Here is a 69,648-nt window from a genome sequence, read left to right on the forward strand (position 1 = left end):
GCAAAGCGAAACGCTTTTTCTCCCTTCCCTGTTTTCACGTGCTTTGTTTGGTTACTAGGGACTTAGTGCTGCTCAGAACAACGCCCTGCCTAGCGTAGTATCTTGTTTTCTTTTTCTTCCTACTAGTGAGGGTGAAACTGCTAACCCTCCATCCTGTTGCTATGCCACGTGCCCATCTGGTGTTGTAATATCAGCAGTTTTTGCATTGATCCAAGAAGGATGTCCTGCCGTTTCAGGGTATTCCTCCCTTGCTATTTTTGGGCCACGAATGCAATGAGATCCCTCTTGCATTTTTTAATTCTTTTTTTTTTTTTTTTTTTTTGGAAGACACTCCAGATGTATTGGGCCTGTGTGTAGGATGTATGGCCTTCAACTCCTTCCCCTCCCCTAAAAGCTCTTTAGGTATCATCTGGGTATTGAGCTATACAGGGCGGCTTTTGACACCGCTAGAGGTGCGGAATGGACAGGTGATGAATTATTCCTTAAAAGGACGAGCGCCAGTGACATTTGGGTGTCACTTGTGTGGGAGAGGGGAAATGGAGAAGGTGTGAGGCTATTTCATATGGTCGTGTTCCTTAATGGATCTGGCCTATTCTTGTCTCCTAAGGTTTCTTCCAAGAAGGAGGAGTGTTTCCTCTAAATGGGTGGGACTCTCAGCCAGACAGTTTCATTTCAGATGGTGAGGGCATGATGCTGATGGAAATCTCGGGCAGACCCAGAGGGGAGGGAGAGAGACTCTCAGCCAAATGAGAAACAGGCAGCGAGCATTAAGTGCACTTTCCTAACAAGAGCTGAGAATTGAGAAAGCAGAATATTTGCTTACAAAAGCAAATTACTGTAGCATGACAGTAGAACACATAAGCTCTGCTCCATATGGAGACCTGCAGAAAAACCTAGAAAGGGCTTTTTGTTATTAAGATGATGAATTTTTTCTTTTTTTTTTTCTTTTCTTTTCTACACATCTGAACTGTGGTGGGGAAGTCGTGATGAGAACACAGCAATTCCCAGAAATGTGTTGTGGTGGGTTGACCTTGGCTGGCTGCCAGGTGCTCACCCAGCCGCACTCTCACTCCCCCTCCTCAGCAGGACAGGGGGAGAAAATACAGTGAAAAAGCTCATGGGTTAAGATAAGGACAGGGAGATCGCTCACCAATTACCGTCATGGGCAAAAGACTGGAATTGGGGAAGTTTAATTTAATTTATTGCCAATTAAAAATAGAGTAGGATAATGAGACACAAAAACGAAACCACCTTCCCCCCACCCTTCCCTTCTTCCTAGGCTCAACTTCACGCTTGACTTTTCTACCTCCTCTCTCCGCAAGCGGCACAGGGAGGGGGTTTGGGGTCAGTTCGTAATGCTTCATCTCTGCTGCTCCTTCCTCCTCGCGCTCTGCCCCTGCTGCAGCGTGGGGTCCCCCCCACAGGCTGAAGTTCCTGCCAGGAGCCTGCTCCTGTGTGGGCTCTCCATGGGCTGCAGCTTCCTTAAGGGCATCTCCACCTGCTCCGGTGTGGGGTCCTCCATGGGCTGCAGGGTGGGGATCAGCTCCACTGTGGTCCTCCATGGGCTGCAGAGGGACAGCCTGCTTCACCACAGTCTCCTGCACAGGCTGCAGGGGAATCTCTGCTCTGGCGCCTGGAGTGCCTCCTCCCCGTCCTTCTTCTCTGACCCTGGTGCCTCAGGGCTCTTTCACACATTTTCTCGCTCCTCTCTCTCCCAGCTGCAGCTGTGCGGCAGTGGGTTCATCTTGGAGCCGGCTGAGGCTGGCTCTGCCCGACACGGGGGCAGCTTCTGGTGTCATCTCACGGAGGCCACCCCTGCAGCCTCCCTGCTACCAAAACCTTGCCACGTAAACCCAACACGCGTGTGCATACTGCTGAAGGATAACGTGTAACCATCCCCCCGGGGAGCCTGTGCAGCATCACGGTAACCGCAGCTTGTGCCGGGCATCGCAGAACTGCTGAAGCATGGAGGGAGCTCAGAGGTGTATGGGGGTTTGGAACTCCTGGAATGTCCCTGTTGGTGCTGGTGACGGCAGCGGAGCGGCAGGCTGTCCGCAAGGAGGAGGTGCCTGGCACAACCACAGTCCGTGGGCAGTCCGTGGGGTTGCTGGGAGCAGCGAGGGGGTGAGTGGGCTCCCCCCAAAAGCTGTGCTGGTGCAAATATCCAGTCCATCAGGGGCACCGACGTGTGAGCTTCACGTGTGGTGTGTGCATCTCTGAGAAGGCTGCCAGGGATGGACCGAGGCAGCGGGGATTTTGCCAGCTGCGCTCTGTGGGGTCCGTATTTGGGAGCCAAAGTCTCAGGCCCTTTCTGGGGCCTTTGTGGCACGCAGAGGCCTTTAACAGCAGAGCTGATTTCATGCATGTTGGGACGTTACTTGTGGACACGGCATCTGGAAACCAGCACGTGTGTCTCTATATGTGACAGCCATGGTGTCCGGTTGTCATGGCTGTGAGCAACTGAGAGTCTGGCAGCTGGGGTGCATCTGGTTTCATTGTTTGTGATGTCTTGGGAACGAGATCTTGAAAAAGTTGGGTTTGGGTTGTCCTGGTTTCAGCTGGGATAGAGTTAATTTTCTTCCTAGTAGCTGGTACAGTGCTGTGTTTTGGATTTAGTGTGAGAATGATGTTGATAACACACTGATGTTTTAGTTCTTGCGAAGTAGCGCTTATCTTAAGCCAAGGACTTTTCAGTTTCCCATGCTCTGCCAGCAAGCAGGTGTGCAAGGAGCTGGGAGGGAGCATGGCCAGGGCAGCTGACCCCAACTAGCCAAAGGGATATTCCATACCACGGAATGTCATGCCCAGTATATAAACTGGGGGGAGTTGGCCAGGAGGTGCGGATCGCTGCTCGGGCATCAGTCAGCGGGTGGTGAGCAACTGCATTGTGCATCACTTGTCTTTTCTTGGGTTTTATTTCTCTCTTTTTGTTATCTTCCTTTTCATTACAATTATTATTATATTTTATTTTATTTCAATTATTAAACTGTTCTTATCTCAACCCACGAGTTTTACTTTTTTTTCCGATTCTCCTCCCCATCCCACTGGGGCCAGGGGAGAGGAGTGAGCAAGCGGCTGCATGGTGCTTAGCTGCCGGCTGGGGTTAAACCACGACAGGGTGTCTTCAGCAGCATTGTTTGAGGGCAATAGTGTTGTGGCACCATGTCTTCTGGGAGCACCTTCGTGGAGGCTGATGTTTGTGACCGAGTGGGGATTTGGGATGATGAACGGGCCTTGCTGGTGCTGGTTTCCAGGTACTTAGGTCTGAATCCTTCACAGTAACCTGCCGTTGTGGTGAGGATCGCTCATCTGGCTCCAGCAGCTCTGCCTGTTCCACGGCTCCATTGGCACGATCTACGGTTTTGTGTGAAAAACGGCTTGTTGCAGAAAGCAGCCTCCTCCATCGGATGCAAGGGAGACGGCCGCTGCAACGACAGGTCACTGTGAGCTACTTTACGCTTCCAGCGTTGATAACCCGCGGGTGCTCCCGGGCCCCAGGGTGCCAGGAAGCGGGAACGGGGAAGGCTCAGGGAGCGTGAGGAGGAGGCCGCCGGGATTACCGGTGTCAACACCGTCGGTGCCGGCGCCTCGGGCAGCGCCTGTGACGGGGGTGCCAGGGAGGCCTGGCGAGCTGCCCCAGGGTGCTGGCAGGAGGGCGCAGGTCTCTCGGGGAATTTTGCCTGTGGTTCGCCTTCCAAACTCCTCCGAGCCCGCACCGCCGCCTCTGCCCCCGGGTCGCGACCCGGCGTCAACGGCAGACGCCCCCACCGGCGGGGCCCAGCCAGCGCCCAGCCCCGAAGCCCACGTCCACGCCTGCCGTGTGAGGGGAAAGGCGGGCGCTGAGGGCTGGCGGGGGCGCCGGGTCGCTGAGGAGCCCCGCCGAGCCCGCCGCCACACGGCGCTTCCCGCTCGCCGGCGCAGGGCGGGGGGCAGCGCTGGGCGCTGACGTCACCGCGGCGCCGGTCCCCCCTGCCGAGCGGAGCGGGCGCTGCGCCTGCGCGGCGGCGGCGGCTGTAGCGGCGGGATGGGGAGCCCGGCGGCGGCGGCGGGCTGCGGCGCGGCTCCCGCCAAGCGGGCGCGGCGTGAGGGCTCCCCTGAGGGGCCCCGCGGCCCCACGGCAGAGAGCGACCGCTGCGACCCGCGGCTGTGGGACACGGAGCGGCTCTGCCAGCACCTCTCGCGTTGCGGCGTGGGCGAGCCCAGCCTCCTGCGCCGCTTCCGAGGTAACGGCGGGCCGGGGCCGGGCAGCCCCTCGGGGCAGCCGGGGCCGGGCAGCCCCTCGAGGCGGCCGGGCCCCGCCGCTGACGCTGTGCTTGCCCCCGCAGAGAGCGGAGTCACCGGGAGCATGCTGCTGGACCTGCCGGCCTGCGCCCTCGAGGTCACCCGCGTCTGGTGAGAGCCGCCCCCGCGGGCCCGGGCCGCGGGAGGCCCCGGGGTGGGAGGGCGGTGGAAGGCAGCCCCGGCTCGCAGCCCCGTGAGGCGGCCCGCGCCCTGTCTGGGGGAGCCCCCGGGCCCTCCGGTGCAGACCGGGCTCTGGCCGGTGTGGCGGGCCCTCGGGGGGTCCCCACCGCCCTCGGGCGGTCTCTCCTTTAAAACAGGAGGAGGGCGTTTAGCGAGGGGCTGCATCGCGGTGCGGTCCCCGCCGGCTGTGTGCGTCCCAGGCACTGCTGCGGGCGGGTCCCTGCCTCGCAAGGCCCCGTCCGCGATGGCGAACTCCGGGAGAAGGAGACGTTTCCTGACCTAACAGGACGGCTTTGTCCCGTTTCCAGCCCAAACGCCCAAGAGCTTGGCTGTAAGGACAGCCGGAGTGGGTGCACGTGATGGAACGAGTTCTGCGTGGCTGATCTCGCATCCTCCAGAACAGTTTACCAGTTCCCCTGCTGATCCCGGCACAGCCAGCGCCACCCGGAATGTAGCAGCTAGTTGCCCAGTAACCTTGAGAGGCAAAAAAATCCATTTAAAAAGCTTTAATGAAAATACCACCGGTAGCACAATAACCTTTTAAGTGTTAATAGGAACACCAGTGTAAACTCCACAGGTTTTGATGAGAACTTTCTTCTCAGCCTAAAGTTAATGCTGCTCTGATTCTAGTAACGACAGTACTAACAATTTTTAAAATAGTGAGTAGGTGCTGTTTTGTGGAGGCTGGGTTTCAGCCATCTCCCTGAGACAAATCCCGGACGTTGAAATTTTAATCTTGCAACAGTTGCTGGGGCTTTGCTGTTTGTTGCGCCTGCTACAATAGGGTGGACTGTTATGGAAAAGAAATTTTGTTGTGTGTCCTGACAGAATACGGGCCTGTGGGCGAGTGGCAGAGCTCAGTGGCCACTGTGAGCTGCCGCAGCACTTGGCTGTGGGGAGCAGGCAGTCTGACAAAGTCTTACTGCCAGCTCGGTAGCAGTCACCTGCCACGAGCACAGGAAAACTGAATGCTGTCTTAAAACATGTAAAGGATTGTTCCCAGTAGTGAGGGAAATGACTGGTCCTAAAAACCTTGTAATTCTTCTGGTGGTGAATATACTTTCTTGCTCTTCTGAAACAGAAGAGAGTATAAATGGATCCTGTTGGCCTACATGTCTGAAGGGCCCCCGCTGCCCCTTCTCTGCCCCACTGGGGTCGGATTTGCTCACCTCTCCTGGGATGTGAGCCTGCTTGCTCACCACATACTTCCTGGTGCTTTTTAGTCTTTGAATGTCTTTACTCCTTTGCTGACCTTGTTTACACTGTTTCATCCAAATTTCTCTCAAAACCCAACTGTTCCGCTTAAGCTATTTGCTAATGTTGTGGTTAGTGGACCTAAGGCAGTGTGGAGTGTGGTTATCTGGCAGGCGTACACAAGCGCAGAGCTGTGCTTGTCTGCTGGGGGTTTTGAGTAGTTTGGTGTACAGGTTGGCTCCTTGGCTGAAAACTTGTCAGAGCTAACACCGTACCCTCTCTCTCTTGTGAGGGGGAGATGAAGGGCCCCCTCTCTATTATATTGAGACATCCCGGCTGCGCTTGCGACTTGCAAAGGGTGAGTTGAAAGAGCGGGCGTCTGGGTGTGGCCATCGGTAGAGAAATAAGAGCTGGTGTGACTCGAGATGACAAGGCAGAAGGGTTGTGCTTTGGAGGAGTTAAGATGTTGGCAGGAGTCATTAAGGTATGTTTGGTTTCTTTGGAAGAAGGGTTTTAACTGCAGCTGTTTGAAGTGTGCAGATAGAAATCGGGTGGTATCGTGAGGAAGGCAGCTAAAGGCTTTGTTTGTTTCTGAAGTATGAGGTAATTGTCTAATTGAAATAACAAGCGGATGTATAGTTTCTGTTCAGAGACTGTCAGGAGGCTGGTTGCTTTTAGTACCTCGCTGGCTGTCTGAGCATCAAGTGCCCATACAGACGCTCGGACACACCAGACATCTGCAGGCTGCTCTGTGGGTTGTCAGAAACTTGGAGGTCAGGCTCTGTTAGTGCTGAACGTAGGCAGGCAGGACGGGGCAGCGAGGAAGTCCCTCTAAGCCTGTGGTGCAGGCGGTGGAGTCAAACGGCTGTGAAGAGCTCTCAGTCGGTATGGAGAGTGGATGGTGCTGGGGGTGTGGAATGACATGCTTGTGGGTTTTCTTTTATAAGGTGTTTCCTTCGGTGAGATCTGATATCTTGTTTCTGTTAAGCTGAAAATGTGAGTTGGATGAGAAATTGCTAGAGCCTTCTGCTTTTTTAAAACATCTCAACTTTGCACTAAAGAATGATCCCTTTTACATGTGTCTTTCGACTGCATGCTGTGTCCTACAGTAACTTTCATCATTTCTCTGTGACAGGCTGATAATGAATGCGTATATTTAGTTCCCTGACATTCCTGGACATTCAGTGGGGAGAGCTTGGGAGGACAGGGGCCTGGAGACAGTGCTATGGGTTTCCTATGTGTTCTCAAGTTCCTGGAAGTGGATGTTTTGTGTGGCGTGCGGCACGCTGCATGCCAGATACAGATGATGAGTAGAGCTGTCTGGCTGACCTCTCTGGAACAGTGAAGTTCCTCACGGGTGCAGGAAAGGGGTTTTCTCATCCTTGTCACCTGTGGCTTGAGGGAGGGTGTGGGCAAAGCAGGGAGGGTGGAGGGGAATGGATGGGGAAGTGTCAGTTCTCACCCTTTCAAAGATGGCCTGCAGTATTGCTGCTTTCGCTGTTGGAGGAACGATGGCTGCAGAGCCCTGGAAAACCACAGTACTAAGACATGATTTGTGTGTAATCTCTTGGTTGAGGTGGCCTTATTGTGTAGACACCAGGTGAAAAATCCCCTGCTGTTGTTTCCTATCTGAAGAAGGATAGAGAGCTCTCTGTGGTGCGACGTTCAGGTGATCAGTCACGCCAGGACTGTATTGACAGCATGCTTTGTCATCTGGAGGCCAAACCCAAAACAAAGTTTAGTGTTCCTGGAGGCAGGGCAAGGCGACAAGACACACAGGCCAGTGATGTGGTATGTCAGGCGGGGACGTCCCAGCCTCCCTGGTCGGGCCTATTCCTTTTGCTGCTCTCTCACCTGTGTGCAGCACCAATCCGTCCCGGGGGTGACTCCAGCAGATGTGTCATACAGTGCAGACAGTGGTGTTAGCCCCATTTAATTCAGCCCTGCTGGAGGTGAGTTTCTGGAGCAAAGCAGCACATTGGGCTATGCTCTTTGTGGACAATGTTTGCATAGGGTAGTTGTATAATAGACTGTACCGTCAGTAGTACAGAGCTGTCCTTTCTCTGCTGTTCCTGTAGTTGCAGTCACTGGTAATTTCTCAAGACGGTAGGTGCCCACACACCTTCCTCCTTACGTACCTAGCTATTTTCCAGTTAATTTTCTCCTCACTCCTGAGTTTTTGTGGCATTTAAAAGTATAATCAGGTGCTTCAAACCAACAGGCTGTGCCCTGTACTCAGCAGTGCTGTCCCTTGCTTAATGCTGGGTGCTGCTTTGCACTGCCTCACCTTCTCAAAAATGTCATGAAGTCCTACCTCATGTGCTTTGCGTGACCCAGAGTATCTTTTGGGGCAATTGTTGTCTGAGGTCTATTGCATGACTATATGCTGGTGCTGCTGTACCTCTTGCAGCATTACAGCTCATTCAAAAGCATGCTTGTGATGTTTGATTGCCATTATTAGCATGCTTTGAAGTGATACCCACTGAAGACCTCGGTTGTAATGAAGAACGTGGGGGTCATGTCTGTACATCAAGTTTGGGTGTTAATTTTTCAAGTCTGCTGGAGCGAAGATGCTCTAGTCCAGGTGTGGTTCTGCATGTTAGGTAAGTGTCTTGAGAGAGAACTTCTCCACAGAAGTAAAATGAATGTAGATGGCTGGAAGCAGATTGCTTCTGACTTTGCTGTCCCTGAACTGTTTATGAGGGTGGTGATGGAGGTGCTTGGTTACCATCCCAAGCGCTAGTCCTGCCGGAGCTACCCATACCTGTGGTCGGAAAGGTTACACGTTTCTCATAAGCAGCAGTTGAATATTCTTGGTCCCATTTTCAGGGCAGACCTCAAAGAGCAGTTGCAGTTGCTTTTTCTGGGAGCGTAAGGATAGGTGTGTACAAGCTTCTGGTTTGCTGGCCGCAGAAGGGTTCCTCGGCTCTTCCACCATGCCAAAGTTCATCTTCTCTTAGCAGAGAGCAAGAAGGATGGGCAGATGCAGGTGATCCTCCTCTTGTCCTCAGTGTTAGCTGCTTTCTGTTGCCCTGTAGATAGTGGGCTCTTTCAGGAACCCCCTTGTAAGTATCTGGGGGTTTGTGACTGTTTCTACAGGCTGAGCTGCTTGGGATGTGAAGTAACACGCTGGTCTGAGCATCACCACTGGTGCTTTTCGTCTTGCTTGCAAGTGGGGGCAGCTAAAGACTTGTGACAGTCTGTGAGCAGCGGAGGCTGCAGCCCAAAAGCTCACTGTTAGGGAAAGGGATACTAAGTGGTTAAGACAAAAACGGCTTACCAGCAGCTCAGACATCATATGCTTTTAGTATTTTATGGATTGTGAATTATGAAATGATTCGGATGAAAATACATAGTGCATCAAGCAGTATTTTTTGCTAGTAGTTGACCTTTTGTAGTATTGCTTCCTGTTAAATTGAAAGACTGATGTAAAACTGATCTCAGGGTGGTTAACTGCTGACGTGTACAAAAGGTAGCAAATTGTACTTTCTCCTGATAATGTTTGCTGTCATACTGAGGTGGAAACCATTTTGCTCAAGGACAAAGCTTGCAGACAGAGTAATAAAAGTGGGTGTAATAGAGTGTATTATCTCTCCCTCCAGACTTGTCCTGCTAGTGCTCTTGGACTACCGTGGCTACAGCAGAGTATCTGCGTTGAAAGTTTACGTGTGTGTTGTGAAGGGGACCTTTAGTAATTTATTAAAAAAGACAGCAAAATATCTTTACGAAATCGAAGAATCAGTTCTCAACAAAATTAGAGCATCTTTTAAACTCTGGTGGTTCCACTGTTGAAGTTGAAATTAATTTATGTAAAATTCCAGTTAATTTGGCAAAATAAGACTTCTTTTAATACAGAGTTGACTGACTGAAAGAAATTTTTATAAAAATCGCTTATTGGTACTTAGACATTTTAGTTTAAATGATTTTTCAACCTTAAAAAAATGTCAGTTATTCAGGGACTGCATGTTGTCTTTCCCATAAATTTGAAGGACTTATCCCCAAATGTGACTTTCCCTAAAAGAAATTGACGAAAAAGTTGTGTATTTCCTGGCGTTTCTATTTCTCAGTTCTGTATAAGTGGGAGAAGCACTTACACTGCTTTACAAACAGCTTCTGTAGCTATTTGTTCTCTTCCTTCTATACTTGACTTTAGAAGGATAAATGCTGTCAATATTTTTCTGAAAAAGCTGCAGAAATATGTATTTCCATAAAAGAGTCAACGAATGTCAGTGTGATGTGAACTTCCACAAGTAATTCCATATGTACTGCAAATTGTAAAGGGAAATGCATTGCAAACTTTGCTCTCAATGTCTTTTTTTTTCCTTTCTAGCCTTCCAGCTGAGAGACTGAAAGTGCTGGCCTGCCTGAACAAACTGAGACAGCAGCACGTGGACGTGATGAAGGTAGCCCCAGCGCCGCGTCGGGAGGACATCGCTTCCAGGGCCTCGCTGGCGCTGCGCAGCGCCGTCTCTCTCCCTGTCTCTGCCTCCCCTCCTTTTTGGCTTGGTGGTGCCAGCTGGTGCTGCGGTGATGCCTTTCCTTTGCAGAGCAGCAAACTCCGAGCCCTTCTCCTTGATAGCGGGTGGTCTTTGAAAAACCACAGTAACCAGAAGAATCGTTAAAATCATCAGCTACGAGCTTTATGTGGGCACCTGGCGGTTGGGAGAGATTGAATGAGCAGATGAGCTGTTTGAAATGTGTTGAGAAGCTCCCCTTTCACACTTCTCTGTGTAGAGCCTCCCCTTGTTTCTTTTTATTAGTTTGGCCCCAGGCCTGGGTTAACAGACTCCTCCTCACTTCTGCTGTTTGCTGTGTGCAGCAGTTTCTCACAGTGCTGCATGTTGGTTTAACTCAGGCCAGGGCTGCACGCGTTCCGTAGTAGTCTGCACATCTGCTAGAGCCCTGTCAGCTCTAGTCTGACTCTTAGACCGAGAGTAGAGAGAACAGAGGAAAACCTTATTTGCCTCAGTATTTTACCAAGATATGTGTGTGATGAAATGGTTTTATCTGCTGTTTTGAGGCAAGGATTAAATGTGTGTGTTTATCTTCTCTAGTAGGTCACTGTAGTTACTCAGATGGCTGTGCTTAGGGATGATCAGGGAGTACTTCTTTCATGTTTCAGTTATCTTGGGTTTTGCGGTTTGTTTTACGAAAAAGGTAAGAATCATAATTTCCACTCTGCAAAAGTTCACTTGATTTTAAAAAACATGAACAGTGTCAAACCAAACACTTCTTATTGGATATCTCAGACATGTATTGCAGTACCCTGCTTTAACTGGAATAGCAGATTAATAAAGACAGCAGTTTTCTCAAGTGTTAAGTTTTGGAATTACACAGGTGCAGATAACATTTTTAGAGATTTTGGCTTTAATTCCCTTGCCCTCTGAAATAGACAGCTTTGGTTTTTTGATGTCATGCTTAAGTAGTTCTCCAGGATAAATCTTGATATAGGGTAGGCGGGATACGGCTGTTTTACAGGAGAAAACAAAACAGTTGCCCTCTCCCACCAAATACCTGACCATTCTAGATATCCTTTACCTTGGTGCCTGTTTCCTTTCAAAGTCAAATTTTAAATGTTGATTACACTATTTTGTTTGGCTTTTGTAGGTTTTTAACGATCCAATTCATGGGCACATTGAAATACATCCGCTTCTTGTTCGTATCATCGACACGCCTCAGTTTCAGCGCCTCCGATACATTAAGCAGCTGGGTGGCACTTACTTTGTTTTTCCAGGAGCCTCTCACAACCGCTTTGAACACTCCATAGGGTAAGGTGATGAAGTCTTGCATGCACATCTCTTGCATTTGGATTTCCCGGAGTTCGGTTGCACTAACGTGAAGTGCCAGCCAAGGGGCATCGCTGTCTTTGAGCGCTGGTGAAAACTGCAATGGTGGTGTTTTTGGTCTCGCAAATGTTCCTGGATATCCTGTGTGATTATGAGCTGTTCCCTTGAACTTCATTTAATAAAGACAGTGCTTTATGTTCTCCCTGGTCAAAATTTGAGTTTTAAAGCGTAAACCTGGGAAGGGTACCGGGGCTGCTATAAATGACTTGCCAGACAGTTGTAATCCTCTTATATTGTCCAGCACAGCTAAAACCCATTTTATCTGTAATGTTTGCATTTGTATTAATATGTGCTTTATGCAGTCGATGGCAGATTGTCAGGCTGTTAGCTGTAATCTAAGTTAAACAGAAACAGATGATGGACACAAGGATTCCCAGAGTGTTGCTAGGTTGTTCACACGCCACAGAGAAGCTGATCAATGACAAATTTAAGCTTGTTTTAAAGATATATCCCAAGGTGCAGAGAAATTAAACTAGTCAATGTTTTTTATTCAGGTCATCTGGCCAGCCTAAAGTTGCTTTTGTTAGTGCTGAAATATTGTGGAGTAAATCTGGCTTCTGCCCCGGCTCCGTGATGCTAACAAGATGCAAGTGGCTATTGCAAAAGGGTCAAATCAATGAGGCAAGCTGGAATTGATTGCATCTGGTAAATCTGAAAAGACAAAAATGTGAGGGATATAAACAAAGCTTTCACAACAGGAGTCTGAAAATTCCAGTGGTGTCAACAACCTCTTCTTTTAAACGGTTCAATTAGTCTATATAGTTAAACTTAGGACAGTTGTTCTCAACTTGTGTATCATTTCAAATATTTCTACAGTGTTAAAATAGAAGAACACTGTGAGCTTTGTGTGCTTATTGGTCTAGTAAAAAAACCACCAAACAGTAAAATTTGGTCTAATAAAAGATACTACCTCGTCGTATAAAACCTTGTCTTGCTTTAAGATGTTCTGCAAGGGGGACTATTGAGGGAAGTAGAAAAGGAAGTTGGTGTAGAGCTTGTAAACAGTCTATAGGAGTATGTGCTGTGTGTTCATTCCTGCTGTTTTTGCATCATGAGAACAGAGGGTCCCATTCAGTGAAATTAAATGTCAAATCTAAAATGAATGAAAGGAAGAGAAATAATTGTCATAAGCTATTGTTAAAATAACAGTTTGAAAGAAGAACAAAATGCTTTGGTGACTGTTGTGGACCTTTGCAGTTGCACTGACTGGAAGTCAAAGGATGATGTGTAAGCTGTGGTGCTTCAAGATGCACACTGTCAATAACGCACTGCTGTTCGCTTACACAGTTACTCCGTGGCTGAGCATTACGAAATACTGCAGGATGCTGTTGTCTCCGTGTTTTGAGCGTGGTATCTCATGCTTTTTTGCTTTCAAATGTCTTACTGATGACTAAAACTCTACTACAGGAAATAGTTTGTCTGTGATTCTCTTGCAGCTCAGGGTTTGAGTATTTGTTGTATGCTCTCTCTCAGACGAGGGCTGTGACTTAATGGAGCAAAATAGAAAAGGTGAACTGCTCTTTTTCTGTTCAGCCTGAAACACTACTATATTCACTTTTTTTTCTGTGTGTGTGTGTCCCCTGCAACAGAGTGGGCTACCTAGCAGGATGTCTGGTTCGTGCACTGAAGGAGAGACAACCAGAACTGGATATAACCCAGCGAGATATCCTCTGTGTAGAAATTGCTGGGCTTTGTCATGATTTGGGTAAGCAACACTGGAGATGGCTTCTTGCTCTTTGAAAGGTAACCTGGATGAAAAGCTGGCTGCGAGATCAGAACATGAGAGCTGTTTTGGGCTGCTCAGTGCATGGTCATATTCTGAGACAGGATTTGTCTGTTCCTGTTTGGTCCGGAGTACATCTGCGCAGGCAACTCCACTTGGTGAATCTGTAGCCACTCTTAGCTAGTTCTTTGTCTTGTTTCCATATGGTGTTTAGAGTTCTGCCCTCAGTGGCTGAAGTGTCCGCTTCCTCCTGTGATGTCCTCAGGTCTCTTAAAACATTTCAGAGTGAAAATTAGTGGCCCTTTCAAAAATTGTTATGATTATTTTATAACTACTTATTTTCTTCAGGGCTGGCACAGAATAATTAATGTTCTCAGTGTTATTGCAGTACTTGCTTGCGGTGTACGTAATGGAGCTGGCTACGTTAAGTGTAGTAGTACTTAAGGTGTCTTAGGAAAGTGTACTCGCTATAGCTGAATCTTTCTCATAAATTATGTCAAGATCAAGTCAAATACAAGAGAATCCAGATCCTTAGCTTGCTCAAAATATTTTTACTGACAACCATGTCTCAGATTGAACCTGTGTAATCTTTATTTTTAAGGTCACGGGCCATTTTCACACATGTTTGATGGAAGATTTATTCCACTCACTCGTCCAGATTCGAAGTGGAAGGTAGGCTTTTCACTATTAAAGTAAAAATAGAAAACTGACATTTTTAAAGGCAGAGTAATTCATCTTTAAAGACTGCCAGTGCTTGTGAGAATATAGTGATCATCTTATTGCATCATTTTGATGGCACAATTAAAAACCAGAATGTTGTCTTCTGATCTTGTAATGATTTCCTTGTTGTTCTCTTTAACTGTTTGTTTGGGGAACGTTAGCCCGCTCAGTGTGGCTGTGAGCAGATGCAGCCGTACTAGCAAAGCAGAAAGAGATGTGGGGAGAAGTAAGGCAGATGTTTGTCACCAGCATCTCTTCCCTGAAAGTGCAAACGCTCTTGGACTTCTGTGTACTTTCATAAGATCTGTGTGTGTATGCATGTCCTCTTCCTGCAGATGTCACACTGGGTGACACAGGAGAAATGAAATGTCTTGGTCTTGTCAATGCCTGTAGTGTGACTCTGAAGAGGCAGAATTCGTTAGGACTGCACTGATTGTTTTAAGCCAGCATTGTGCCTTAAAATGCGTATTGCGAGCTTTCTTCAGAATATATTTTACAGATGCAAAATACCAACTGGGAGCTTCCTTTCCAGTTTTAAGATTTTAGTTCAAGGCCAGGATATTTAATACAGGGTTTAGAGTTCAGACTTTCAGAAACTTTGAACAGAGTTTCAAGGCTTGTTTGCTGTGAATGAAATGTAACACAGTCCTTTCAGACCTCTCTCTGCTTGTAATTACTAAGCAAAATCAGCTAAGTAAACTTGTTAATCTTCTGCACAGCAGAATTGGTTATTTTGTCTTTTAGCATTGTAACTGTTTTACTGCTGTTTATTAAAATACAAAATTAACAGCTCTCTGCTGAAGAAGAGTGTGTTTCTGGACTCTGCAGACCGGTGGTTTCTGGTCTGGTAGATACAAAATGAATAGAAAATCCCCCAAGTGCTGCACTTTCACACCACCATGCCCAGGTGCCCTGCCAGACAGTGCTGCTGGGTTCGGAGAAAGCTGTGACACTGCAGGAAAGGTGCTTAAACTTTGTAATGCAACATTTAGGTGTTTTTTTTTTTTTTTCACAGCATGAAACTGCTTCTGTTGAAATGTTTGAGCACCTGATCACTTCCAATAAACTAGAAGAAGTCATGAAGTCGTATGGTCTTGTCCTGGAAGAAGATATGAACTTCATCAAGGAACAAATAGGAGGGCCTATAGATGAAACCGCTTGTGAGAAATCGGTGAGTCAGTGTACTGCTCCTGTGGTTATCCCAATAAATATCTTTAATTTTACTGAAAGAATAGATAATTTTTGCTTCTGCTATGTTTTATTATTTATTTTTAGCCCCATGAAATTCTGAGAATCCTGGCACAAGAGATGCTAGGGAAGTGTAGTGTTTATTTCTTACAGTGCTGGCAGGAGGTGGTAGCTTCACTATGTTATGTGCTTACATCTTCCTGAGAAGTTCTTACTTCAAAGTCTTCGATTAGAGGAAAGCTTAAGAATGTTATTTTGTATTTAGTGAGCCTAATTCACTGTAACTAGATTGGTTGAACTGAATTTTTAATGGAAACCTTAAATGACCAGGTTAGGATAACAGCCTGTTTACTGGATGCCTGAAGGTGGTGGTGATGGGAGGTCGTGTTTTCAGGTGGCCATATGAAGAAAACACGGAGATAGTTTAGGGTAACAAGCTGATAATGGATAACAAAACTGAGAACTGGCAGAGAGGAGGCAACGAGCAATGCAAAGCGTGGCCCAAGTGCCAGACCCGCATCAGCTTTGACAGTAGCAAAATGCTTGGATTTATTGCAGCAAGAAACATAGAGGCAGGGATAAGACTTGAAGAAATGTGTTGCCTCAAGAGGTAAGGAAGAAGAGATCGTGATTATTAATCCTTGCAACTCTATAAAAGAATTAAGTCCTCTCTCCTCACTTTACACTTTACAGCTCTTGTCATCTCTTCAAGGACACCCATTCAGTTGCTACCAGAATTAAGAACCCGTCAGTGGGAGATCTGTCATGACAATCTGGTCCTAATCAGAATTTGTATGTTGTCCCAAACAAATCACCCACAAATGTTAGCACTTACCCATTATTTTCTGCTGTAGTAGTGTGTAGTTCTACCATGTGTACTCCAGCACTCTGATGACAAACATAGGGAACTTAGCACAGTAAAATTCAGCCTGAGATCTTATAGGAAGGGGATATTCATTTACAAAGTCTGCAAGTTGATTTTTACCCATTTGTGCTCATTTGCACGCCAGTCTTGCTGCCTGCCACTTCCATTGATCTTGTGGCAGGTTTACCCAATGTCTGTTTTTTGCTTGTTTGGATTTTATGCCTGTTTTCCAGCAGGAGAACGGGAAAAGGAGTGTCTTACATGATACATGGCAACCTTCTTGCCACCCTCCTGGTGTTAGGCTGCAGGATTTTCCACTGACAGTCGTTTGTACTGTGGTGGTCTTACCGAAGTACGGGCTCCTCTGCTCATGAAGCATCTGTGCTGTGATGCTATCACATTGCAGGCCTTCTGGTCCTGACATGAACAACAGGTTGTTTATGCGTTGAACATAAACGATTTCCTGAACATTGTCCCAGTAGCAGAGCTCTTTGTGATCAGCACAGAGTATTTTTATCTATGATGTGCTCTCTTCCTGCTGCTTACACACGTTTCCGTTCTTATTCGTGTCAATTTTAGTATTTCTGTAATGCAGATAACATGAAAGCCATTTATCTGTTTGTATACAATGTTTTCTGCCTTCAGAATTTCAAGGCCACTTTATGGCATTTTTTGTTTAGCTGAAGAATCGTTACATTTTCAAGAAAATAATGTTTATGTGTAACTTGTATCTTACTATTTTGGCATTGATTTCCTGTTTGTCTCATGGCTGAATTATCCCTTGTGGGTTAGGAGTTTAAGTAGCTGGCTCTTAAAACAGTTTTTGTTTAAAACATCTAAATGATTGTTTTAAAACTCTGTTCTAGAAAGTTGTATAGTTGATTGCAGAAGACTGCAAGACAGTGACATGTTTGTGGGTTTAACTGATTCCTTGAGGAGTAAATGATTCCAGCCTTTCCCCCCTCTTTGTTGCTGTGCTTTTTGGGGGGGCATTTCAAAGCTGCAGGCTTTGCTTTAGTAGAATGGGAAATGAAAGACTTGTGTACACGGTTTTTATTCTTCCTGATTGTTGTGGTTTAACCCCAGCCAGCAACTCGGCACCACGCAGCCGCTTCCCCCTCCCCCCTCCCAGTGGGGTGGGGAGGAGGAAAGGAAAAAAAGTAAAACTCGTGGGTTGAGATAAGAACAGTTTAATAACTAAGGTAAAAATAAAATACACTACTAACTAAGAAGAATAATAATTGTGATGAAAAGGAATACAACAACAAAAAAACACCCAAGAAAAGACAAGTGATGCACAATGCAATTGCTCACCACCCGCTGACCGATGCCCCAGCAGCGATCCACCCCTCCTGGCCAACTCCCCCCAGTTTATATACTGGGCATGACGTTCCATGGTATGGAATATCCCTTTGGCTAGTTCGGGTCAGCTGCCCTGGCCACACTCCCTCCCAGCTCCTTGCACACCTGCTTGCTGGCAGAGCACGGGAAACTGGAAAGTCCTTGGCTTAAGATAAGCGCTACTTAGCAAGAACTAAAACATCAGCGTGTTATCAACATCATTCTCACACTAAATCCAAAACAGAGCACTGTACCAGCTACTAAGAAGAGAATTAACTCTGTCCCAGCCAAAACCAGGACACTGATGTTCTGGGAAGTTAGCTGCTTAAGCCCTAGTTCTGGATTTCTAATGCCCAACAGCTTCTGAAAGCTCTTTTATTGTCTTTTTGTTCCTTGCTACCTCAGTGTTGGATGCTTGTCACGGCAAAATCAAAGGGTATTCCCACTGTCTTTAAAAAATTGTTCTGACATTGTTTGCACACTCTAATTTCTTATTGTTTCTGATTTTTTTTCTTCTCGGCTCCCCTGTTGTTAGTGGCCCTACCGTGGTCGACAAAAGGAGAAAAGTTTCCTATATGAGATAGTAGCTAACAAAAAAAATGGCATTGACGTTGACAAATGGGATTATTTTGCAAGGTACAAATCTTACAGTTTTTGTTTTTATTATTAATTCCTACTGGAACAATGCTACTGTATGTACAAGTATGATCTCATTGTTAAACATTCTCTGTGGAATATTTTTAGGGATTGCCATCACCTAGGAATCCAGAATAATTTTGATTATAAGCGATTACTTAAATTCACTCGGGTCTGTGAAGTAAAAAACCAGAAGCATATCTGTACCCGTGACAAGGTAAGCAGTGTGTGTGAACAGAGGGAACGCTCAGCAGCAACATGCGTGCGAGGTATAGCGGCACACTGAGAACATCTGGGGCATGGCAAAGCCTGCCTCGGGCAGCGTGGTACAGCTGCAGTCTGGATTGCAGGGGGACGCTGGGGTTGCCTGCTGGATGCTTTTTTAGCCCAAGAGAGGAAGCAGTTGCTGCTCTGAAAGCTGTTCTCAGAAGCAACTGATTTAAGGAAGGGAGGGACAGAGCAAGCCTCTGTTTGAAAGGGCTTGTGGCGGGTCCTTCCGGGGAGACTCTACAAAAACATCAGTTATGCATGCTCCTGCTCCAAGTCTTCTGAGCACGAGGCAAATGTGGCTTTGGCGAGGGACTGCTAAAGGAGCAGGAGGTCCTCTTGTCTGCCCAGGCTGCCTGGGGTCACTGTCAGGTCTCTGCTCTCCCATGCCAGCCTGAGTCTGTTTCAAAATTTGTGAATTGTGAAAGATAACCATTCTGCTCTATGCTGCAAATGAAAGGAGGCGAGTCACTTGATTCCTAGATTGTTTTAGATTTCCAATTAAGACAATGTCAAAAGTAAAAGATGATTGGATTTTTTTGATTCAGGAAGTTGGAAATTTGTATGATATGTTCCACACACGGAATTGCCTGCACCGACGAGCATACCAGCATAAGATTGGCAACATCATTGAAATAATGCAAGTATTATACTTTCCTTTTCTTGCATTCCATTTATTTTTAAATTCTTGAAATTGTATATCTGTTTGGAATATTCAGATAATCAATAAGGTGTGACATAGAATAAAAGCCACTGGGCTATATAACCCAATTCTTGTGGCAAGGCTCAGTGCTTAGAGTATCACAGAGGCTGTGATTAACAACGACAACAAAAAAAACGAGGGGACAACAACATCCTTCCGTGTAAATTCAATTAGAGGAAAATTACTAAAGCCCTGAAGAAGCATACGACCAGGGTGTGCTTATGCTGTTTTAAGTGCTGACAGCTGAAGTCAAATCCTTATCTACAAGGTAGAGACCACTTAGCTCAAACTGGCTGGTTAATAAAGCAAGGTTATTAACAGAGTAAAGTATTGAGCAAGCTTACTGTAGCTCAGCTGAGGCCTGACTTTGTGTTTATGTAATGCCACAGCAGGACTTGTTCAGGACCAGCTCAGCTGGCTACCTGCATTTGTACCTCTCTTGTTGATGTCTATAGAAATTTCCATGTAGCATTATTCTTTTTGCTTTTCTTGAAAAGCAGAAATAGTAGCATCCCTAATATTTTTTCATTAAGATCTTGGCTGCTGAGTAACCATCTGCTGAGTTTGGAAAAAAGGAACGCAGAGGATCACACAGTACAAGAGTGATTCGTGACTGCTTTCATTTCATAAACTTCAGCTCCTAAAACTCAGACTAAAAATGCTAAGGTTTGACAGTACCCACGTGTGAGGAGTAAAACAGCCAAGAAATTTAGTTCTTGGCTTACCATAATTATAGCAGCCTATCCAAATGAGCGTATGAGCTGGAAATGACAATGAGGTACAGGGAACTCTGGAAGAACTTGATCTTTAGAACATCGGTTTTTCCCACCTGAAAATACCACATGTTTGTGATGCTTTACAACGCTTTGTATTCTCTCAGTTAACTCCTGGAGCAACGAATCTGTAAAAGGATATGGTCATCTGTGAGGCAGCCTCATTGCAGCTGAGTGACCATGTCACTGTCTTGCAGTGTTCTGCAATCGTCTAAGCAGTGTTAAACTCATAATTTGAAGCAGAACAAAATGGACTTGCTCATTCATTGAAAGAAGGTTAAGGTCTGATCTGAACCTGTTTTCAGTAAATGGAACGACTGTTGAAATGTGCAATGACAGCATGGAGATAGGACATATTGCAGTGCGATCAGGGTCTGCTGTGTGCTTGGGATGCAGTTTCATCTATTGTGGTCTATAACATACTAATGCATTTCGGTTTTTGACTCTTGAGCAATAAGGCGTTTAAAAATGATGTTATCCCTAAGTCTTAATTTTGTCTCAAACTAGGATTACGGAAGCCTTTCAAAAAGCAGACAGGTTTTTTAAAATAGAAGGCTCTGGAGGAAAACAGTACCAGATTTCTACAGCAATGGAGGACATGGAAGCCTACACTAAGCTAACTGGTATGAGCTCTCAGAATTTTTCTTTTTTAAAGGAAAAGAACATGAGTACCTGTTAAAATGCTGTTTTTACAGCTGTTGGCACAGTGGGCACTTGCCCACGACTAGGAATCTCAAGTACTGCTTTTGTGCACGGATGGTGGGGCAGACCTGGACCATCGAGTCTCTGTGCTCTCATATCTTGCCGGGAGAGCAAGACCTTCTGGTTTAAATTACTTCCATGTTGAGAGAGAGAAAAGCACCAACTTCTTATGTTCCGCACACATTCAAATTCAGATTGTTGCAAGAAGTGCTGTCAGGAGGTCCTGCTTGGCCCTGAGTTTGTTGCACTTGTCACAGGTGGGATGTAAGTCAGCTCTGAGCAATACTACATCTAGCTACATAAGGTAGGGAAGTACTCTGTGTGTTGTAGTGTGAAACTAACCCCAAGGCAGGTTTCAAAGGTGTCTGATTTGCTTGAGACATTGCTACCCTGCTTGCGAATATAACAGAAGAAAACAGAATATATGAACAACTTAGTGTGTTGCTGAAAGTTTCTGGTTGCTCGGGTAAGAACTTGTGAGAATGGTTCTCGTAGGGTAAGTACACAGAGCAGCAACCTGCTTGAAGACTGTCGTGGTTTAACCCCACCTGGCAACCAAGCCCCACACAGCTGCTCACCCACTCCCCCCAGTGGGACAGGGAGAGAATCAGAAGGGTAGAAGTGAGAATACTCGTGGGTTGAGATAAAGACAGTTTAATAGGTAAAGCAAAAGCCGCGCACGCAAGCAAAGCAAAACAAGGAATTCATTCCCCACTTCCCATCGGCAGGCAGGTGTTCAGCCATTGCTAGGGAAGCATGGCTCCATCACGCATAACGGTGACTTGGGCAGACAAACACCATCACTCCGAACATCCCCCCTTATTCTTTTTCCCCCAGCTTTTTATTGCTGAGCATGACGCCGTGTGGTCTGGAATATCCCTTTGGTCAGTTGGGGTCAGCTGTCCCAGCTGTGTCCCCTCCTAACTTCTTAGGGACCCCCAGCCTGCTCACTGGTGGGGTGGGGTGAGGAGCAGAAAAGGCCTTGCTCTGTGTAAGCACTGCTCAGCAATAACTAAAACATCCCCATATTATCAACACTGTTTTCAGCACAAATCCAAAACAGAGTCCCATACAAGCTAATATGGAAAAAATTAACTCTGTCCCAGTCAAAACCAGGACAAAGACATGTGGGGGAACTCCAGCATGATTACGGAGTGAAGGAAACAAGAGCTGAGACTTGTGATGTTTTCCCATTTCTCAAGGTCTGGCTCAGTGCTGTGAAGAGGAAACACAGAAATTACTGAATTCTCAGAAACTGGCTTGAGTTGTGTTGTGTCCTCTGTTATGTAGCTCCACAGCTTCCCACCACTGTGGCGTCTTGGTTTTGTCTGCCCCTCCTGGTCTTCACTGTGAGGCACACCAGTGTTCTTCTGGTTGGTGTTCAGTGCTGCGGCATGCCCTTCCCAGCTTCGTGCAGCGTGGGGGATGGAGGCCAGTGTGGGCAAGGCAGACCCTGCTGCGCTGAATGGTTTGTGGTTGGGTGACTGCAGGGCAGAGGATGCTGCAGACCCTGCTGAAGAGCAATCCCAAGTACTGGCAGCTCTTGCAGCACCCACCTGTGAGCTACAGCTCACAAGGGCTCCCAAGGCATCTTTCTGAGTGGCAAGCAACTTTCCTGAGTTTCCATCACCAAGCCTTGGCTGGCTAACAGAGAGACTCAAGAACTTTTATCTTTGGTCCACAGACAAGGTGACAGAGGCTGAGGGCACTGTTGCAGAGGATCCTGTGTGCCTTAACCTGTGTCATGCTAAAGGCCTTCTGCTGGCAGTCATTCATCTGCCACAGCCACATTCAGTTTGACCATAGACCTGCTGCATTGAGCAGATGAAGGGGCTGCACAGAGTGCTGAGATGAGGAGCTGCCTGGCCCCTCTGATGCTGCAAGCTTCTGCCCCAGGGGAGGAGAAGGGGCAGGCTTTGAGGAGCAGTAGCTATTGGAGAGCGTGAATTGCAGTGTTGGACGTAAGGTGGCAGAAAAGAACTGAGTTTAAGTTCTTAATGGGCTTGGATCTGTTCCCTGGGGGCTGTCTGGTCTGTAAGATCAGTCGTGCTAGTAAGTTAGCACCAGGGTCCTGTTGTAACTGCCTGCTGGCCTGCGCTACCTGGTGAGGAGCACAGCTCAGGGCAAGGAGACCAGGACTGTCCCCTGCCTCTTACAGCCTGCCGCGGCAGGAGCTGCTTGCTGGGGCTGTCCTGTTCAACAAGGAGAGTTGAACAGCAAGGAGAGTGATGCGAGGAATATGCCAACATCAGATGTAACAGTGGACCACGAAGGATGAGTATGTTCTCCTCTTAAACCAAGGCACTTCCTTCCCTGCCTCCAGTGGTTGCAACCTTGGGGCTTCTGAGAGGACAATGGGCTTCTTTTCAATAGTCCATGATGAGTGATGCTTCTGTGAAACTGTCCAATTGCCTCTTGGATCTTTGCAAATGATAAACCTCTGTGAGGTTCTGCAGCAGAAAGTTCCCGAGCTTTTTTCCATGATGGGTGAAGAACCACCATTAGTTTTTAATTTGTTGCCTCCTGATTTGACAGCAAATCCTAGTTTTAGCAAAGGATGAGACAGCAAACCGTTCCTTGTCGCTACTGCTTTTGCGCAGTGGATGTGTTCATGGGCTTCTTATTTCCCCTGCATTATCTCTTCTCTCGGTCTGAAGAGACTTAGTCTGTTGTTCCTCGTGGAGAAGTTCCTGACTTCGATCAACCTTGTCCATGAAACCACCCCTCAGTTAAAGGTGTTCTGGTACATGGCTCATAGCTTGCTTCTGGAATGTGTTGGGAGCTTCCTAAGCCAGCTGCGGTCCTAGGCGGGGCGTTGCAGGCTGTGCTTGCAGCGCATATCAAAGCTGCCTAGGTATTTCTGCCCAGGGAATGCGAATAGACGCAGAGTGCAGCTGTGGTGGTTGTGACAGGCGAGCAGCAGTCTCCTTAGGACAGCCAAAAATAACCTTTCTGCTCGGAAGCCACATCAAAAGAAACCTGTGTCTTGCTGCTCGTATTGATGGTGGGAAACACACTGCGTACTTCACTGTCATGTGGAGACAGGAGGGGGGACTTTGATGCTAGCATCCAAAGTCTGAGAAATTCTGAAAGTTTAACGGAAGTACTTTATTCTTTTACAAGATAGAGCACCCCTGTCCCTGAGCCAGTTAGTGCTGGGGTTTAGGATATTCTGCTGAACAAGACTGGCTAAATAAGAAGAGGAAGCAACTGCCAGTGAAATAATAAGACTTGTTGCAAGGGTGAGAATTGAGCTAGTTTTTCTGTCAACAACTGTTACAAATCTGATGATAATCAAGATGATATTGTAAGTGACTTTTCAGTTGTCAGACTTGCTATGTTCAGTCAGTCTCTGAAAGTGAATGACTTTAACCTTTGTCCCTGTATGTGCATTTTGCTGTGACGCTGGATTGTGACATACTTAACAAAAATCAATGCAACTTTGGCAGATAATATCTACCTGGAAATTCTGCACTCAAGTTGTCCAGAACTGAAGGAGGCACGAGAAATTTTGCGTAAAATAGAACGACGTGAATTATACAAGTTTTTAGGAGAGACTCAACCTGAAACAACGAGGGTAATTGTAAAGGTAATGTCCATTGGTGGAAGATTCTGAATTCTGTCCCTGTAAAAATGTTTTCTGAGTTGCTGACCATCTTTTTTTCCTCTGTCTCCATGTTTGTTTGGGGTTTGGTGGGGGTTTTTTTGGTTGTTGGTTTTTTTTTTTTTTTTTTTTGCTTAACTGCTATTCCAAAAATAGAGTGAAAAGTTCTCCTCCTGTCTTTACGTAGCTGAGGCATGAAACATAGGAAACTGGGAAGAATTTTATCTACAGACAGCCAGAAGAATGGCAAGAGGTGGAAATTCAGAAGTTGATTATTGCAGAAATATTTTCAGAAAAAAACTGTTTTCTGAAAAGTACAAAATTGCATAAAAAGCTGTTATAGTCCAGTGATTGAGGTTATTACTATCATCTTGTGTTCATTAAAATTTCAAAATAATAAGGAACACATTTGCATTGAATCGTAATTTGTGTACTTTACTTTGAGAACAAACGTCAGACTGAATAATAACTTCCAAATTTCTTGGTATTAAATTCTATACTTAGCATGAGCATGCATGTATTTTTTTCCAGTGTTTGGTTTTCAAAGCACTCATCAGACATCAGTTTAACCACTGTTGTCTTACTTCAAAATATTGTTGTATTAGAGCTGATGTTACTTCAGGTGGCTCAGCTTTTCTTCTAACGTGCTATACCATGTTATCAAATCATCAGTTGATTAAAGTTCAGCCATGATGCTTAAAATTTTCCATGCCAAATTTCCAGAAGTGGCTGACTGTATCTAAAAGCCTTAATAAAAATAATTTAGCTCCTTTAAAGAATAAGATTAGAGAAGGGCTACTAGACTAGATGTCTTACTACTCTGTTCCTCTTTTTGTTTGAAGAGAAGATTTGCTTGTGTTCTTTGTCTAAGAAAAAGTAGCATTAAGAGATTCTGAATTTAAAAAGTAGGAGGAAGTAGGAGGAAGGAAAACATGAAATGGTTGTACATTGATTGTCAGGTTTCTGCCCTTCTGAGCAGGAGTTCAGGATAGATAGCCTAACAAATAAGGAGACGGTCAGGAGAGTGAATTGCATGAGTTCCACCTTTAAACAGTTCCTTTTAGAAGCTTGGTTCGTGAAAAGAAAAACTCTCGCTTTGAAAATCCAGCCAGAGGCATTGAGTCTTGGGGTATCCAGTGTGTTGTTTTGAAGGGAGACTGGCTCACTGCTGGTGCCATGATTATATCCAGCCAATGCTTTGCAGCTCCTGATGCTCAGCTGAGGGATTGGGGGAGAATTTTTCCTCCTGTGGTGCAGGAGTTGCTGTTGCAGGAGTGTTGGAGGCTCAGCTTCCTCTGAAGTGCTGGAGGTAAGCAGTGGCTAGACAGGACATAGCTGTGTCTGTTCTGCTCCTTAAGAGACCGCGATGCCATTATGTTTGAGAATCATAGAATGGCTTGGGTTGGAAGGGGCCTTTAAAGGTCATCTAGTCCAAGTGCTCTGCAATAAGCAGGGACATCTTCAACTAGATCGGGTTGCTCAGAGCCCCGTCCAGTTTTGTGATCCTCAGGCTGGCCAGAGCCAGGGAAACATCCCAAATAGCTACAGAGTTCTTAAATGCAAAGCTAAGTTTCCAGTTAATGCAAACTGGAAGAGGCAACTTAAAAGAAAAAGCAAGCAAACAACAACAAAGAAAAGGAGAAAGTTAGCATACATACATTCTGATACAGAATAGAAATAGAATAGCTTATAAACAGGCTGCCTCCTGCCAGTTGCCTCCTGGCAATTCTTTCCTCTAGGTTTGCTCTTGGTCTAAACATTTCCTTGGCTTCTTGAGTCACAACAAACCACACATATGCCTCAGCTTGGCCATGTGTGTGATTCCCTGCTCTTAGCAATCTCCCCGTCTTTGCAATAGACAAATCAGCAGCAAAAAAAAAAATGCTGCTAGTTGAATTCCTTCCCTTCTGGACGTGTCTCCTGGATGCTCTGTGCTGTACTCGAAGCTTTTCTCCCATGAGTCTCAGTTGCTCCCAGGAGATCTTGCTTCATCAAATCTTGCATCTTCCCCAGAACATAGCAGCCCTGGACAAAGGTAAACAGGCAACCTTCTCTCTCTTGCCCAGCCACAGCCTTTTAATGAGAACTTACACATTTCCATGAACAGCTACTCACCACCACACCATGCTCCTCTGCTTGGCTTTAGCGTAGCTGTCAGCAGGGAGTATTCTCTGAGGTCCAAAACCAGACAAAACCCCCTTGTGGGTTTCAGCTTTCAGCTTTTGAAGTAGGTCGCCATCCACTCCAAAGTTTGCCTTGGAGCTTGCTGCTTCTGTGTTTTGGGGTTTTTTTTATGTTTGTTTGTTTGTTTGTTTTTTTTAATAGTGATCAGTGACATTACTGATCTTGTCTGCCTCTTGGGGTTTTTTATGTTTCAATGCATAGGTATAAAAGCTTTACTAGAGGGTGAGATCCTGCAGCCCTTCATTTAAAAAAAAAAAAAGTTCAGTAAAAACATTTGGTATTCGGCTTTGGGGAACTTAATTGCAAAACATTTGTATTAGTAAAACAATTGCTTGAAGGTACTTATTTTCTGCTTTCGTCAAGCCTTCAACATCCTGGATGGACTCTCTCCACCCCACCCCTTTCTTTCTGTTATCAGGTGTAAACCTCTTCCTCCACAGACCAGCCGTATTTGGGTCTTTTCAATTACATAAGCTTGTTTTGTTTCCAAAAATTGGTAGAAAACTTATGGCTGAGGTACACAAGGATTCAAACAACCAGATTGCTGCAGGAAGAGTCTGTCAAGCTATGAAGAAATGAAAGCTTTAGTTTAGTGACACGTTCTGTTGTACATTTTGTTGCCTTGGTCTAGACCTGATAGTGCATAAATGTAATCTGAGTTACTGTCTTTTTTCAGAGTAATAGCCTGGCAGAAAGCATTGCTAATTCCAAGCCAGAAAAGGATCCTCCGGATGTGGTGCTAAAGGCTGAAGATTTCATCGTTGATGTAAATATCTCTCAGAGCGGGTTCAGAGTAAAAACTTCTCAATCACAGAGGGCCTTGTATGCCATAGTGAAAATTCGGAATACATTTCAATACACTTGCAAAGTGAAAAAACAAAACCACAGGATTGCCTCATAAATGCTGTCCTAGCTGTTCAGCTCAAGGCTCTGAGAGCGAGCTTCCCCCTTGGGAGGTTTGCTGTGGTTGGGAGCGCCTGGGGGCAGAGGCTTCGGGCAGCTTCAGTGGGCTGTCGTTTGGGCACTTCTGCTCCCGGTGACGGATGTGTTCTCCCACGACTGTCCTCACTCTGAAAAGGAGCAGTAGGGAAACCTTTGGGTTTTAGCATATGGGTGTTAGTCAGCAGTCTAGGAACCACTGCTGCAGGTTATGAAGGCAAGTAAACTGCGGGCCCCAGTGGGAGGGTAACGGGCACAGTGACTTCCAGGCTGCTGGTATTGCACGCCTGATGCATGGCAGTCACTCCTGGGTTTTGTCTCCTGCATTAAAGCACCTTGCTGCCGCAGCTCAGTCTCCAGCCAGCACTGGTGGGAAGGAGAGAGCATGAGACAGAGGAGAGAGCTTGAGCAGTCTGCAAGTATCGAATGGCTTAATCCCTGTTCTTGGTTAATTCTGGGAAGAGCTAACAAATGGCTTTCCATAGAGTGTATCACAAATCACTTCTAAAGCTCCCTTGCATTGAAGATTCACTTCAGGCTGGGTAAAATTGTAGCATTTACTTAGCTTTAAAGTAATTGACTGTGCTTTACTTGTCTCACAAATTGAAGTCGTGGGGAAGTGGGCTCCTCCCTGCTGACCACAAAACTGTTGGTGTACCAAGCAGATGTAAATAATGTTGTCTAAACCTCACGTTTAAAATTGTAAGCTCTACTGCTGCCTCCGTAGGTTGTGTGTTACGGGGAGGCGCAGGCTGGCAAGGGACCAGCATGCTTCCACTGTTTGAAACTGGAGCGTTTCAGAGGGTGACTGGGAGCTGGTTGGGCTAAATGTGAATATCTGCCTGGTAGCTTCAGAGCGAAAGGTGGTGGAAGAAAAGACATAAAATGCAAATACCAGATTGTTTTATTAAGTAATCATTTGTTAATTACTGTTCTATTTGATTAGTGTCATTTACAGAACCATAATGTGTATCCTTTTGTATTTATTGTGAGAGGACTAAAGACAAACAGTAACAAATGCCATTTTCTTTGTTTTACATGCAAGGTTATCAATATGGATTATGGAATGAAAGAACAGAATCCCATTGATAATGTTCTCTTCTATTGCAAGGCTGATCCTTCCAAGGCAGTCAAGATCAGTAAAGAACAGGTAGTCTTTTAGTTTCCTCAACTGGCTTCTGAAGGGCATCTCCTTCACCGCTTGCGATGGAGGCGATTACAGTCCTTCACGGTAGTTCTTGCAGGAGTTGTGGAGAGGTTGTGGAATCCATGTCCTTGCAGGTCTTCGGTGTGTGTTGTACTATGACAATCTGGAATCCTGACAGCCGTTGCGTATGAACAGTATTTAACTTGAATACACTGGGAGTCTTAGAAAAACACAATTGATTTGGGTGAAGCTCATGGATTGTAGTGAGATGTTTTTTACTGCTTTCCATTTGTATTCAGATGAAAAAATTGAAGTTCAGTGGACTCTAAATTCCAAGAAATACTAAAGCTTATTTCTTTTTTGTTCCAAAGGTTTCAAAGCTTTTACCCATGACGTTTGCAGAGCAGGTTATCCGGGTTTATTGCAAAAGTCAGGATCCAGATATTGTTTCAGCTGCAAAACAGTATTTTATTCAGTGGTGTATAGAGAAGGATTTCACCAAACCACAGGTAACAAACTCACATGTTATTTTTCTTAGAGCTCTCCACCTTTGTCCATAAGCTTGCTCTTTCATTAAAAAACTTGGCATTCAGGCCTCGTCTTTGTGGCAGAGCCACTCCTCACTAACCTAGCTTCTGGTTTTATTGTGGCTCACATCTGGGCATGCTTTGGCTTCACTGAAATAGTGATGGCTTTGCATTGATTTGACTTATGTCATTTGAAAAGTCATGTTTTTATAACAAAGTTAGTATCCACAGAGACACTCACTAGTTCACGGATGCAGGTTTCCTCATACAAAGGCTTAAAACAGCACTGAGAGATTAAAAGATCTAGGGAAGAGGTGAGATCAGTTCTTCTATTGCTTTCCCTCTTTTCCTTCCTTGTTCACCAGCTGTTAAACTCGCTCCTCCCCCAGGAGATTCACGGTCAGTCCGTTTGCTCTGAGTTAGAGTGGAAAATATCTGCGGGAACAAGATTGCAAACCTCTACTCTCTGGGCAACTAGTCTGTAGTCTGAGTTGCCTGCAAGGCTTTATCTGTTCTGTGTGTTTCCCTTTTCTGTTAACTCTCAGAACATACAAGTTTCCAGCTGTTAGGAGGGAAGAGGGTGTGTTACAGCTCATTGGACGTTTTGTTTTGTGTTGGGAACAGTGTCAGAGCTGCCCTGGCAAGTAAAATGGAAACTCTAAAGCGGACCCTGAGTCCACGCGTCTTGCTTTGCATTCCTCCTGCCAAAGGTGGTGGAGAAGCCTGTAACAATCATGGTTGTAAACTGGTAATGTGTGATACAGCATCCCCATCGCATACTCCTTGCAGGAAGGTGGGCGCCTTCATCTAAAAAAATTACCATGTGCTGATACTTCCAGTGTATCCGTCGTTGTAGGGAAGCAGTTATGGTTGTATCAAGTAAGTTTTTTCTCAGTAGAAAATGCTAATGGAGCCACTCCGCTACGTGCATGAGCTGTGAAGTTTCTAGGCTGGAAGCGTCAGTAGGTTTGATAGATGTGCTGGCAAATCTGCTGTTACATTTCTCCCCTGATGGCTGGCTTTCACTTTGTTTGTCTGATAGTCATACCAGGGAAAGGAATTGCTTTCTGCAGTTCCATGCGCTTTTTCAGATATTTTCCACTGTCTGGGATCAAGCCTCTAAGTAAAATAAATGGTTATATTAAAACCTCCAAGTTGCTTAAGAAATGCAGGGTGAACAGTTTGTTCTGTGAACCATGTATTTTTTCCCTTTTCATCAAGTATGTTAGTATCCCTGACTTTGCATCTTATTTGCTAGAGACACCTGCAGGTCTCATTCAAGGAAAGAGCTACATCCTCTGAAATGAAAGACCACCCAGCAGATGAGTGTTCTTACACGCTGGAGCTACAGCTATAGGCAGGAACAACTTCTTTTAAGGCTCGTTCTTATGTCGTACTTCTAGCATCCATCTTTTGAGAGCACTTCATTTCAGAAGGGCTTTTGACAAGTGGATCAAGCAACAAGCTTTCTCTGCTTGTAGAGTATGATTGGATCCTATAAGCATATTCTTCTAGTTCAGGCATATCCATCTTGCAGGCCCTGCCATGTTGCGGAACATAGCAACATGCGTCTCACCAGCTTATTTCTAAGCTTAGAGAGCTTATTGCGCTCTCGTCTGTGTTTGCTGTGCCTGAGCACTAGGTTAACATAGGTACTGACAAGGAGATCCTGCCTTAGACCATACCAGTTACTGTACCAACGTTCTATACTTTAAGACAGTGAAAGGCACATCCAAGCACCTACAGCTGGTAGGTTGCAACAGTTTTAAATGAGATACTGTGGCGAATTCAGAGGAAACACTTATAATAATGTTTCTGGGTTGGATACCAATGCCCAAAATACAAGCCTGCTGATCTTCCCAGATTTGCTGGTAATAATTTAGGAAGAGATGAACTGCCAATGGTGAAGGCTTCTCAGATGTGTGGGGGATTTTTTTTTCTCCCCGCCAGGTGCTGCCACTGACTGCAGCAGTTTCCGTCTCTGGGATGCGCAGTCTTCTATGTTGGTTTACGATGCTTCTAGGACCTTGGATTCGTTTTTTTCTATTAAGTCTGATACTGAGCTTCTTTTCCCCTGCTTTAGGGTACAAAGCAAAAGTGAATGTACTATCATTAATGTTTCCTGACTTTTAATAATAGGATAGTGATGTGGTTGCCCCTCATCTAACTCCAATGAAGAAAAGCTGGAATAACACGAGAGGTGATGAACACAGGACAGCTTCAGAGCCTGCTTGCAAACAAAGGCTTCCTTTTGATAAGTAACACTTTTCCTTTTGGCACTATTCAGTCTGCTTCTTCAGAAGATGAGTAAAGCTGAGCAGCAACTCTTTTAAAAGCCAGTTGGATGAACTGTAAGAATTTATGGAACAATGCAGAAATGCATTTTACAATACAGTATGTTTTAATGTAGGTACTTAAACGAAGTGCATATTCCAAATGGACTTTAAAAAAATTAACAACTTATTACAGCAGAGCAAACTCAATTGTCATTTATTTTTGAATGTATTGGCACTGTGTAGCAAGAGTAACTTTCAAAATTGCAATTCATCGTTATTTCAAGAAGTGCTGAACGCACGTTGCTGTTCCTTCTAGTCCTGATCCCTTCTTAAGATGATTGTGATATTGCATGAGCTAGCAGAAAAACTTCCAGCTCAGGTGGGTTTTTTGGGTTGTTTGTTTTCCCCCTGCCCCCCCGTCCCCCCCAGTACCTGAGGAAGAGAGGAGTAAGTATGCTTCTGAAAATATAGTGAGGTAATAGAACTATTTCATTTTAAAAAATGAGGAGGGAGGGGAATCTTTTTAATAACCAAAGATTACTTTTCTGGTATTCAAAAAGCCGATGAAGATGCAGGCCTCTTGCTATAAGTGTGACCACAATTTTTATTGAAGTAACAATGCATTGCAGTGACATGCAGCCTTTTATTGTTTTATAGTGTATTTTTGATACATTGAATGTTATATTTTTATTGTTACACTGAACTGCAAAAACTGCTCAAAACGTCCATTGTTTGCGTGCTCGCCGGAAAGCAGAGCTACCCGAGTGTCTGTCGAGGCGGGTGGACGTGCGCACAGCTCCTGGCACGGCTGGTGAGTCCCAGCAGGATGCTGCACTGGCTCTGCTCTTCCTTGCACCAAGTGCACCTTGTTTCTGCATTACACTGTACTAGGTAGACAGGCTCTTCAGGGATTCTTCCATTCTTGTATCCCTTCCCTGTTTCTCCTGGATCTCTGCTGTTCCTGTGTAAATTTTTCTCTCCCTTGTAGAACTATAAGGGTTCTTACATTTTTCCCTTACTGGCAGTACTAATGTGAGTGTTGCTAAATGTCTGTCCAGTTGAAAAAGTGAACGAGGAAGACCTTTTTCCTCTCATCTTTTACTCAGGTCTAAGAGGAAGGCTGCTTTCATTAAATAAAACCTAAAAGCTTGAAAAAGCCCGCCCTCAAAACTAAAAATGCAAAGCAAAAGGTTCAGTAATGCTCAGAAATTGGAATGAGCTTTGGATTTTTATATCTGAAATGGGGAAGGAAAAGTTCAGCATTCTGTTTTGGCAGCCAGGCATGGGGTAACTAGGTTAGTTTCTGAAAACTAACACAACGGGAAGTCACTGTGAGAGAACCGCAGAACTCTCTTCATATCTGTTACGTTTCCTTTGCCCTTTTATCACGGGAACTGATAGCTGTTGGGCAGAGGAAAGGAGAATGGGTATTCACGTACTTAACCAGATTTGATTTGTTGAAATAACCAGAAGTCGTTTTGCGCTATGCTGCTTTCTTATGTACCTGTGCTCGTGTGTCTAAAGGTGATGTGGTGCAACCTCTGCTGTTCACATCCCTAACAGTATTTCAGATCTGCAGGTGTACCAGGTAACTCTTAGAAGGGGTCGTGACCTCTTCAGAAGCTTTTAAAGAACTTACTATTATGCTTCAAGAAACAACATCATAGAGTGAAGGCATTTATCGCCATTATCTGCGTAAAATCAAGTATTGTTCAGAATAATGTAATTTTGTTATTGTTGCTTGGGTTTGTTTTGAATCTGTTATACAAGGTGCACTTTATACTTGGGAAGTATCTTTTGCTTACGTTTAAGCAAAAATTCGTACTTAATGTTAAATTCTGAGAGAAAGCATTTCTTTTTCTCAAACATGTTAATCTGAGCCTCTCTGGACTAAGAATAAATTTATAAACAATGATTTTACTATTCTTTTAAGGAATTGCAGCATGTGAACTTTATTAAAAACAGTCTTACTGCGCAGTTATAAACAGCCAAATGTGTTTCTAAAGGACAAACGCTGCTCTGTGGAAGTGCAGATCTTCCAGCTTGAGGAGATGGTTTCTTAAGTTACGTTTACTCGAGTGCAGCGTGAGTGGTAACTGCGGTGGAGCCAGCTCAGCTGTAAGGGACCGTGGGCCAGGGGTGGGGAGGGAAGCTCACAGAGGTTGTGCCAAGACGGAGGACGCGGCCTCTCCTCCTGCCTTGCAGTGAAACTGCAGCCACACGGCCGTTGCCGTGCCGGGGCAGAGCCGGCAGGCCTCCGACTTCAGCACCCATATGGGGGCCAGGCTGGCTTTAGGCGCTGCTCCAGCTGTTGTGTAGGGGAGAAAGGAAAACTGAAGTCATGCTTGACCAACCCGATCACCTTCTACGATGAAATGACTGGCCTGGTAGCTGAGGGGAGAGCAGTGGATATTGTCTACTGCAACAAGCTGTTGAAGTACGGTCTGGATGAGTGGACAGTGGGGTGGACTGAAAACTGGCTGAAGGGCTGGCACAAAATCTAGTTGGAGGCCGGTAACTAGTGGTGTACCCCAGGGGTCAATACTAGGTCCAGTCCCAGTAGTGTTCATTACTGATCTGGATGATGGGACAGGGTCCACCCTCAGCAGGTTGGCAGATGACACCAAGCGGGGAGGAGTGGCTGATACACCAGAGGGCTGGGCTGCCGTCCAGAGGGACCTCGTCAGGCTGGAGAGATGGGCTGACAGGAACCTCATGAAGTTCAACAAGGAGAAGTGCAAAGTCCTGCCCGTGGGGAGGGTCAGCCTCGTTCACCAGTGTGTGCTGGGGGCCACCCAGCTGGGAAGCAGCTTGGCAGAAAAGGATCTAGGGGTCCTGGTGGACACAGGAGTTGACCGTGAGCCAACAATGTGCTCTTGCAGCGAAGTGTGCCAATGGCGTCCTGGGCTGCCTTAGGCAAAGTATTACCAGCAGGTAGAGGATCCTTCCCCTCCGCTCTGCACTGGTGAGGCCACCCCTGGAGTGCTGGGTCCAGTGCTGGGCTCCCCAGTACCAGAGAGACAGGGACATACCGGAGAGAGTGCAGCGAAGGGCCACGAAGGTGAGGAAGGGACTGGAGCATCTCTGCTACGAGGAGAGGCTGAGAGAGCTGGGACTGTTCAGCCTGGAGCAGAGCAGGCTCAGGGGCATCTCATCGGTGTGTATGAATCCCTGGAGGGAAGGTGCAGAGGGGACGGAGCCAGGCTCTTCTCAGTGGTGCCCGGGGACAGGACCAGAGGCCGTGGGCACCAACGGGCACACAGGAGGGTCCCTCTGAACATCAGGAAACACTTTTCCACTGTCAGGGTGACCGAGCACTGGCACAGGTTGCCCAGGGCGGTTGTGGAGTCTCCATCCACGGAGATACTGAAAAGCTGCCTGGACACGGTCCTGGGCAACCGGCTCTGGGTGGCCCTGATGGAGCAGGGGGTTGGACCAGATGATCACCAGAGGTCCCTGCCAGCCTCAGCCATTCTGTGATCCTACGCCAGCGCTACTGGCAGAAATGTGACGTGGGCCTGAAGTCACGGGACGTGTGTCGGTGAGGGCTGAGGCGGTGCTGAGAGGCCTGTGAAGAGGAATGGTTCCCAGCGGCTTTCTGGGTGGGCAAGCTTTATTGGAGCCTTTCCCCACTCTGTTTGGTGATGGCTTGCACCTTCGGTGCCTTCTCTGCTGCCACCACCATTTGCTGCAGCAGGGAAGATGTTCCTCCTCTTCTGCCCGAGCTGAAGGTGGGGGCCACAGGCTGCCAGCCCCGGGGTGTGGGGGGCTCTTGTTAATTCAGTGGCTCTGCTGCGTGCCCCCAGCTATGCTTGCAGGCTGCGTTGACAGCAGCGGGCATCGCACTTCAACAAGCGGCCTCGGTGAGGAGGACACGTGGGCACCGCGTGGTGCGTTGAGGTCCCCAGGGGGACGGAGCTGCGCAGCCGGTTTCAGCGGGGGGCGTTGGGTGGCAGCAGTGCACGGGAGGTCGGGTGCCCTGGGCAGCCGTGGTGGGCTCCCAGCAGGCGCTGTGGGAGCGTCCAGGAGCCCCGCGGGAGGGTACGGGGATGGAGGGGTCTGCTCCCCTAAGGGCACCTGGTCAGAGGAGCCATAAACAACACCACAGCGAGCCAACCCTCATGGTCACTGGATAAGGGAGGTGGTGAGGACAAACCAGGTCAGCGGCACGCCTTGGGAAGGGTATGGGGAGCTGGAGAACATTCATTTTTTCAGCTGGGAGGATACAGAAAGGGAGGGAGACAAACCTCCTCAGTCCCACTAACTGATGGGCTCTCAAGAAGCTACAGGCAGTGGGGACTTGGCAGCTGGTCGGGCTGTAACCTGCGGGTCCAGGACATTGGAGGGGGTCGGTGGGACTCTGCAAGCGGAGGAGGAGGGAGGAACGAAGAGGGAGTAGGCAGAAAAGGGGTATAAAAGGGTTGCGTGTAAAACGGAGCCGATCAGTGCGTTGTCTGCCTGAGCCCGGCACCTGATCTGTCTTATCCAATGTCTGTCCTGTCGTCGTCTTAAATCCCTTCTTGACTATTTCTCCGTTAATCTCACATAGCCTGTGTGGATGTGTGCTGCAAGGACTGGGTGCCAGCTGCTGGAGAGACTGGCGAGGGTGGGTTTGGGGCCAGCAACTGGGGTCAGACCGGGGCTGTAGGCACCCCTGGCCTGTGGTGTCAGCTACTGGAGTGGGTGGGAGTGCCAGCTGCTGGGGGCGAGTGGCTGTATCATCCCCAAACCGGGTGTCCATGGGGGAGGTGTGTGTCATTCGCAAGCAAACTTTAAGCTGGACTATCTGTCGCGTATGGGGCTGTGGTGGGGGTAAGAGGGCAGGGATGTGGGCAGGGGGCTGGGCAGCTGTGTCCCTTGGGCAGACGCTGGGCTCCAGCGGCCAGGCAGGAGGGTCCTGGGCTGGAGCGGCTGGAGGAGGCAGCAGCTCCTGACTTCCTTCGGCACCCATCAGGTCGGGGCAAGATGCCCAGCGCAGCCTGGACACCCGCGAGGAGGAAGCTCTGGTCCTCAGGAGGTGATGGGGTGGACAGAGAGTGTGGACTCTGCCAGAGGGGGGACGGGTCCCCACAGCCCCCCAGAGCAGCGCCCTGGGCTGACGCCCTGAGCTTGCTGCGGGCACGCAGCCCCGGGCTGGGACAGGGCACGGCCGGCGCTCTCACAGCTCCCGGCCTGCTCGCCGCTGCTTGCTTTGCACAACTTCCCGGTGCCATTCATTGCTTCCATGGCAAGGACAAGGCTGGGAGCGTGGCTCTGCCTGTTTATTGATGAGTGGTCACCATGTTGCCTGCCAGCCCTGGCAGTGCCATCCCTGGCAGTGCCATCCCCGAGAGGCATGGCTGGTGGGGCAGAGGCTGCCTCGGCTTGCTCGGTCCTGCCAGGATCATGCTGCTCTTGAAGCTTGCTCCTCCATCTGGGGACCCTGCAGTGCTTGGCCCCGCCACGCACCCTCCTCCTGGGGCAGCCCTGCATCATCCCGGCCAGGCAGGGTGCTCGGTGCTGTGGTGGGGGCCGGTCCTGCAGCCACCCTGGCATGGTGGCAGGAGCACTGCAGGGGTGCTGAGATCCCACTGCAGCCTGTCCCCGTCACGCTGCCCCCACCGGCTGTTGGCACATGAAATGGGGACGTTGGTGGGGACAGGGTGGAGGGAGGCAGGGGGGAGGCTGTGCACCATCCCGGCAGGCTCGGCGGGTGCTGGCAGGGAACAGCTGTGCGTGGGACATCAGTCCCAAAGCATCCTCCCGATGCCACCTTTGTCCTCAGGTGTGGGTGGTGGGGTCAGGCCAGGCCCCACACTTCCAGGTCCTGGACGCAGAACTCCTCCCGGGGCGAGAGGCTCTCGTTGTCAAAGGTCTCGCAGGGATGGCTGCCCCCATGGTGCAGGTCTCCGTCCAGCCACAGCCCGAATCTACCACTGGGAAGGTGCCAATGGCACGGCCGGCTGAGTGTCCCCTCTCCTGCCTCCTCCGTGCTTGGAGACCTCCCCAGCCACCTCCCAGGGCACCAGCCACCTCCCCATCCCCGCTCCCGGGTGCCCTCCTGCCAAGGATGCCAGCACAATGGACAGGCAAAATGAGGATGAGACAGGACAAGCAGCCACCCCTGGGGCTGCCACCCTGCCCACAGGCAGGGAGCAGGCAGGCTTGCTGGAAGCAGGGTCAAGGGGATGAAATGGCCAGTGCTGCTGGACAACCTCCACTTGTGTTTTTAGGTTCAAACCACCAGCATGTGCCTGGACCAGGCTCCGCAGGGCAGCCTGGCCCTGATGGCCATCGGGGCTGGGGATGCTGTGGGCTGCCGAAGCTGCCGGCGCAGGTCCTACCTGCCCCCACCGATCATCAGCAGGTCTACATCGCCTTTCATGAAGAAGTTGTTCCTGCCCGTCCACCTGAACACCTGCGCGGGGACAGCAGTCGGCTGGGACCGTGAGCTGGGGTGCAGCGTCCCCAGCCCGATCCCTGTCCCTGTCCTGTGAGGGACAGCGCGGGGTTGCTGAGCAAAGCTGGCTCTGCCCATCCCCGCCGTGTCCTGCTTTTGCAGAGGAAGACCTGGCCAAGCCTGTGGGCACCATCCTGGTGCTGGCCTGTCCCCACCAGCAGCCCTGGGGACTCCCCCGGGGGACGGCTGCCACCCACTGATGCCACCAGCCCCATCGCACACACGGACCCCCATTGGCACAGGCAGGCATGGCTGAGCTGCCTCCACATCCCGCCGACACCGGGCTGCAACTGCCCTGGCAAGCGGAGGGTCCCCGGTGATGCCCGGCGGGGCAGGGTGCCCTTCCCTGAGCCCCCCTGCCTGCATGGCTGCCTGGGATTTGCCCTCTCCCCCCCAGCCCTGGACAAACCTGGGGGACTACAGCCGGCGGGGTCCCCCAGCTGCTTCACCCACGTCCAGCCAAGTGCAGGCATGTCACCCCAAACCCTTCCCCAGCACCTTGGGGACCCCCCCGGGCATGGCCAGGTCCCAGGGGCATCGCCAGCACCCCCCAACCCCACCCCATCCCACCCCCTTTGGGGTGCCCATGGCTGGCAGCCTGCAGCCCCCACCTTCAGCTCCGGGGAGAAGGAGAAGAGGAAGGTCTCCCCCGTCCCGTAGAAGCCATTGCTGCGGTGAATGGTGCTGGCAGAGAAGGCACCGAAGGCCTGGGGGGAGCAGAGAGGGGGAGTCCCATGCCGCAGTGCTCGGTGGGGCTCCCCAATGCTGGAACGCATCCCCCGTCCTGCCGGCAGCAGCGAGGATGTGGGCAGGCCCTGGGTGATGCCAGGTTCGCTGCCCCCAGCACCACAGGGCAGCTGGGCTGGGGAGGGCCCGGCCGTACCTGCGCCTCCGTGTCCCTGATGAGCAGCAGGGCAGGGGAGCCCGGCTGGCCCCCACACCGGTACAGGGTCCGCAGGCTGAAGCCGTCCCGCCTGGTGCAGTACAGCAGGCGCCAGGGCTGCTGCGTCAGCCGGGGGGGCAGGTGGGGGCCCAGCTGGGGCAGAGCGGGCTCAGCCGGGGCTGGCAGGCTGCTTCTGAGCATCTTCCCCCAACCCCGAGCATCCCCCCAGGAGGTCTCCCCAAGCATCCTCCTCTCCCCCCACAAGCATCCCCCCAAGAGGTCTCCCCAGGCACCCTCCCCCTCCAAGCATCCTCTCAAGAGACCTCCTCCCACCTGAGCATCCTCCCGAAAGGTGTCCCCAAGCATCCTCCCCCTAAGCATGCTCCCAAGGGGTCTTCTCAAGCTCCCAGCCCAGCCAGCAGCCTCCCAGGATGCTTCCCCCAAGCATCCTCACCCTGAGAACCCTTCTGGGATGTCTCCCTGAGCATCCTCCCCCCAGCACCCCCCAAGAGATGCTGCTGAGGTGGCTGTCCCCCGGGACAGGGGCATGTCACCCATCTGACCTCACGCTGGACCAGTTCCTGGCAGGACAGTGGCCATGGCTACGTGATGCCAGGGAGGTGAGCGTGAGGGTAGGGTCCCTGTGCTGGCAGCAGGGTCCCTCACCTCCTGGATCTCCCCGTCCCGCAGGACGCTGCTCGGCGTGCTCAGCACCAGCCTGCATGGCTCCTCAAGGGCCGGGGCCGCTGCTGGGGCTCCCTCCCAGCCTGGCTGCCCCTCTCCAGCCAGCTCCCCGCATTCCATGGGCAGCTCCTCGTCCTGGTCGGGCTGGGGGCAGGTGGAGGTGAGCATCCCTGCGGGCCCCGAGGGAGCAGCATCCCTGAACCCACCCTGCATGGGGTGTCTCCCACCCTGTGTCCAGGGGCTGGGCGAAGGTGCCCAAAGGCTGCACTTGGCTGAGCCTCCAGCCCAGCTCCTGGCTGCCCTGCTGTGCTACGCCGTGCCGTGCCATGCTCTGGCACCCTGCCAGGTCATGCCGCCACTGCACATGGAAGTTCAAGGGTGTGGGGCTGCCCAAGGAGGAAGAGGAGGAGAGGAGGAAGAGGAAAAGGAGGCAGGGGAGGCTTCCACAACTTCAGCCCAACGTCAGCCCCAGCAGAAGGGGCGAAACCCGGCCGCTCCCCTCCTTGCCCACGGCCGGGCTGGCCCCGCAGCACGCGTGGTGTCAGGGATGTGCCTTGGTCCCAGTGGCAGCTGGTGACAAGTGTCTCAGCTGGCCACGCACTCAGGGTGGCTGTGGGTGCAGCCCCTGGCTGAGGGCGGGCGGGCAGCGGTTCCCTGCCATCGGTGGGGGACGGGCAGAAAACACCCCAAGGGGACAAGAGGGCAGGCCCAGGTGGCAGGAGACCTCCTGCCCCCAGGGTGCTTGGATCCTCGGGGGGCAGCAGGGCTAAAGGGGCAGGTCCTGAGCGTGCCCATCTACCTCCACACCTCCCCAGCCCCTCACCCTCCCCAGGGCAGCCCCCATCTGTCCGGCTGGCCATGTATCCAGCCCGGCCAGTGCCTCCCAGTGCTGCCCTGGAGCTCATTCCCAGCGCCCACACTGCCACATGGGACCTCGCCACACTGGACCTACCAGGAGGTGGTAGCGGGCACGAAGCCCCCTCATCGCGGGTGTGCAGGTGCTGCTGGGAGCTGCGCTGCCGGGGAGCCCTCGACACTGCCCCTGGTTAATGTTCACCGGCACTGGCCCCTCCCTGGCTACCTGGCGTGTGACACGGGTGGGTGGGGATGCCAGCAGCCTGCCCTGGCTCATGGGTGTCCAGGATGTGTACCCCTGCAAAACCAGGTCCCACGTGGTGCTGGGCTGGGTGGGCAGGCGTCCCACTCCAGCCAGGCGCTGGGTGGCCGGTAGCCGTCACCTCCTTCGTAACCCAGCCACTGCCTGGGCCAGGCTCTGGATCGCCAAGCGGGGAGCCCTGAGGCCATGGGGGAGCCCTTGTTTTGGGATCAACACGCAGGTCGTGCCTGTGTTGCTTTTTGCAACACGACTGTTGCAATGGTTGTAGCAACTGCCAACACCTGCCCGGCGGACGTGGCAGCCCTTGCCCCTCGCTCTGGGAGAGGCAGCCTGGGTTGATGTCCTGCAGTCGGGTGAGCCAGGGCCCCTGGGAGAGCTGGGACTCAGCGGGGCTTGGCAGCTGCAGGAGCAGTGAACTCCTGGCCAAGGCAGCCCTCTGCCTCAGGTGCCGCTGGAGAAGCTCCTGCAAACCAGGGAGAGGCTGCGGTGCCCTGGTGTGTCCCCTTCCCACTGACGCCTCCCACCAAGATAGCCAGCATAGCCATGAACCTGTGGGCCCAACCGTAACATCCCATTTATGCCAATACAGGAGTTTCTGTATGCCCTGCACGTGGCACGACAGCCACAATGGCCTGTCCCAGGCCCTGGCCCCACTGCAGGCATTTTTGGGGGTGCTGCTCACCTCCATGGCAGGGCCCATTGCAGCCCCGTCGGTCCTGGCTGCCTGGGTGGGTGGGTCCCAGCTCCGCTGCCCCCACCAGGCTTTGATGGCAGCGGTGGCCCCAGGATGGCAGCAGGAGGTTGGGGGTTCCTGGTGCCTGGCATGGCTGGCACTTGACCACTGGCAGGACCCTGAGTGGGCCAGGAGGTCCTGGTGGCCCCAAAAGCCTCCCCTAGGACCTACCCCCTGCTCAGGAGCCAGGACGGGGCACCCAGTCCCTGCCTGAGCTGCTGTGGGGTGGCCATCCTACGTCCCTCTCCCTCTCCCTGCTCCTGCTCCTGCCCCTGCCCAGTTCCTGTCCCTGTCCCTGTCCCTGTCCCTGCCCTTGCCCTTGCCCCTGCCCCTGTCCCTGCCCCTACACTTGCTTCTGCCCCATCCCTGCCCCTGCCCTTTTCGTACCCCACCCATGCCAGTGCTTTCCTTTACCCAGCCCTTGACCCTGCTCCTGCCCCTGCCCCATCCAAGCTTCTGCCTGGCCCTTTCCGTACCCCTGCCCCTGATTCTGTCCCTGTCCCTGCCTGTCCATTGCCTGTCCCTGCCCTTGACGCTGCGCCTGCCACTGCACTGTCCCTGCATTGCCCCTGCCCCTGCCCTTGACCCTGCCCTGTTCATTTCTTTATCCCTGCTCATGCCCCTGTCCCTGCCTCTGCCCCTGCCCCTTCCCCGTTCCTGTCCCTGCCTCTGCCCTTGCCCTTTCCCTGCCCTTGCTCCTGCCCATTGCCCCTTTCCCCTTCCCCTGCCCTGTCCTTGTCCCTGCCCTTTGCCTTCTCTTGCCCCTGCCTCATCCCCTGCCCCTGCCCCTGCCCCTGCTCCTGCCCTTGCCCCTGCCCTGTCCCTGTCCCTGTTCATGCCAGTGCCCATGCCTCTGCCCCTTGCTCTTCCTCTGCCCCTGGTGCTCACGTTGTTACCTCTTCTCAGGACCACTTTTGAGTCCAACTTTGGGACCTGCTCCCCTGGGAGACCCAGATGGAGCCAGCGCCGGGGGGGTTGGTGGATGGCCGGGAGTGGGGCCCTGGGCACCGTCACAGGAACCAATTCAGCTTCTGGAGACAGAGGACGGAGCTGCTGCCCGCAGCCCCTCGGCTCAGTCCTGTCGCCTCCCATCAGCATCGTCTCCCTCCTGACGGGTGAATTATTTTCTACTTTGTGGGAAGACAGGGGCTGTAAAACGGATACCCCCAGATGATAGCCCCAGCTACACACCCTTTTATTTTCTTTTACACTGCTGTCAGGTTGAACTGTGCATAGCTGGCATTTCCTAAAACCAGAGTGGGTTTCAGCGTGGCCCAGAGATGTCTGTTTGCTTTTTGGTGTGCCCCAGGGCCACTTGTTTTCCCTCCTGACCCCTGCGTTTGCTTTCACATCCCCTCACGACCCCTCCATGTGCCTCTCGGTGCCTCCCATAGCCCCCACTCACCCTCTAGGTCCCCCCCCCCCCCCCGCATCCTCCCCCCACTCCCAAACACAGAACACACAAGAGGCATTTAAAACTTGCACAGTTTATTATGCTCCTCGACATGCCACACAGCCGGGAGCCCAGCGCAGCCCTGCCGCCGGGTGCCCCCGCCGCGGCTGGAGGCGCAGGGCTGCTGCACGGCCTGCCCCAGCCGCAGCGGCTGAGCGCGGGGGCTGAGCTGGGCTTGGATTAACAACCCCCCACCAAAGCGCTAATAGCAGTGCAGTAAGGCAAAAGTTTTAATTGTCCAGAAAGAAAGAAGAGCTGTTTACACAACTGCCCGGGCACGTCGGTCTCTCAGTTGCTATGTACCAGGCGCAGTTTGGTTTCGATGTTGTCACATTCCCAGCCCTTCGGATTTGTCTTGGGATCAGTGGGGAAGCCGGCTGCCTGCTGCCCCGACACCAGTGAGGCGGCTTTCACGCTGCGGTTACCGCTTCTCAGTGCCACCACGCAACCAGCAGAGCAGGCCGCCAGCCTGGTGGATTCACCCCGGTGGGTCATGTTCATGGGGTCAGCAGCGGCAGCAGCTCTGAAGTGAGCCGGTCTGAGCACAGACAGAGGGGAGCCATGGGGGAACCAAGGGGCAGCGCGCTAACGCAGTCCTCCGTGCACAGCCACAACATACCATCACTGTCCTTGCAAGAGGGTAACATGGGGAAGTGCATATCCCATAGCGTTAACTGGCTCTGGAACACCTGGAGCCCAACAACTCCACAACAGCGGTGGCTGAGGCTCCTGGATTTGGTCTGGGGCCTTAAAGGGGAGATTTTGACACCTCCTGGTCCCTAGCCCAGGCAGGCAGCTTGCTCATTCCACGTCCAGGCTGCTGCCCCAAGCGATCACAATGGTAAAAAGTGTGAGCCCTGCACTGCCAAGCTTTGTTACCCTACAGAAACAAGGAGCAGTGGGAGTGTATCTATCTAATCTCCACGCTAGTGTTCCTTCTTCGGCAGACCCTGTAATGCTTCTGTGCAGCTCCTCACATGAAAGTGTCTGTGTTGCTTCAGTGGGATACAGCAGTCACCCGGTACCCACCCTGCCCCTGCTTTCACCCCAATCCCAGTCCTTACTAGTGTTTGAGCGCCAAGATTATTACCTGTGGCAGCAGCTTCAGCTGTCCTCCTTCCAACAGGTCATTCATCCTTGGTCAGCCATTTGTTTCACAAGCACCCACTGTGCCTGAGCACACCTGATCTTTCCAGATCCTACAACAGCAGGAGAACCAAGAAATGGCATCTGCAGCCAGGGCTCAGGCACCAGGTACCCAGAGATTGCCTTGTGCCAAGCAGGAGCATTACTGGTCAAAGCAGTGAAGGGGAAATTTCCAGAAGCAAACATCTCCAAGAAGCAGTGAGAGCAAAGTAAACAGTTTATGGTTGAATTCTTTCTGGGCCAGAGATTCAGCCCCGGTTTTAGCTCAGACACTTTCTCCAGTTCCTGCTGGACTGCCCAGAGTTGATGGCCGAGGTCGCAGTGAAAAGCACAGCTGAGGGAAGAAGGGAGACGCGCCAACGGAGGCACTGCAGCTCCGACTTGTAGCTCTCACAGTCTCTGCACTGAGCCCACAGCTCAGGAGGGTATTCCCAGAACCTCAGCCCTTTCTTTCAGTAGGTTTCATTACCAGTCAGACCTCATTCAGGGAACCTTCCCCACCCACCCCACATATCCCAAGCTTTGCATGTTCCTTAGAGTGGTCCATGTCCCAGGGAATGGTGGGCACAATCTTTATTTCAAAACAAGCATGGCCTCTGTCCCATCTTGCCTTGTCAAATGGAGTCCGTGAGTGAGGTAGTACTCCCGCCGAAGGAAGGCATAGAAATAATCCGAGATGAGCAGGATCTGCAGAAGTGAGATGTTCAGACACATCAGTGATGCTTCAGAACAGGAATAAAAAGGGACATGTGTTTGTGATGGACCCTGACGGGGTTTAAGAAGTTCTTAGGCTGTTCATCATGCTTTGCAAGAGGAGACACTGGGATCCTGTGAACACTCCTTGTCCATTGCCTTGCAGTATTAAGCCAAGGGAGACTTAAACTAATCTATTATTTGTTGCGCTACCAGTGTGTTCTCACAGACATCTCCACCAAGGAGATGGTAGCTCCGTAAACCGGCCAACATATATGACAATGGCAGGTCCATCTGTGCCACAGCTTTACAGACCATCTCAGCCTCACCCACAGGACTCCCTCCATGCAAGCACTGTCATGCAGTTCAACCCCAATGCTGAAAGTCTCCTGCTGCTGATTGCTATTAAGCACTTTTCAATTGTGATGATTGTTTTTCAACTGCCATTGCTACTCCAAAAGGGTAAGAAGCTTGCAGGCAGCAGAAGGAATACCACAGCTCCCCAGGTCAGCCTTAGCAAACAGAAGCTTTAGCAGTTTAACAAAATAATACTTACCAGGCTAAGGGGTGAAGAGCAGAGCTGAAACGTCAAGGCTGTGGCTTCACAGTACAACGTCCAGGAGCAACACCAGATAAAAGCACTCCTTCCACCCCCATCACTTCTGCATCTCCTTCCTGCCCCTGTGCCGTCACGCCCTCTCTGTGCGGCAGCCAACCCCACGTATACGTTTGCACACTGTCTCCCTTTAAGTGACGAACAGAGCTGGCTATCCCCCCGATTTCGCCCTGCTCCAGGTCAGAGCACGCTGCCACACAGACGGATGTTGGCACTGTCCTGCGCTGCTCGGGAGATGGGCGTACCTTAGGCTGGTATTGCCACCGGCCGCGTTGTAGTGCGAAATCACAACTGAAGTTGTGATTGAAGTTGAAGCATTGCAACCGAAGTGCCAGAGAACCGCAGCGAACACGGAAACCTGACGTGGAAATCACAAGGTCCCTCCGCTCCTCAGCCCCACTTTGGTTGTACTGAGGCACCACAGCGTGACTGCTCCTTTGCCTAAAAGCACTGAGAACGCAAGAGTGGGTCTCTGGTTTTTCTAAAGCAGCCACCTCGGGCAAGCTGCCTCTGCAGGGGCAGGCTGGGCTGCTGTGAGCGCAGGCAGCGACCCGCTGCCTCCGTAGTGCCCTTCTTTGTCATTTAGCCTCTTGTAGTGCGACCCTTCCCCAGGAACGCTGACCTCCTCCATCTGGAAACAGCATCACATAACTAGAGTGGAAAACGTTTTCAGTGCCAGACCAAGCTAGCAGTTATTGTCCTGATGTCCAGATGCCACTTCATGCATCGCTTTGGCGCAGTGCCTCACCTGAAGTATGCTGCAGTGCTAAGGGGACGGAGGGAGGGAGAGTCAGGCTGTCAAGCCAGAGCCTGCTTGGGTTACTGTTAAATACAGCTCCTGCGGAGAAGGCTCAGTGGCAGGACAGGAGGACATGGAGGATTGGGTGGAGACTGAGGGAAAGAGAAACAGGGCTGCAGTCTGCCGAGGTCAGAGGACAAAGTGCGAAGGAGAACAGACAGAGAAGGGTAGAGGTGCCCAGGGAGAGTGAAAACAGCCACGCTTATTCTGTCCGCTTGTTTGGCTGAACACCATGGCTGACTACTGACATGCTATATCAATATGGTTGATTTTGCTTTTAACTAAACTTCTCTGCAGATGTCTTAATGGGAAAAGAAAGAGCTGAGGTTAGTGGGAATGAGGGCTAGCTCTTTCTCACAAGGAAAAAGCAGATATTTGCTCTGTCTGCATTTACACAGAGCACAAGACCTTGCAGGATCTGCTATGACTTTCTCAGGTAGGAAATAAAATCCTCTTCGAATATCAACACCTGCCATCTCTAATCAAAGTTTTACTATTCCTTTCATTCCATAGCAAGACATGTAGTTAGAGAGCTAACAAACCACTCCCAATTTCCTTTAAGCCCTTCTTAGTAGTATCGCTATACTCCCTCTCACCCACTCACTCATGCATGGAGTCTCTTTTTGCTTTTACAGAATGGGTGTTTGTCCCCATTTATCAAGGGGGTGGGGGATGTACAAGCAGGTGATTTTCAGTCCCTGGCAAAACTGCTCCTCTAGTTTCAGGAGAAGCAGACAAACATAAATGGCTGAGGCACATTCAAAATAAAGGCAACTTTAACATGAAATGAACATTCTGCTCACCCACACGTGAAACTGTCCCAGGGCTTAGGGACATAAGAAATAGCACAGAGAAGAGGAAGGACTTAGAAAAGGTCGTAGCAACTGTGTACATTGAATCCCATCCTCCAGGGGTGCTAAGCTCTGTTTTGCCTAAGGCCAGTGAAGGTCACGTATCTAGAACGGCCTTGAGAGCAGCAGGGAGAGGAAGCCCTGGCATGACTGGGACCCTGCACGTGCCCACAATCCTACGTTTCAGTGAGGTATAGTGCTCAGAAAAACTGGTGCCATGTCCCCGTGTACTGGCAGTTCTCATTTGCCTGTTGTCTGGCCCCACTGCTGCTGCCCCATGGTTTTCTCCATTTCCCCTCTTAGCTCACCTTCTCCATTCACGTGTGATCTTAGTCCTGCCATACCGAGATGCTTTTCCTCTGCTATCAAGCAACAGACTGTGTAACTTGCAGTACAGTCTAGCTGGATCGTTCAGCTATAGCTCAAATACTACAAGAACTCTTTCCCATTAGTGTGCCAGAGGGTGAGGACTGGGCAGGTTTCAGCTGGAGCAAGGAGAGGCAGGAAGCTGCTATGCGGGACTACACGGGATGCAAAGAGCCAGACACGTCCTGCAGAATTCACTGTTGCTGACAGGACACCGATGCAGTGACCTACCCAAAGTGCAGCCTTGTTTGCCTCGCTCTACTGACCTGCCCTATGTTGAAAGTCAACGTGATGGCATAATAAAAATTGGAGTTGGCACTTCCTGCATAAATCCATAGATGCCACAGAACGGGGAACAGGAGGGAGCAGACAATGAGCACACATGACAGGATGAAGATGTTCCGGAGGACTGCAAAAGAAAACCAAGCTGTTAAAATGATGCATTACTGAGCAGCCATGCTCACGCAACCAGCAATGGTATTTAGGGTATGTGCAGTGGAGGAGAGGCACTTGCCAACACATACTTCTCTCCAATAATGTTTCACAGTTTGCTTTAATAATTTCCTGGCTAGCTTTTATAAGAAATCCACCATATTTCCCTTTAAAATAAATACTTCTGCCTTTGCTTGAGTGTGAAATCCTCATTTGTAGCTCTTTTCTTCTAGGTCCTGCTTCCAAACACTCTTCCTCAGAGGACTTTGGCTTTTGGGTGTCTACACTACAGTAACTAGCAGTTTTGAGAAGGGCCTTTCCACCAGCATCACGATTCAGAGAGCAGAGCATGCCATTCCCTAGCCTCGTCAAGCTGATGACAAAGGAAAAAAATGAACCTGTGGGCCATAGGAAAAGAGATACTTTCTTGGGAGGTGGTAAGGAAATGAAAGCACCATAAAAGGAGGAAACTCATACAGGCCAAACGCATTGACAGATACATGACCTTGGGAGGTGCAAGTGTGGCCAGAATCCATTAGTCTGCGTGAGTATGTGTCAGATGGACAAAAACCAAGGACAACTTTGCCCAAAAGAGCTAGGAACTACTAGGCCAGAAGAGATTTTGTTTGCTGTGAACTATTTACGCCTGTCCTTTGGCAGCAGTATTATAATTCATCCTAGCACTTGTGTGGCTGCGCTTGGCTATAGCTCAGCCAATGTCCCTGAAGGTAACTGAAAGACTCCCGATCATTCTGCAGCTGAAGGGAGCTATCTGACATTTTAAGAGCATTGTCACATCCGAACCTGTTCAGACCTATCTTTTTAAACTTCTTGTTCAGGAGGTCTATTCACTCACTGTGGGGTGGGAGGATGTGACAGATGACTGTCCCTCTCACTGGTCATAGTCCCCTTATCCGCACGCTTGGAACGTGCAACTGAACTACGCTGAATCGGGATTTCTCAGAAGTACATCACCTGCTATGGCTGCGACATGCTCAGGGCTAGCCTGGGGCTTCCTGTCCTGTTTTATCACGGCTGCTTTGGCCTTAGCTTTCCTTAGTCTGAAACCAATAGAGCAGATGGTGTCCAAGCCTCTTGACTCCTGATTATGTCTCCTGACATCAGGCAGGCTAGCTGTCCATAAACACACTTGGCCTGGGTTAGAGAAGACCGCAGTAAAAGGCCCGGACAACCTGGCAGGGTTGGTCAAAGCAGTTGGTTTAAGCAAGAAACACCAGGAAAAACACAGCGCTTCCAAATCTCCCCAGTGTAGCAGGTTCTAGAGACTGAGTTTGAAAATCATCAGGAAGCTCTCTGGTGATTTAAAGAGCTAAAGAGGTTCTTTATGAAGCATTTAAGAAAAACTGGACAATTGCTTGGAGTAGTTCAGTTACTTTCACTCTAAGCAAACAAGCAGACACAAAACAAGGAACCACTGCAAGGTGCAGGATTTTAAGGCTGGGGGACTCACCAGCTGCAGGAGCAGTGTTCAAATTACACTGCCTTAAATGGGAGCGAAGCATTTGAAGGATGGATGTACTTTAAATAAGCCACATCCCTTGCACAGGACTGTAAAAGGTTCTTACAAAAAAGTTAATCTTCAGAACAACTTGGAGCGAGGGGGAAGATAAGGTACAAGTGAAAATTCCCTCCTCGACCAATTTCAACCCTAGTCCTAAAGACACATTAGAGACTGTAGCACCAGAAAAATCAAGCCTCCTGCCAGACACCCCAAGGAGGCCACAAGAGCCTGCGGACATGGGCCTGGTTTGGTTTAGTGGTGACAATTATTGGACAGGCCCTTTCCCATTCCAGATAAGGAACAATCAAACACGAAGAACTTACATCTGTAAAGGTGGCTCCAGACTGGAAGGAAGGCCATGTACAGTGCAATGTCTCCCACAGTGGGATAGGACTTGAAGATAGAAATGATTGCGATCTGGACAAACATGAAGAACACAGGGTGTTCCCTAGAAGAAAAAGACACAAAGGATAAGAGGATGCAGTAGGGTCTCTGGAAACTGGAAATAAATACCAGCAAGGGCACAAAGGTACTGTGGGATAGGCTCAGAGAGGCGCCCATACCCCTGTTCTCTCCAAACAAGGCTTAGAGTGCTGGGTGGGGTAGACTGAGCTACTCTGCAGAGCAGCACTGTTAAGGGGATGCACATCGGCTCACTGCCCTCACACAGAAACTTCGTGCCTCAACTCAACATACATTTATACAGTTGGTCATCTGGGCTGCTCTTCCCCAGCTCTGTCTTATTCACCGAAAAGCAGTCAGCACCTCCTCTCTGAAGGTTATTTGGAGAAGCCCATAGTTATCCCTCTGGTATGTCATGATGTCTGTACCCATTCCAAGTCAACAGGATAAACTCACCAAGAATCCAGGCGTGTTAACGGGTGTTTTTATCAGAAAGAAGGGTAACATTGTCAGTGCAGTCCACTAGGAACGTCCCCAAGTTTTCACTTCTTTTCTCACAACAAAGAACTTGAAGTTCCAGCCAAGAGTTCTTGCTTTCTGACTACACTGGCTTATGCTGGCAGGGAGCAGGCACCTCTATAGCCTAAATTTCTGCTCTCTCTTTTGATGCCTGTAACACATTTTGATGCCTGTAACTCACTCTATTTAAGAGGAATAAAGATTGAAACTTTGGGAAATGAGGAGGATCGGCCCTGTTAAAAAACCTATCTTTTTCAGGCTTGTAGATCCAGACATCTGACGCCAGCCTTACAAGCTTCTACTGGCCAACTGAGAGTAAAAAAACTAGCAGAGAAACATACTTACTTTAGTTTTATTGCCAAGGGAATGGTGTAGAAGAACACATTGATTTGAAACACGCATACGAAGAAAAGACTAAAGTGTTCAAACATCTCTGCAAAGAAGTACCAGAAAAGGCCAATATTGGGTGTCAGATCAGGAACGGAAAGGCTGAAATGTGAAAAGAAAAGTCAAGGTAACATTTTAAAATGGTTGTTTTTCACAGCCCTGCTTCTGTTACATCAATTAATCATTGTGTGCTACTGGACGGAGGACCTACATTTTAAATCCATGGAAGAGAAACCAAAGGGGTGAAAACCTGGAGAGAAAAGGCACTAATCCTTCCCTATGCCCCAGCACGATTTAAACCGTTCCCAAGCAGACATTTCTCCAGGTGAAAATTTCACAGCCATGGTAGCTCAACGATCAAATCCATTTCCAGTCAACTCAGTGGAAAACACCTCCTGTCTTCTCTAATTCTTGCTGTTACTTAATTCACAGAAGCTGGCTAATGCCTGCTCTCCTCCACACACTTTCTTTTCTTGCATTGCCAGTAAAATCACAGATCTGTGTCCTTAGGACAGGGAGTGGGACACCTGTGTGTGATGCACAAGAAACAACGTGGGGGGGCTAGACAGAAAAAAAAGTAAGAATCCTTATACTTACATAAACCCGTATACAGATGGGATAAAATCCCAGGAGTTGAGGAGGAAGAAGGAGAGGCAGATGATCACCACCAGGCTGCACAGGTACAGGGCTGCATACTGCATGGTGTAGAGCCAGAAGCTTTTACTTTTCAGTTTTATTGGTATGAACTGACGCTGAAAATGAAATACAAGCAGGTGGATATACCTCATCAGGTGGAAAGCCACAAGAAGGCCTGAGCGTTCAGAACATCATTTTAAATCGATGAAAGAAAGCATCAAACACTGGCACTATGGCACTGGAAGGAGCAGCTCTCAAGCACAATTTGCTTGATGTTCTTCATTCTGGCCAATTAAGTCATACACATTGCACATATTTCCAGAACTGTGCTTGAAAATACAGTAGCTAAGCTGGTCATTTCTGCTTGCAGCGAGTCAAGTCTCATGCACTCAATGTAAGATTTACACACACCTCCTCACAGCTACACTTGTATCTCAGATGTCTGCAATACTGTACTGCTGCGTGAATCCGCATCCACTGGGTGACCGAGAGCCCTGCTCCACGACCCACCACCCTGTGACGCCAGGTCTCCACCACATGGACTGGCACTCACGCTCTGCTGAAATCAGGGAGAGAGGACATCCAGGGGTTCCTAAGCACAAGGAGCCCCTCTAAAAGGTTGCCTCCTCAGACAAAGACAACTGCTGCAGTCCTGCCACTGCCACATGTCCTGACAGGTCAACCACAAGCCCTTGTGACATAACATGATGTCCTTTTTTTCGTGCGGCAGCTTGGTCCTGAGGAGACGGGGCTCGGCAGCGGCTGGGTTGGGAGGAGGGAGGCAATTTCATATAATAATAATAATAATAATAATTGTAATGAAAAGGAAGATAACAAAAAAAAAAAAAGAAGAAAAACCCCAGTGATGCACAATGCAATTGCTCACCACCCGCTGACCAATGCCCCAGCAGCAATCCGCCCCTCCTGGCCAACTCCCCCCTGTTTATATACTGGGCATGACGTTCCATGGTATGGAATATCCCTTTGGCTAGTTGGGTCAGCTGCCCTGGCCATGCTCCCTCCCAGCTTCTTGCACACCTGCTTGCTGGCAGAGCATGGGAAACTGAAAAATATCCTAAACTTAGGATAAGCGCTACTTAGCAACAACTAAAACATCAGCGTGTTATAACATTATTCTCACACTCAATCCAAAACACAGCACTGTACCAGCTACTACAAAGAGAAGTAACTCTATCCCAGCCAAAACCAGGACACATGACATATGGGTATCTGACTCCAAGAAGTCCCCTGATTGCATTTGTAAAGACAAATATACACAGAGGGTTAAACACCTTTGGGAATTGCTCAAAGTTCTGCAGCTCCAAGTCAGTGATGTAGCTTTTCCATTTGGTCCTAGGGTTTACACTGTCAGGAGATGTACAGAGAGCCAGCTCTAACTGATGTGGGCTCCGCGTAAAGCATGCTCTGTTTTCTCAGTCACAGTCTGTTTAACGCCACTTGCTGGAACAATGTAAGCAAGTTTACCAAGGACTTTTGGCAGGACAGATTGGAAAGTGCTGGAGAAAAGCTATTTGATTCTGTACAAAGAATGCAGGAAAGTTCATTTACAAATCTGGATAAAAGAACACACACTAGCATGACCCCCTTTACAAGTTGCAAATTAGGCATTCACATATCAAAGCACTTGTTGCTTGTGAACACAATGCTTGTATTTCACTGCCACTTTACTTTGACTAAAGTTAAAAAAGAACAAACAAGACCAAAATATAAAATATATAAAGTAAATGCTCCTAAAAAATATCAAACTGAAAAAGCAACACTGTGTCTGCAGCAGTTCTTGTCTTACAAAGAGTAATAATAATAAAATCTCTGGAAAAAAGTAAGAAACATTCATGTCAGATAGTCAGGGAAAGAAAATGGACTAGAACTGACTCTCCATTCTCTTTTGAAGCTCAGAGATTTGAGAATAGGCTGTCATGAACCTGTAGTTAAGATTAGCTATAAAAATCATGAGGCAGACAGGACAGAAGCAACGAAGAAAGACTGGCGAAACACTCAACAGCAGGACTTTCAGAATGGCAAAATAATAAAAATGATCACCAAGTGATCTGTGAATTGGGATAAGAGTCCTCTGCTAGCGGTCACAGCCTCACCTTGCTCCCCTATCAGAATAAGACTAGCAAATGATCAGTTTTCATTACGTGCATTATAATTTGGACTCTTGGTTAAGTCGTTGTTTACAGTATCAGCACAAGAGCTATGAGAGAGACCAGTGGGAAGCAGGCAGGCAGACTGGTGATGAATCCACTCACCAGCAAAGAGCTGCCTCAGCTTTAAACCCTACCCCTGCCTGCAGATGTGCCTACCAGCCCACTGCTGGGCTAATTTTGCCTGGAGCAGTGTCTGTCTGTTGAGGCACTGTGTACCCATGACTGATCAAGGTCAGCCCTGCTGGAATTCAGAGGTCCTGTTAATGGGGAGGGAGAAAGGACAAGGGCAGCCAGCCACTTTCACAAGCACACGCTTTTTGCCATTAAACTCCAAATCAGCATTTCCGAGTTTGAGTGATTCAAACATACAGCTCCTCATTCAAACACAGCTCAGTGATCCATGTCAGTGCAAAGGAAATTCTCCAGGTCTAAAATCCTCATTGCTATTCACATGACACAAAGAACAGCACTTATTTTGGGCAAGCTAAACACCAGCCACTTCTGTAGATGACTTTCTGCTCCCTTCTCTCTATGCACAGGCATCCCCATTAAGGCTTCAAACTTCCCACAGCTTAAGGAGAGTCACTTTTTCTGAAACTCAGGACTTGCCCGACTCCCCTCTCAATAGCTAAGGACAGTCGCTGCACAGCTACAAGAAGATGACAGGTACCAACAGTTAGAAATCATCTACCTGTAGAAGGTAAAGGAGTGCTGGAGCAAACAATGTGAGAGGGTAGAGTGACTGGTATGTTGCTAAGGCCAGGAACACAGCACTGAGGAAGGCACTACCTGCAAAGAAAAAAATATGTTCATTTGTAAGGAACATTTAATATAAATAGCCTTACAGACAGGAAACCCAAATGGGAAGAAATGGATAACCCTCTGCAGGGGCTTCACAAATGTCAGAACACCACTTCAAAGGCGTGCTAGCAGAATGTGTCCTGGAGAGTGTCCTTTTCTTAACTATATTTTGAACAGAGAATGACTCATACCAAGGTGATTCTCCCACAAGAAAGAACCACTGACTGGTTTATATCTCCTATCATTCCCACACAGAAAGAGATTCATGTAATTCAGTCTATATATAGGCCATGCTGGCTGCTGTTTATGCATGGGAATGCATTCACTTAAGTCATATCCGCATGAAACAGCTGTTATACTCATACTGGGCATGCTGGATAACCTCGTCACCAGACTGTGTCAGGGCCCTCAGCAAAGCTCTATAAAAGAGAGCAAGCGAAAGTCTGCAGCTGAAGGAATGAAGTGGCATTAGCCCTACTTTACAGATACCAAAATGGAGGCATAGAAAGGATTAGCACAGCTTTTCCAAGTGGTCTTAAAAATATGAATGCCTTTATTGAGGAACCTTATTTGAGGTGTCTCAGGTTGAGCTCACCGCTGAGTACTCACACTGCCCAACTACCAACACCAGAAATCAAGTCCAAAAGGTCCCACATTAAACCATAAAAATACAAGCACCCAGTGCAGTAGCCTGGTTATCGCTTTCAGTCTTATGTCACTTGATGGAAGTCATCTGTAAAAATACAGCTTAGACAGCAAGAATCCTGACTCAGTGCATTGGAGTAATTGTCAGCCTACTGACATCAAACACTCGGTAAGCTTCTCTCTGCTTCCACTTTTGAAAGAGAAAATATAGGGTTACCTGGTGATGAGCCTTCTCCATTCTTCAACGACACTCTCCTAGACAGAAACCTCCCTATCCTCTATTTTGTCGAGTGTTCAATTCTGCACAGATCGAAAGAACTGGTACCCAGAAATCAGTCATAATCCGATATCCTCTCTTTGCCCACTTTAAAACCTAGAGGCTGCCACACTCCCAGCCAGGGAGAAAACACAGGGGACAGCCACTACAGTTTTGTCTATGACTGAACTATTCGTCTTATGGTATCAGTGAACAGTTGAAAATCAGTTTAACTAAACGGATCCCGCTCGTTTGCCTTTGCAAATGCTTTTAAATCAAAACCCCTCCTGCCTCAATTAGTCAATAATTGGAGGAAAACTTTCTTTTGGAAACACTAATAAAAACAATCTATATCAGCTTTCTTTGCAATGTCTGGGTCTGGGCACTGCTGGAGACAAGAGATCAGACTGACCTTTCCTCTGATCTAGCAGAGAACTCCTAAAACTTATGTGACTAGTACAAATCACATATGCTAAAAGACTTTAGCACTGGGGAGTCATAAAAGAAACAGAAACCTGATATTATGCACAAAATGAATGAAACAGCTGTTCTGTCATAATCTATTCAACTGTGCCAGCATCGGTCTTTGGTTCCTGTTTCTGCTTCCCCAAAGCTCAATTTGGTAACTTCAAACCAAGTTTACAACTATGAGTGAAATCCAAATAATAGCTGCAGGCAACTGCTTGCTTTTGAATAAACGTTCAAAGATACACTCTGAAAATAAACTGTATACAACACTTTAAGTGCATATTCATGTACAAAAGAAAGAGCAGCAGAGCATTATGTCCTCCTACACACAGACACGCATTTCTTCATAACCAGAAAACTATTTGAAGTCATCCAGGAAAAGGAGTCAGTTTTTAGAGATGAAACTCCTAGGTACATTGAGGTGAAAGTAAGTTTTGACTTGACTATAAAGTCTCCTGATCTCGTGATTTCAGGTAGAGCTTTGACCTTGCTCCAGTCCCATTTCTGCTGTGTTTCACTGAGATCTTTGTAGCAATCATATCTGTAAAGTTCCACCTTGATTTAATTTCTGCTACTTTTCTAATCTTTATAGAAAGTCATAAAGAACCATTTTTTTCTTCATTGCGTTACCTTTTATTGTAGCTAAAATGAAGAATGCAACGACAGTATTGTTGATGGCGCAGGTGGACTTTGCCACACAAGACATCACAGTGTAGGGGTTTAACAGATAGCTGAAAAAGATCAAAGCTCGAGTTACATTCAAAGGAGATAGCATTTAATTAAAGAGATGTTCAAAGGAAAAACAGATGCACTTTGCCATTTCTTTTCGTTTATTTACATTTGATGGGATCCTCTCATCATCAAATTAACTCAGCTGAACAGGTTCTTCAGTCTGGAGCAAAAACCAGATCTTTGGATTGTAGCCTTGGACACAGTGGCCACAGGGAACACACTGGAGAAAAGGAGACAGTTGGGAAGATGTCTAAAATGCAAGTTCTATCCTAGAAAATGACTACCAAAAATGTTTCTTGCTTTGCAGAAACATTGTGCATTTATTCAGTCAGACCTAGGACTATTGAGTCCAAAGTAAACTCTTTCTGCTACTCACATCTACTGGCTCTGAAGAATTAATAAAAATAAGAAGATAGCAAGATGGAAACAAATCCTGAGACATTAGCAGCTTTTCCCCGAACCCAGCTGCACCTGCGCACTCCTGCTATGACAGAGCAATCATTTATGTCCACCATGGCATGACCTGAGCACAAAACCTGCCAGCTATGAAAATCTGGCATATTTTAATTGGAATTATGGAAAGACAGCAAACTCTGAACACCTTTACCTTCCAGAATGCAGCCACACTTTAGTTAGTAAGGATGCCAGCTCCTTTTGGAAATGAGAATTACAGTAATCTCATTTAACTAGGTTCAAAGCACAGAAAAATGTTTGGAAGGATTACCAATACAATAAGCAAGAAAATGTACCGATCAGCCTTGCTAATAACTAAATCAATCATCAGATTGAGTAGACAGGGCTGATGATTTCCTAATCATCTCTTTACATTTTTCCTACTACTCTTGAGTCCCAGTCTGCCTTTTTCTGTGTTTCCAGAGAGACAGCCTACAGCAGCATAGGTACAATTTAAGGCCAACTTCGCTGTGGTAATGTGCAACAATGTTAAATACAAAACAGTCTGCAATTTACCAACTCTACCTTTCTTGCCCTGAGGAATTTACCATTTTACAACATTCATACGAAAATAAGAAAAAATAACAACTTATCTAATGGAAAACTCTCTCTGACAGAGAATAATTCAGATAATAATTTATTCATGTCAAAATCCCAATGAAAAAAAAATTCTTTGACATTAAATACATTGCTTGTATGTTATTTTTTTTAGTTGAAACTTTCTGAAATAAAAAAAATGTTTAGTATACAGAGGAACACCAAGACATGACATTATTAAGATGACAACCTGAAAATGTCTTTGAATCGTTATAAGCAATTCTGGGATATTCAAGTTGTGATACTCAGCAAACATTTTGTCTAACTGCTCAAAAACTCTCCTAACTTTTCTGAAAAGACACCTGAGACATTTGGGAGGCACAGAATCAATTTTGATAACATTAGCACACAGTCAAAATAAACGGGAATATGATCTGTGCAGACACAACATTCTTGCTACCAAATTAATGACCTTATGCTGTTGAGCCTGTCTTAGAGGGCCTGAGTGAATTTACTTGTTGGCAACAAACATTTGGAAAAGCATCTGCTTTTCACTTTCAAACCGAGTATTCAGGGCTGGGGGGATTTTTACATACAACAGGAAATTCAGAATTTCGGGGGCGGGAATTTTCAACAAATGTTGAAGCCCCAAATCAGACAAATAAAACCCAAAGGGAGCTGAGGAACCAAAGCAGCCTACTGCAGCCTACAAGAAGCAATACTTACAATAGTGCTACCTTGAGGGGGATGTAGTGCATTTCCATGGGCGTCTGGATGAGTTCAGCCACATCTGGTGCATATTTATCCAGTTCTATTAGGAGCTTTTGCTTTTTGAACTGAACAAGGGAGAATGACCAAAGACTGTCAGATGAGGGAAGTCATTATTTCTTATTACTCAGGATTTCCATTACTGTAGAACAATATGAGCCCCAGGCATGAGCCAAAACTCATGTTATGTGAGGTGTTGTACAAACAGAACAAAACCCCTTCTCTTTTCCCAAATACTTAACAACTGAAGTGGAAGTCAGGAGAAAGCAGATAATCTCTACTTATTTGAACTTCCTTAATTACCTGTGTCTAGCTCTTGACACAGCTGACAGTGAATTCACCACACCAGAGTTCAATACTTTCAATCTTCCTAAAGCCTGTCTGGATCTCCAATGAAAAGCTGACTATAAATTCACTGTTCAACATACAAGCCCCTGAGAAACCAAGTCACAGAAGTACGCAGTCTTTGTTATTTTTAAGATGGATACCTCTATGCCAAATCTCCTTGAGGGACCCTAAATCTCTCCCTCTAATCTATCTTGTTCTATGACGCTCTCTATGGAGACAAAAGAGAAATCTGAATTATGAACCTACTGAACTATGTTATGGTGAGACAGAAGGAGAGAGATGCTGGCAATAAATTCTCAACGAGCAAAGTAACTCACAAGCAGGATTTTTACATGTCTGCAGTTATATCATGAGTTACTTCTTCAACCTCAAAGTCAGAGGACAAGGAGCAAGCACGTAGCCGGATGTGAGACCACGCAGATGCTGTAGAAAATGCAGCCTCCCTGTTCATGCTGATACTGAATCACTGCTCCTCTAGGATCGCAGAGAGCACAGCACTGCTTACACAAAATGTTCTTTGAGCTACTTATGAGAGACAGCTGGGAGAAATCACTCATGTCCACATACATGTACTTGTAATTTGAAGGGAACAATTAATATTTGGTGTCAGACTTTCACCTTACTCACTCGAATGATTTACGTCACCTCAGCATCCTTGGAAAGTTTTATTCCTTCCTTTACACATTTCCAGTCTGTGTATTAACTCATGCTGTGTGCAAACACAAACCCTGTTCAAGGTAAAACATTCCAGGCTCTAGTTACAAAATGTACAGAAGATGGTAGCAGGAGCAGAGGTGAGAAAAGGGAGTGCTCAAGTCTTGCCAAATCCATAGTCCAGTAATTAAATTCTGCATATTGCAAACTGCCACAACAACTGAAGGTGAGTTTTCAGTACATGTTCTAAAATCTCATATCTCCTCTTGTGTACTGTGACCCTAGACTTGTCTGCATTTCATTGGCTATTGCATTCTCACAGATTTCTCAAATTCTTTATACTCCTTTCAGATCAAAGAATCTACACTGCTGTGATCACCATTCAAGTGCAGTGTGGTAGCTACAGACACTAATTTGTTTCATACTGTAATACTGCCACAACAAAACTTAAAGTACCTCAGTTGTTTACCGCATTCAGTCCCCATGTTTATTATCATCCAGATATCATCAGATTTACTGCAACAAGGACTGGTTGATACTGCATCCTCTGGCATGTGTTTTTTTTGGTACAAGACAATTACACTTGCTGGGAGAAGAGGACCAGCAACACTGGCAAGTCAGCTTACCACAACTTTGTTGAAGTCCTGGATAGCCAAGTAAAGGGCAACAGCAGTTAGCACATCAGTTATCTAAAAAAGCAAGGCACAGACAGACTGACCGTAAGCAAATGGACATAAACAAATGGAGAAAAAGATACTGGACAGTACTGCAATGCTGAATAAGGACTCTGATCTGACTCAGCTTGTGAGAAGAAAAAAACAAGCTTTAAAAACACTAGATTGCTGATTTGTACACTGTGCTCACACACCACCGCTTAACCTTGAAGCCACGAGCTCTATCAAAGATGTTAATATTTACAAAACAAGAGAATGGGGAATTAAGGGGACAGAAATTGTTCATGGAAAGAAGTATGCAAGGGTAACAGAGAGAATCACTGGTCTAATCAGAGCACAGGCAACACTGGGGCAGTACCCAGCTGGCTAAACCCACCTGTCCATTAATCCAGCATGACAGTGCCTTGAGCTGTCCCAACCTTAGCAGGCAGCAGTACAGTCATCTGAACAACCAGCACAAGCACAACGCAGATGGCTGTCAGCTCTGCATGAGGCCTGCCCAGCAGGGATCTGCGGAGAGAGGCTCCACCAGGTGGCATGTGCAGCCAGCTATATGATTTCTGTCCTTCCGAATTATGCAGAACTCGGAGAATAGTTTACAAGAGAGATTTGGAGGACAAACCCGTTCGTGCTCTCTTTGCAGGCCTGGGGTTTGGCAGCGGGTTTTAGCGAGAAACACTGCAGTGCAGGGATTAGGCTGGGGGGACAAAATATTCTGACCTGTCAGAGGTAACCTTTGAAATGTGAAACCAAATGCCAACTTCCTATCCCTCTGTGGGGATACTTATCTAACCAAGAACTCAAAAAAAGAAGGAATATGTACAACAAGGGAAAAGCCCGAACATGGATTTGTACAGGCAAAGCTGCCTTTCTAATTAAACTGTGAGCTCAGCAGGAATCTGAACCACAGGGAGGCTGAAGGTCCCTGATTCTTGCAGGACTGAAAGGGAAGTCATACTCAGCATTTCACAGAATGGAACCTTTCAAGAGGAGCTTTCCAGGAGCACTTACCATGAACACCAATTCAGCGTATTCAATCAGGAAGTGAAAGAGATATATTATCAGCGGAGTCTAAAAGAGAGCAGAAGGGAAACCCATGTCAAATACTGTCCAGATAAAACAACAGGCAATTTGATGAGAAAAATGGAGTAGTACTATGAGAGACTACGAAAGGTAATTTTCCTTAGCCTCTTCTACAACGCTGTTACTTCAGAGTAAAGTGATTAATCAAAGCACACTTACTGGTCTTTTTCCTTGCAAAGTTCTCAATACACTTTATAAAAGACACCATCAACTTTGAAAATTCTATTCCAACTTTTCAATTCTACTAGTATAGCAGTAGAGTTACAGTAGAAAGCATATAAAGAACAGCTTTAGAAAATAATTTTTTCTAGAGAGTCTATTCTTTCAGGTTGTTTGCAGGTACTTTTGAAAGTATTTCCTACATAGCTGGTCTCACTGTTTAGCCTGTTGTTTAGATGAGTCTTAAAAAGCAAAAAGAAGAAAGCATGTTAAAAACATAAAGCAGTAGGACTACAGTCCTATCATCCTCTTACTCCCACAGCTTTTCCCTTCTAGGGTAAGAGGAAGAGCATGTTTCTGAATTATTCCTATGACAGAAAAGCTTAATCTGGAAGTACTATATTTACATTGTGTAAATTCAGTCTTCCCTGTGAGAAAATACATTTCTTTTGAAATACTTTTAAAATAATGTGATGGTATAAATAAGCATGGGAAAGTATTCAGAGCCTGGGAGAAAACTGTGTTTGAAGAAGGAGAATTTATTGAAGAGAAACAAGTTTTCAGAGGTATACAAAATATCTGCCTCACTCCTAGGTGACACTATGTATGCGTGTACCTTCCTGTCAGTAAGACCACTCAAGGGCAGAAAACCCCACAGGTGCTTAAGTGTTTGGAGGAACAAGGTGTTTTCAAGATGAGGAATAAATGTACTGCATGCTTGTGCTAACGATAATATTTCTGGAAATGCAGAAACTCAAGATGCTGCTATCTAGTAAAGCTGTATTCAGACTCACAATGACACTGTCTCTCCCTGCTCCGGCTTCTGCTGACAGAAACATCTGGATGTGAACAGAGTATTTTACTTATTACGGATTTCCCCTATTTCAGACTCTCCTTATGCAGTAACAAATATTACAATGTCTATCATCTGCACAGCAATGAGTTATTCTGTGATGAACTGTATTTCCTCATTGTGCTAGTCACTACGTATACAACTATTGCACAGACAACTACACGACTCCAAGTTCTCGGAAGTCTTTGGGACAAGACAGGTCCCCAGCCTTTGCCAGTCCATGAGCAGTAAGACTAAGAAATGTGCCACTTGAATATCACGTTTAAAACGAAGCATGCATACCGACCTCATGAAAAATAGCTCCAGAATATGGCGAGACCCCTAAATCCAGCAGAGCTAATCCTTCGACCACTGAAACATACAAAACGCCTGCATTAGAATCCTGTAATACGGGAAGAGAAAGATCTCATGATGGTAAAACTGTAGTTTTTAAAACACCCACACTTGTAAGAATCTTGCATCGAATCGCCATCTGAATGGGTGATATAAAATCTCACAAAGCCAACAACCAGCTAAAATTGATTGCTTCCTTACTTCTGCCATGCAAATTTCTTTAGTAACTGAATGGTCAGTTGTAATCTATTTATTTGTCTCAGCTAAAAATGTCATAGCTGAAATGTTTTTCACTTAACTATATATAAATCACATGAATGATATTTACTGATTTTAAGCCACCTATTACGTGATACATGGTGCCCATGCTGGAGAAATACTTAAGTCTAAGAGGACAAATCACAACATAATATAGAATTTGAACTATTTTGCCTAATTAGATGTAGAGAGACCTGAAACATCCAAAGCCACAAGAAAAAAGCAGAAATGAATACATATTACCAGGCAAAGCTAAAAGCTTTATCCGTTGTTGAAACTTCCTGACATTTTGCAGCCTTAATTCAGATCCTTTGCAATCATGTAATCACAGCTTGCACTGCAATGCATGCACACATTTTTCCATAGGATCTCCACCTTACTGAGCACAAAGGTTCCCTGGGGACTGAGCAGCGTATGCAGTGAAAGCAGCTATGGGAAATGGGTCCATTTGTTCAGAGGGAAACGAGGCAGGAGACTGCAGGAAGCAACAAGAGGTTCTCAGTTCAGCGAGATACTGGAGAAGTAGATTCTGTCTCTGCCACAAAGTTCCCATATGATGACAGCCCAGACTTCAAGGTGATCCTAATTGTGCTCCTTACTATCTAGATGCCTACCTTGATGCTCTAAGGTAAGATTTAGAAAGCATCCATTGCTGCAAGGGAATTTCTGGGAGCTGTATTTTGAAACTACGAAGTGTGAAGTGCTACACACTGTGGAGCAGAGGCCTCAGGTCATCCAATGCGTTCATGCTTTTGACCTTTATTACTCTGTGTCACTGCTTTCCACCCCAAAACTGCAGACAATTTTACCTGCGTAATAACTGGATATTATTTTCCCACAGGGCTGGGAAATTTAATTTTAAAATAAATTAAGGTTCCTAACGGGCTCAGATGCTATAGAGGTGAATGCCATGGAAAAGCTGTGATTAAACTGTACCTCAGTCTTCAGAAGAGAATTTGAATCATGTTGGTAACAACGTGTGGGGCCACAAACTGAACAAGGAAAATGAAACGGTGAATAGCTCTGCCCGAACTGGGAACCATGCAGTCGCGTTCACACCACGAGGCAGTGCTTGTGCAGCTACAGCGTAATGAAAGCGACTCAATCAAGGCTGCTGAAACCACATATTCAGTGCCAGATTTTGTCATTCTTCCATTTTACGTACATCTGTGGCACAATCCGTTTGTACAAGTGCAACCAGGCCAGCTGCACACAACGCCTAAACCCCAGTCCTCCTGCCGTCGGTCCCCTGTCCCTCCCGTCCCCTTGCAGCTGCCGAACACTCGCTCTTCCCTCGGGGACAACTGCCGCGGACCATTTCATGCAGCTTTTCATCGGGCCCGGGAGCGGAGAGGCACGTCCCCAGCCCCGGGACCGCAGCCCGGCCCCTCTCCCCGCGGGGCCGTACCCCAGCCTGGCGCCGGGCCGGGGACAGGCCCCTGCCCGCCTGCAACTGCGCCCCCGGCGCCCGGGCGGCCGCCGCCCCCGGCCCCCTCACCGCCACCCCCGCGGGCCTCGGCCCATTCAGCCGCGCCGGGGGAGCGGTGCACCGGCCCGGGCTCGCCGGGCCTCACCTCGCTTCCAGGCGTTTAACGGGGACGCCACCTCGACCCGCTCGGAGATGAAGGCGGCGAGGCTGGAGCGGTAGAGCACGGCCCGGACCGTCACGGCCACCAGGACCACCAGCACCAAGGGAGCCGCCATCCTCGCGGGCACACACCGGCTGCCGCCGGCTGTAGTTCCCGGGCGGCGCCGGAGAACGCGGCGCCAATGCACCGGCCCGGCCGGGAAGACTACATGTCCCAGGAGGCCCCGCGCCGCGCCGCCCCACCGCTTCCCGACCCCGCTTGAGAGCTACGGCGAGCGCGGCGGGGCGAACTTAGCCGGAGCGCGAAGGCTGCCTCCCCTGGCCCGCCTGGCGAGGGCGGGAGCGGCCGGGCCGGGGAGGACCGGGCCCGGCTGGAGCGGGGCCGGGGACACCCGCTCTGGCGGGGCGGCCGGGCCCGGGGCGGGGGTCCCGCTTTCCACCCCCCGAGCTGCCCCTTTCCAGTCAGCTTTGCTGTCCTTCGCCGGCCGGTGCCGCCTGCGCCGGCAGAGCCCGGGCACGGGGCCTGTCCCAGCGCCTCGCGGGGCCGGGCCGCTCCGTCGGTCCGGTCAGGGCCCTCCGCTTTCCACTTCGGCACGTCGCCTCTCATCCTCCCGCCTCTGTGGAGAGCCTGGCTCCGTCTCCTCGCTGGCCTTCCCGCGGGCGGCTGTGCTGCCCCACGAAGCCATCTTGTGTCCTGCAGGGAGCAGGCCCTGGTGCCTCGGCCTCTCCTCGGAGCCGGTGCTCCAGCACCTGAGCGTCATGGCGGCCTTGCGCTGAGCTCGAGCAGGACTGCTGCAAGAGATTCCTCCTCCTCAGCTGCAGGACACTGCATGTGTCCTTCTCGAGTTTCAGCAGGCTCCTCTTGGCCCATTTCTCCAGCCTGTGAAGGTGAGGTGCCTCTGGATGGCAGCTCTACCCCCGAGCATGAGCTACTCACACGTCGCATTCACTTCTTCACTGACTAGGTTGCCCAGCTGGAACAGAGGCTGGCAGGCTGAGCCCAGCTGCACGCTCAGAAGTGGAGGATCAGTGGCTTCTGGGCAGCTGTTTGGAAAGTCCCTCGGACTGTTCTTTATTTCATCAGGTGTATGTATACCCCTGTAGTCTTTGCCTGCATGTAGCTGCCGCCACCCTTTTGGCTATGGTCAGAGTTAGACAGCTGTCGTTGATGGCAGTGAGTGCTGGTGGCCTTGTACGGTTTCAGCAGGCTCTTGGTGAACTGAGATTGTCAGTCTGTCTGGTTTCAACAGGACCATCAGTCTCCAGAGCTTACGAGTTCTTGGGAGACTTTCACACGCTACCTTCCCAGCACGTGCTTTCCTGCTGTTTTCCGATAACTGTTTCTCTGTCCATATCCCTAAGTGCTTATACAGCCCATTCACACCAACTCACAAAAGCAGCCTTTGTAACACCTCCCTCTGGAGTGGAGACAGATGGAAGGAAGACCCGGTAGTCTCTTAAAAAATCGAAGGACAGAATGAAAACACACATTTCATATGGTATGTGAAAATAACACTTATTTTCATGTAAGAAACCGATAGGATTTGCTGACTGTACTGGGATTGCCATTTAAAAGCGCTGGATAATGTCCAAGTCACAACATTTACATTGGATTTATGCAGCTTCAGAGCCATAGTGTAGACTTGCACCCACCTGCAGAAATGGAGAAAGGCTAAATGCTTCTGGGACATGATCCCTAAAGGCCCAGATGGCACGGCATATACTCTCCCCAGGACTGGAGAGGCTGGTGGATTTAGATGGTAAGTCCCATGCACTTTCTGGACCAAGACCATAGCTACTTAGAACAGCATTAATCCCTTCATGCTACAAAACCAGCTTCAGATGGTCCAAGGAGTGTTTCCTACTGTGCTCACTCCCTTGCCGGGGTGAGGCAGCATATCTGTTCAGCTGCTGCCTTTGCAGGGCTTTCCTCAAATGTGGTCCTACCCACTGCCACAGGACAGCAAATCTGGTCCTGAAGCAGTAAGGGGAGCTTCAGTGTTCAGTCCGTCATGTGGCAGCTCTTCTGCTCTCAGGCTGCTGGCATGAAGGCACTGGTTGTGGTGGTAAAACTGATTTCCTATTAGCATGGGCACTAGCTGGCCGTGGGACTTGATGGCCCCAGGACTGACTGGGCTTGGCACATCCTCTGATTAATCAGAGTGGATTTGTTCAAGTTAATTTATTTGTGCAGGCATCTGTAAATAAGAAGCCAGAAATGCTGATTCTTCTTCTTTGCAGCTGTTAACAATGCTCTCTTGAATTTTCTGATCAGAAATGCTTTTTTTTGAGCACTGATTGCTCTCCAAGTGACAGTTCTGATCCAATGTAATTGACAGCAGTTGCCTGAGAGTGCTACTTTGCTGAATAATTGGAAAACAGTTGTGTGGTTAAAGCTGCACTGCTCCGAGATGCTGATTTTGCTAGTCTCATCTGTGCCATATGCTTTCCAGCACCATCTGATGCACCACAGGGAAATGGAAGCCCTGGGGAAATTCAGAAAACCTCCGAGGGCACCAGGAATCAGATGTGAAATCATGCCACTACAGTTGTTCTGTGTTCAATTGGAGTGCAAAAGCCAACTAAAAAGAAAAGGTCAAAAGAATAATTCATGACAAATGCAGCAATTATTTCTGGAGCATAGGTTTGCTCAGATGTTTCTCCAGTAGGAGATCCTGGGGCTAGCAATGGAGTGAAGTTCATAAGCGAAGTTCATAAGCAACGTTCACATGTTTAGCCCCCTCAAAGCATCAAATATGTAAGGCAAATATGAGTGGGTTAAGTGCTGGAGTCTTGGTATCTGTCTACAGACTGACACTAATTTGGGGAGTTAGACCTAGGTCTTTAAGGAGTTGCAATAAGCACACACACTGTGTGGCGCTACCGTTTGTCTGGCAGTAACTTTTGAACCCGCTTCAGCCAAATGAGACACAGGAGCAGACCTCTAAAAACCTCAGGGTTCCTACAAGCTTTGTGAAAATCAGGAAGAGGTTAAAGAGACCCAAACTGGTGTGGGTTTGGGAAAGGCAATAGTTTGAGATCAGCTGGCAGCGTGTACTGTGCAGCCAAGCAGTGCTGTGTAGCTCAAAGCCAGCACAGCGTAGACGGCCGCTTTCCCAGGCAGCAGTGAAGAGGCAGGGAGGGACGATAGTGGAAGCAGTAGAGAAGAGGTCTCAGGGGCTATCAGCGACTGATACTGAGAGCTGAACGGAGACTTGCAGCCAAGAGCTGTAAGGATACAAAACAGAAAACTCTGAGAAATAAGGGCTTTCTATGTTCATGCAACAATTTGGTTTTCTTCAGCAGAGGCATAAACCTGATCTTCTGCGTCCTGGTGTTTACCCCAAACTGATGGTAGTTTTTGCAGCATCGGGGGTTTTACGTGCTATCCTTTCTTCCTGAAATTCCTTGCTGTGCAAGTGAGCTGGCACTAACATGCACAGAGGGCTTGGTATACTGAAGCGTGGGAGCAGTTTAACCATCTGAAGTTTGAGTATCTCCTGCTGTGGTACCACCAGTAGTACTGCAGTGGGATGGTGAAGTGATTGTTGGTCCACACAGGTAGTGGCAAATGCAGCTCTGAAGAGGACTTGCTCTCACTGCCTACCCTGAAGCCGCCAGCTTTTGTTGCCTAACAGAAAAGTGCAGATCTAGATGGAGCCAAAAGGCAATTGAGAGCTGCTGTTGGAAGCTTCTTCGCTTCATTGATTGCATTGCCTACGTGGGGCACCCACGCTGATAATTTAGGTGATGAATACAACCTGGTGATGTTGCATCACAGAACTTTCATAAAACACTCTGTTTAAGACTGAGCCAATTCAGGGATGATTCATCTTTGTTCCTGCAAACGGATGCTGGTTTGGGCACTTTTTGTCTGCCCTCTTGGAATTACGCAATGGTGACATTTTTCTGGGTAAACAAGCCACTCCTTTTCTAGCTTCACTGTACAAAATGGCTGTTCTGATTCCTTAGGCACCCTACAGTCCTTCCTGGTAGCTCTTCCAATCTAATTCAATCTTTTTGCACTTGGGAGATGTATTATTCTAACTGAGATCTCAGCAGGGCCCTGTGCAATGGCATTCATAGTTCAGAGATGCTTCCTCTTCCTATGGGATCTATTCCACCCCATCCCCATGTCCCAGAGGGATAATTTTCACCCACCATTTATTTGGGCCAAGCTGCCACGTTTTATTTCCTTACAGTCAACCACTTCAGTGCTACACTGTGTTCTCTTCTTCTGCCTTTCCTACCACAGACCTTACACAGCAATAGTTGCAACGTAGTCATTACTGTTCCTCAGTGGTTTTGCTTTTCCTGTGAAGTCCACTTTTACGTACTCTGTCTTACATACCAGGATCCTTTATTGATAAAACACTTCAGTTGCTTTTGCCTCTTCTTTTCCAAGTTGTCTCCTCTTGGAGTTTATTGGCTGGAACATCTGCCAGCTTTTGGTTTTGCCAATGAAAAAATGCCCACCTCCCCATTCATACGCATTTAATTTGGGTGGGCTACATGAGTTCTCATTACTTCTTTTCTTCAGCATTCTTGGGTAAAAACTGCTGTTAAATTGAAGGGTATTGCTGTTTTTATAAATTGCTGGGAGAAAGGTGCTTGCCTTTTATTTACTAGCTTGGAAAACAACACATTTTCCTAGCAGGCTGGAATAGCAGTACTGTAGGTGTCGAGTCTTTCTGCTGCTGATTGACAGAAGACAGCATGAACTTTGTGGTCGTTTATGGAGGTTAGCAGCAGTCTGTATCAAAAAGGGAGTCTGGGTGATCAGCTCCTCTTCTTTGGCTTCAGAGAGAGGAGTGAATAAATTGCACTTCAGATTTCTCTGGTGGCTTCATATGCCAGCAAGTTCCTTTACATGAGAGACAGATCTCTTTGTAAGAAAGGAAATCAGCTTTTCTCAGCCCCCAGGAAGATTATATTTCTGGTACTGCATTGAACATTTTCCAGAGTGAGTTTTAAATGGCAACATTAAAAAAATAAAAACACCCAAAGAGGAAAGCTGTAATTCCTGCCAGCTAACTTAAGCCAACTAATCATCTAGCGGAAGCTCGTCATCTACGTGAGGGAGAGATGGGCTTGTCCAGAGAGCTAAAAACTTACTTCAGACATCTCTCCTAGGTGGGGAAGGGCCAAGCTGGTTACGTGAGCTGAACGCCGAAACTCTGGACAGCTGAAGTTAGGCAAGATGAATCTAAAGGCTCTGACAAACAGCACTGATCAGCTTTTGGGCATTGTCTAAACAGAGCATTACAGACTACTCACCGTGACAGCAGCGTCTTAAAAAATGGGCTGTCCTACTCAGGGCTGCACCGCCTGGGCGTGTGATCAGCTCCCAGTAATAACATCGTGATGGACCTGGCACCCTTCTTCTGGGAAGGTCCCTGGTTAAAATCCCTTGCTGGGTGGCAGTGATGATTGTTCATATCAGACTTGTGAAGGTTTATGGATTTGGTTGTTGGTTTCACATCTCATCCTAGTAGCTGCCTGACAGAGTCATCTGCTTTGCACCTTTCTTGGCAAATCTGAGGAAAGACCGGAGGGTAAGTATGGTCTTGCAGACCAGTGGGTGTCTTAGGTCTTTTTTAATACGATGAGAAGCACTTCAGGTGTGATGAGTTCATAGGTCACTGGTTTAACAGTTCAGAGTACTTCTGTACCAGTATTTCAACAGTGCTTTACTTTTCCACAGTATTGCTCATTCGGAGGGTTTGAGAAGGGTCTGCAACACCCACTGTTGTAACAACCTGCGTTATGATCTGTTACACATACTGTGCTTACCAAGGCCAGGGACCCACGTGCAGAGACCCCCACTGTCATGGAAGTGCGTCCACCAGCTGGGCTAAAGAAAAGGCGAAGCAGAAAGGAGGAGAGGAGGGAACATACGGGATGTGTGCGCTGCCAAGCTGGCTGTCATGGTTTAACCCCGGTCAGCAGCTAAGCACCACGCAGCCGCTCCCTCACACACCCCCGGCTCCCAGTGGGATGGGGAGGAGAATCTGGAAAGAAGGTAAAACTCGTGGGTTGAGATAAGAACGGTTTAATAACTAAAGTAAAATATAATACTAACAATAATAATAA

General features: G+C 48.2%; 3 protein-coding genes across 4 annotated transcripts; 1 reads left to right on the forward strand and 2 right to left on the reverse strand.

Moving 5' to 3' along the window:
* Window positions 1–3,399: 3,399 nt before the first annotated feature.
* On the forward strand, window positions 3,400–33,011 carry SAMHD1 (SAM and HD domain containing deoxynucleoside triphosphate triphosphohydrolase 1). 2 transcript variants are annotated; one of them, XM_050907260.1, is made up of 17 exons: window positions 4,025–4,223; window positions 4,326–4,392; window positions 9,986–10,058; window positions 11,263–11,423; window positions 13,091–13,206; window positions 13,826–13,896; window positions 14,960–15,115; window positions 17,874–17,974; window positions 18,083–18,191; window positions 18,790–18,881; window positions 20,225–20,340; window positions 23,869–24,008; window positions 25,011–25,018; window positions 26,886–26,973; window positions 28,192–28,296; window positions 28,665–28,802; window positions 30,960–33,011. In XM_050907260.1, exons 1-17 carry the CDS (start codon window positions 4,025–4,027, stop codon window positions 31,080–31,082), a joined length of 1,863 nt encoding a protein of 620 aa, XP_050763217.1. In that variant the 3' UTR covers window positions 31,083–33,011. The 2 variants fall into 2 exon arrangements, with proteins under 2 accessions (XP_050763218.1, XP_050763217.1); XM_050907261.1 differs by lacking the exons at window positions 4,025–4,223; window positions 25,011–25,018 and adding an exon at window positions 3,400–3,437 and having other exon boundaries at window positions 26,884–26,973.
* Window positions 33,012–36,875: 3,864 nt separating this feature from the next.
* Window positions 36,876–40,087, reverse strand: TLDC2 (TBC/LysM-associated domain containing 2). Its single transcript, XM_050907263.1, has 6 exons — window positions 40,055–40,087; window positions 39,085–39,246; window positions 38,419–38,571; window positions 38,147–38,242; window positions 37,420–37,493; window positions 36,876–37,011 (listed from the first exon to the last, which is right to left on the reverse strand). The coding sequence occupies exons 1-6, from the start codon at window positions 40,085–40,087 to the stop codon at window positions 36,876–36,878; spliced, it is 654 nt and encodes a 217-aa protein (XP_050763220.1).
* A 3,993-nt stretch (window positions 40,088–44,080) lies between these two features.
* On the reverse strand, window positions 44,081–63,671 carry PIGU (phosphatidylinositol glycan anchor biosynthesis class U). The gene is made up of 12 exons (XM_050907262.1): window positions 63,542–63,671; window positions 61,663–61,727; window positions 60,293–60,352; window positions 59,234–59,296; window positions 57,564–57,673; window positions 55,746–55,846; window positions 53,637–53,734; window positions 50,736–50,890; window positions 50,097–50,240; window positions 49,154–49,278; window positions 47,143–47,285; window positions 44,081–44,238 (listed from the first exon to the last, which is right to left on the reverse strand). The coding sequence occupies exons 1-12, from the start codon at window positions 63,669–63,671 to the stop codon at window positions 44,125–44,127; spliced, it is 1,308 nt and encodes a 435-aa protein (XP_050763219.1). The 3' UTR covers window positions 44,081–44,124.
* Between the last annotated feature and the right edge of the window lie 5,977 nt (window positions 63,672–69,648).

Source organism: Gymnogyps californianus, chromosome 17 (assembly GCF_018139145.2).
Source record: "Gymnogyps californianus isolate 813 chromosome 17, ASM1813914v2, whole genome shotgun sequence".
Lineage (NCBI taxonomy): Eukaryota > Metazoa > Chordata > Aves > Accipitriformes > Cathartidae > Gymnogyps > Gymnogyps californianus.

Coding starts and splice junctions, on each gene's coding strand:
- SAMHD1 (XM_050907260.1), top strand. CDS start 4,025: ATGGGGAGCCCGGCGGCGGCGGCGGGCTGCGGCGCGGCTCCCGCCAAG. Junction 4,393..9,985: donor CTCGAGGTCACCCGCGTCTG/GTGAGAGCCGCC, acceptor TTTCCTTTCTAG/CCTTCCAGCTGAGAGACTGA. Junction 28,803..30,959: donor AGGATTTCACCAAACCACAG/GTAACAAACTCA, acceptor TTTTAATAATAG/GATAGTGATGTGGTTGCCCC.
- TLDC2 (XM_050907263.1), bottom strand. CDS start 40,087: ATGAGGGGGCTTCGTGCCCGCTACCACCTCCTG. Junction 38,243..38,418: donor TCAGGGACACGGAGGCGCAG/GTACGGCCGGGC, acceptor TGCTCCCCCCAG/GCCTTCGGTGCCTTCTCTGC. Junction 37,012..37,419: donor CTGATGATCGGTGGGGGCAG/GTAGGACCTGCG, acceptor GCACCTTCCCAG/TGGTAGATTCGGGCTGTGGC.
- PIGU (XM_050907262.1), bottom strand. CDS start 63,671: ATGGCGGCTCCCTTGGTGCTGGTGGTCCTGGTGGCCGTGACGGTCCGG. Junction 53,735..55,745: donor CATTTTAGCTACAATAAAAG/GTAACGCAATGA, acceptor TTTTCTTTGCAG/GTAGTGCCTTCCTCAGTGCT. Junction 50,241..50,735: donor CCATCTGTATACGGGTTTAT/GTAAGTATAAGG, acceptor TTCACATTTCAG/CCTTTCCGTTCCTGATCTGA.